A 57,351-nucleotide genomic window follows, 5' to 3' on the forward strand; every position below is an offset into this window, starting at 1 on the left:
TCAGTGGTGAACGGCGTGGCCGACCTCTCATTTTGAAGTACATGTTCATGAATAAGATGATTAATATGCCTAAATTTTACTTTGATATTGTGTCAAACATAATGAAATTAATTTACAAGTAAAGTTAGACTTAATATAAAAATAAGGAGATATGGTATGATTATCATTGAGACAACTATCCACCAAAGTTCAAATGAAGTGGATGTAAGCAATTATAGGCAACCTTACGGCCTTCAACAATGAGAAAAAAAACCATACCGTATAGTTGGCTATAAAAGGCTCCGATATGAAAAATATGAAACAATTCAATTTAGAAAACTAACGGCCTAATTCATAACAAAAAAATTTACGAAAAACAAATATGACAGACATGAACCAACGACAACTTATTTCACCAATTAAAGTAGTAATTGGTAGCTACCTTTTTTTGGTTAATGGAGACATAATTCTAACGAGGAAGAATATTACTTGTGATAAAAGAGTACAGCATGAACGATATACTATAGAAAGAAGATCGACATAGAAGTTTTCTTGCACTAGGTGCACAATTTTTGAGTATAAAACAATATCTTGTCTTGTTGGCATTAAAATTGAACCAGCATACATAAGAAACATTCAATAAACGCTAAACCTCATCATCATATCTGTAGAAATATGTTTAAATTTCAGAAAATTTTACCTCCTTTTTTGTTTTCGTCAATACTCACCATTTCGATCGTTGGTACCCAATTTCCGGTGGTGATGATGCACAGTGATTACAGCTATAAATATTAATAAATCAGTGAAAGATACACTCGATGGCAAGGATTATTTACTAATGATTAAAAATACGGATTCAATGATATACATGCTTCTTATTTTGAAATATGAACCTATACATTGATATCATCAAAAGATATAACCAAGTTCAGCCGAACATCTATGTTTACTTTGATATAAAAAATTACTTACCAATCTCACCAAGATGATTTTGTCACAAATTAGTATATTTCGAATGAAAGATTTTACTTTTCCCAGATGTAACCTTAACTTTCAGGTCTACCATGAATTAAGAAGTACTAGTCTACCATGAATTAAGAAGTACAAGTCTACCATGTTGACGCGTTTGCCATCACCATTTGAAAAGATAATGCAAATATTTTTATTTAGATGTGGATTCAGGGATTTTTATGACCCCGCCCTATCCGTCATTCCGCCTCCCGAAATCCAAATGATGGCCGGACTTTATTTTCGACATGGCCTGTACATATTGAAGTAATCTTGGTTCATTGGTATATTATAGTGAGTTACTAATCGTGTTATAGTTTACGATTTTGGATGATATACTGTTTACGGGATAACGGCCGTTTGGCTTAAAAAATCATGAAAATGGTATTTGTCTGTACTTTTTTTTTATCATTATGCTTTTACTTATTTAGCTTATATCTTTGTTACTTGGTGTATAAGGGTGATTTACATATCTACTTAACTTTCGTTTTTAATTCTTACTTTTCACAGAATTACGTAGTCCTTCCGTCATTTGCGGATGTCATTTTCGTATTCCCGCAACACATTTAGTTTTCTTGCTGTTATATATATATTTATCTTACCTCCTATAGATTTATGGGGATATGATTGGTTAAAGGACTACACGTAGTGACTATATATATTTGATATAGGGTGTCCTAAAAAATATGGGGTTAGTAACCATATAGGGTTAGTAAGGAGTTACTTCCCTTTCAAAACAAAAAAAGAAATCTGAAAGGTTTCAACAGACGAAGAAATTGATGATGAACGATTGAAATAAATTCATAAAACAAATTTAAAGCTAACAAGTTGTTATTGTTGGCATTTGTATTTTGTATAGACAAATGGAAGTAGGTTCTTGATACTAAGTATTGAAGACTTAATCACTTTGATAGGCCGCTAGTCTAAATACCACATGTGAAGATAGTCGGTAAGATAAATTCGTTACACGGTGTGCTAGTGACCTAATACGATATATATGGGGTCAGTAAATTCCATATGGGGATTCGAGCTTCGCGCTCACCCCATATGGAATTTACTGACCCCATACTGCGCTATCACCCCATATGGAATTTACTGACCCCATATATATCGTATTAGGTCACTAACACACCATGTAACTAATAATATTTTATATATATTTGTAACTATTTATGACTATCCTATAGAAATTTTGTCTGTTGACTTTTGGTATTTATATTAGCTCATAAGGCAGCTTGTAATGTAAAATTTACTAAAAGCAAGAAAATATGACATACATTGTGTACTATGTATTCGATATCGTTTCAGTAATATTGACAAAGAAACCATAACAATGTCAATGAATTACATTTTGAAATATCTTCATAAACACTATTTTCTTCATAATACAGTTACTTAAAATATAAAAAAATTTTTTTTTAGTATTAATACCAAAGAACTATACATGTATATGTGAGTTATATAATAAATAAGGTTTGCGTCAGATTACTGTCTAATATACATCGCTAAGTAATATACTAATGTCTATATGAAATATACAAACAACCAAAACAATATAATATTCACATGTTCGTACTACATTTGATCCTATTGCACTTATTTTGATTTATATACATAGTTATATTTTGATTTATATATACCAAGTCCCTTTCATGATAAAGCAAACAGTAGTAATATAAGGAATATCCACAAAGATGGACTGAGACCAAATTGTGTTGCTAAGTTACAACCATCTGTGAAGCAAAGATCATAACACACCGTAAGGTTATTATTTCGTTCACGACAAGCTTTAGCTTCCATATTATTCTTCAGTGAAACAGTTGAACAACCTCGAATAAATTTTACAGTTTCACCTGAAACAAAAGAGTAAACAAATATTATGTATATAAAAAGAAAATATTTATAAAAGTATAGGGTGCTGCATCGGTTGTGCGATCGAATGCAATACCAACTACTTAAAGCTGTCACATTGATGAACTGTTTATTGAATAGGTAGATAGCTAGTTTTTAATATCTTCAGTTAAATCAATCTTTTCATATTACCGTATATGATTTTTTTTCCAATTACATTTACAGTTCGCTAATAATGTATATATATATATATATTTACAAACAAGTCTAAATTGAAAACAATATATAGATATAGGAAGATGTGGTATGAGTGCCAATGAGACAACTCTCCATCCAAGTTACAATTTATAAAAGTAAACCATTATAGGTCAAGGTACGGCCTTCAACACGGAGCATTGGCTCACACCGAACAGCAAGCTATAAAGGGCCCCAAAAAATTACTAGTGTAAAACCATTCAAACGGAAAAACCAACGGTCTAATCTATATAAAAACGAGAAACGAGAAACACGTATGAACTACATAAACAGACGACAACTACTGTAATCAGATTCCTGACTTAGGACAGGTGCAAACATTTGCAGGGGGATTAAACGTTTTAATGGTACCAAACCTTCTCACTTTTCTGAAACAATAGTATAACATCACAACATAGAAAAACACACTATAAAATATCAATTGGAAGGCTTAACTCAATCAAAAAACGTAAATTAACACACAATGAACGAATAAATTTGACCTGTGACACCTGAATGCAAATACACAGTTAATAAAAAATTACAAGGGATAAGTAATTAAAGTCAAAAGTAAATAAACAGGTTTAAACAAAGTTAAAGTATGATATCACTGTGAAATTTCAAACAATTTATAGAAAATCATCACTTTTTAAGAAACCTGCGTCATATTATACACAGGTAAATGAAAATAATTTTGTTGTTAAGTATACTTCTTCTTCTGTGTGTATAAAATCTTCCGTTTAGGAATACCAAGAAATTTCTTTAATATCAATAAAACTAATCTAACACTTGGTACATATAGGGTGAATATCAACAATAAAAATATACAATTAGTGCTAGATAAAACTTCCTGTACAGGTCCAAGAACAGCATTTAAGGAAAAATGAAATAATTTTGATGTTCATAGTACGAAGAAGTGAAAATTTGTAGTAATTAAATACCAAATAATCAAAGCTGGTATATAGAGAAGATCCATGTTAACATTAATTAACAAAAAAGCATTACTAATAGTATCAACAGGTCAAATTAAAAAGAAAGTACGATTTGAGAGTACTCGCAGTTACTGACAGCTAGTTAAAAGCCAAAACAATTAATAATAAAAAATCATGCATCAGAGACTAAAATCAACTAAAATACATCCCAGGGATTTAGTATTTTAACGTCATGAACAGTCAAAGAAGACATGACTTGTGCAATGCCAAAAATAAATGTATCGACAGGTAGTAAGATAGTTAGGAGTGACTTCTTTATAGATATTTATATATATTGAGGTAAATTAAGGTAAATTATATGGCCTTCCAAATACCGTTTCGATCCCTAACATCACTGAAGAGACATTAATTGTCGAAATCTAGATATGGTGTACAAATTTTTGCACCTCATGTTTGCGATATACCATCTTTTCCGCAAGTTTATTGTTTTCTGTTTGGTAATAAATTAATAATTAAGATCTATGTTACATCTGGTGATCAATTTATTTGGCAATCGCCAATGGCAGTCAGCAGGGTTTAAGAACATCAGTTGTTCGACCTGTTAGTCAAAAGCGTTTTGTTAAAATATACTTTTCACTTTTTGGTCTTTTGGAAAAAGTTGTTTGTGCTGTATTTAGACCCCTCTACCAAGAAATTTGTTTTACATGCACACGTATAAAAATTGCGGTTTTTATCCAACGCAATCATAGGTTTGAACGTTGTTTTCAATTTAGACTTGTTTATATTTTTTCGTTTGGGCTTGTATTATATTTTCCTTCGGGTTTATATGATCCGTTCATCATATTTCGACTCTTTAGAATTCAAGAGTCTATCCTAAATTGAGGTAAATTATATGGTCTTCCAAATACCGTTTCGATCCCTAACATCACTGAAGAGACATTAATTGTCGAAATCCGGATATGATGTACAAATTTTTGCACCTCATGTTTGCGATATACCATCTTTTCCGCAAGTTTATTGTTTTCTGTTTGGTATTAAATTAATAATTAAGATCTATGTTACATCTGGTGATCAATTTATTTGGCAATCGCCAATGGCAGTCAGCAGGGTTTAAGAACATCAGTTGTTCGACCTGTTAGTCAAAAGCGTTTTGTTAAAATATACTTTTCACTTTTTGGTCTTTTGGAAAAAGTTGTTTGTGCTGTATTTAGACCCCTCTACCAAGAAATTTGTTTTACATGCACACGTATAAAAATTGCGGTTTTTATCCAACGCAATCATAGGTTTGAACGTTGTTTTCAATTTAGACTTGTTTATTTTTTTTCGTTTGGGCTTGTATTATATTTTCCTTCGGGTTTATATGATCCGTTCTTCCTATTTCGACTCTTTAGAATTCAAGAGTCTATCCTAAATTGAGGTAAATTATAGGGCCTTCCAAATACCGTTTCGATCCCTAACATCACTGAAGAGACATTAATTGTCGAAATCCGGATATGGTGTACAAATTTTTGCACCTCATGTTTGCGATATACCATCTTTTCCGCAAGTTTATTGTTTTCTGTTTGGTTTTAAATTAATAATTAAGATCTATGTTACGTCTGGTGATCAATTTATTTGGCAATCGCCAATGGCAGTCAGCAGGGTTTAAGAACATCAGTTGTTCAACCTGTTAGTCAAATGCGTTTTCTTAAAATATACTTTTTACTTTTTGGTCTTTTGGAAAATGTTGTTTGTGCTGTATTTAGACCCCTCTACCAAGAAATTTGTTTTACATGCACACGTATAAAAATTGCGGTTTTTATCCAACGCAATCATAGGTTTGAACGTTGTTTTCAATTTAGACTTGTTTATATTTTTTCGTTTGGGCTTGTATTATATTTTCCTTCGGGTTTATATGATCCGTTCATCCTATTTTGACTCTTTAAAATTCAAGATTTTATCCTTAATTGAGGTAAATTATATGGCCTTCCAAATACCGTTTCGATCCCTAACATCACCGAAGAGACATTAATTGTCGAAAACCGGATATGGTGTACAAATTTTTGCACCTCATGATTGCGATATACCATCTTTTCCGCAAGTTCATTGTTTTCTGTTTGGTATTAAATTAATAATTTTAAAAGATCTATGTTACATCTGGTGATCAATTTATTTGGCAATCGCCAATGGCAGTCAGCAGGGTTTAAGAACATCAGTTGTTCGACCTGTTAGTCAAATGCGTTTTGTTAAAATATACTTTTCACTTTTTGGTCTTTTGGAAAAAGTTGTTTGTGCTGTATTTAGACCCCTCTACCAAGAAACTTGTTTTACATGCACACGTATACAAATTGCGGTTTTTATCCAACGCAATCATAGGTTTGAACGTTGTTTTCAATTTAGACTTGTTTATATTTATATATATATATATACAAATAATAACCTCGATTTTAAAAACAGTTTGAGGACAACAAGTATGAAAAAATGTATAGGAATAAAGTGCATAACAAACTAGTAGGATTGATTCTAGATCATATTTCGAATTATCTCCACCCATTGGTGTTGAGAAACCTTTAGTAACACCGTGATTACTAATGTTGATTGTAAATAAATTCCAGTATTTAGGCGTAACGAACGAATGTTAACGTGATTTGTACCAGCCAATGATGAGATAATCTGAAGCTGTTTTACAATAGATAATACAAGGCTTCAAATACAAAAACCCAGGTTTCTTACCTTTTACATTCTTTTCTCTGACGGTTTGACAAGCAGAGCGTTGTTGTGATTCAGGACAAGGCGATGGTGATTTCGGATCATCTTCACATTCAGAATCACTTTCACTGGAACATCTGACACACAATAACGTTTCTGCCATACCTATAACAAAGAAAAATAGAAACACTGATTATCAGTAAAGTTTCTGCCAGACATATAACAAAGAAAAATTGAAACACTGCTTAACAGTAAAGTTTAAACAAATACTGCGAGACATATACCAAGAAAAATAGAAACCCTGCTTATCAGTAAAGTTTAAACAAGTACTGCGAGACATATACCAAGAAATATGGAAACACTGCTTATCAGTAAAGTTTAAACAAGTACTGCGAGACATATACTAAGAAACATGGAAACACTGCTTTCAATAAAGTTTGAACAGGTACTGCGAGACATATACTAAGAAAAATAGAAACACAGCTTATCAGTAAAGTTTAAACAAGTACTGCGAGACATAATACTAAGAAAAATAGAAACACTGCTTATCAGTAAAGTTTAAACAAGTACTGCGAGACATATACCAAGAAAACATAGAAACATTGCTTATCAGTAAAGTTTAAACAAGTACTGCGAGACATATACCGAGAAACATGGAAAAACTGCTTATCAGTAAAGTTTAAACAAGTACTGCGAGACATATACCAGGAAACATGGAAAAACTGCTTATCAGTAAAGTTTAAACTAGTACTGCGAGACATATACAAGAAACAAAAATAGAAACCCTGCTTAACAGTAAAATTCAAACAAGTACTGCGGGATATATACTAAGAAAATAGAAACCCTGCTTAACAGTAAAGTTTGAACAGGTACTGCGAGACATAATACTAAGAAAAATAGAAACACAGCTTATCAGTAAAGTTTAAACAAGTACTGTGAGATATATACTAAAAAAAATAGAAACACAGCTTTACAGTAAAGTTTAAACAAGTACTGCGGGACAAATTCTAAGAAACATGGAAACACTGCTTTCAATAAAGATTGAACAGGTACTGCGAGACATATTCTAAGAAAAATAGAAACACAGCTTATCAGTTAAGTTTAAATAAGTACTGCGAGACATAATACTAAGAAAAATAGAAACACTGCTTATCAGTAAAGTTTAAACAAGTACTGCGAGACATATACCAAGAAAAATAGAAACACTGCTTATCAGTAAAGTTTAAACAAGTACTGCGAGACATAATACTAAGAAAAATAGAAACACTGCTTATCAGTTAAGTTTAAACAAGTACTGTGAGACATATACTAAGAAACATGTAAACACTGCTTTCAGTAAAGTTTGAACCTGTACTGCGAGACATATACTAAGAAAAATAGAAACACAGCTTATCAGTTTGGTTTTAACAGGTACTTCGAGATATATACTAAGAATAATAGAAACACAGCTTTACAGTAAAGTTTAAGCAAGTACTGAGAGACAAATACTAACAAAAATAGAAACACAGCTTTACAGTAAAGTTTAAGCAAGTACTGAGAGACAAATACTAACAAAAATAGAAACACAGCTTTACAGTAAAGTTTAAGCAAGTACTGAGAGACAAATACTAACAAAAATAGAAACACAGCTTTACTGTAAAGTTTAAGCAAGTACTGAGAGACAAATACTAACAAAAATAGAAACACAGTTTTACAGTAAAGTTTAAGCAAGTACTGAGAGACATATATATCTAAGAAACATAGACACACTGTTTATCGGTAAAGTTTAAACAACTACTGCCAGATATATAACCAAAAAAAATAGTAACACTTTAACAGTTTAAGCATACTGCGTGACATATAAAATTAGAAAAATAGAAACACTAAAGATTTCAGCGAGATCTATAACAAATTAAAATAGAAACACTGTTTAACAATAAATTTTAAACAAATGTATCATTAATGAACGAAAAAGTGGTACAAATTAATGACTTGGTAATGTATTGTCACTGATCTAGTTACCGAAATTTCAACCTCTTGATCACCGATTGTTAGATTCGATTTCTGAATGATATATATAGTGAAAAACATATTCATGAATATAATAAACAAAATACGATCAAGAAACACAGCATACCTAAAAAAACCCCAGAGTAATCCCGATATAACCCGAATTAGTTTTAGCTACCACTCAAGTAGAATTGGCTTTAAAGTTGTCATTACAGCAATGGGAACACAGTCAAAATGGAAACGAAAAAAATCAACATAGATAATCCAAACCAAATAATTGTTGAGGTATAAAATTTGGATAATAAAAATTCCAAAAATATATGGCTTAAAAAAACCTAACAAATCCGAGGTAAAAGTAAGAATCAGAACTCCTACTTTTCCCTCTTTATCCGACACTGCCTTGAATCCCTTATAATATTCTCAAGTTTTGTTTTTTATTTGCCCTTTCCCTATTTCTTTTTGCATCAAGGATTCATAAAACTTCACAGAATTATGGTTTTAAAGTGATCTGATGAAAGCTATAAAGTTGTAAATCACGAGTAACTATCGTTGTAAGAAATGTAGATATTCATCGAGCTACAATGCTAAATTGCATCTCATCTCTATTTGATGAGTCGTACTTGTAAATCCGCAGTTAAATCAGTGAAACCTTTTGGATAGTAAAAACTGACAACCGCAATCCTTTCATCAATTTGTTCTATACTGCGAGGATTATTTATGTCTTGAAACGGTCTAAGTTGATTTTTTTCAGATAACGCCGGAATAAATGCGATAAACGACAATTATACTGACACATTCAATGCATAGTGCATACAAAATTATAATATAAAAAACGCGTGCCATTACGTAATATTTTACAATGAGTACGATGTTAATACTTTCATGTGAATACTTAGCAGTCTGTTAAATGTGTATTCTCGATGATGGCGATGATGATTGATGGCTGTTTAACGTCCAGTGTAAAATTAAATGCATATTCAGGACGAGAACATGTTAATGCGTTTACTAATTCACATGGCAACAGTCCACAGGGAAATCGTGTAGTCCTTCCCGCACACATCAATCTGGCTACCAGCCGACCAATCTTTGCTCTTACTCCGTTATGCCGCCGGCTTACTAGAGAAGCAGCTAATACCAATTTTGAAGACTTTGGTTTGACCCTGCCGATATCAAACCCACGACTTACCACACTCTAGGCGAGCACGAGAACGCTACCACGAGACGATAAGATGTATTTTCGGCGCAAATATCATTAGCCGATTTGTTTAAAAGTTATCCATTTGAATCTACTTATATTTAAATGACGAATGTTTTAGATTAAAAATTAAAACGCCTACATCTATCTCTCTATCTGCATATTATTGTTTTGTTAAAAGACAGTGATATAATAAAAAGTCGACTTTATTACACGAGTAATCTCATGATCAACAAAACATGATGGAAACGGAAATTATGTCGTCAATCATCGAGTTTTAGATGATATTCTTATCTGTTTACACGAACTACGTAAGGACTTAAATGTTATGAGCGCTATATTTTTCGTTTAGAAAGGCATTGTTTTATTCACATATGTCGCAAATGCTTGACTACAGTCTTATTTAACCATAAAAAAGATTTTGTCAGCTAAAATTTTCTTCTTGATCAAAGAAATGACATGGAAAATGTACCAAAGATTCGAGTTCATTTGCAGAATATCTCTCAAGATTTGTGATAAATGTCATGACAAAATTGAAAATCCTTTTTTTTTCTGGCAAAACAAAAAGTCAGCGCAATTGCGAGAATGCGGGCGCAACTTGACGCTTGTGAAGAGTTAGAATGCACTTTATCCTCATTGGTCAATTAAAATATTTATAGCCAATGATAATTAATATTGACCTTGATCATGCCATGACCATGCTGACCTTGACTGCCCGTAATCAAAAACTTGCATAATTCCTAGACAAAGTCCATGGACATTTTCGGTTTCATATTACAACATTGATAAGAAACAAAACCTATACAAGTTGTAACAGTATCCTAATTAGTGTATAAAAATTTTCTGCCAAAAATGTTTTTCTTACCGTGGCATAAAACTGATTTTTTTAATGATTGCTCGGAACTATCAACGACTGCCCTATATAAACAGAAACCGTTGCATAAATAAACAGTATCCATATTCATTTAGAAAAATATAAAATTTATTGGTACGAGCTTTAGAAACATAGCGAGGCTCGTCGAGCTTTTCTCCTGTTTCGTAGCGAGGCAAAATAAATTTCATATTTTCCTACAATGCACGAATATTATCCTAGAATTTAACATTTACGCTTCTACTTCTACATTGTAGTGCCTACCTTCAACAAATTGAGGATTATGTTAACATTTACGCGTTTTTACGTCCCAATCGTTGAAATTGTTTTTAAATGAATTTGATATGACTTGAACGTCGACTGCGATGTGGATCCTAAATTGAACTGTGACGTAAACATTAATTCGATTTTAACCGTTCGCTCGCAATAGAAGCAGGATGCAATTCAGCAGACTGTATACTTCTTTGTTCTGTACACCTGTATTTGTAAAGAAGAAAGGTGGATTGCTGAATAAAAACGATTAAATCACTGTATTTTCTAAATACAAAAGGCGTGCACCCGATCGCAATAATCGTCACCAATTGGTTTTGTATCCTCAGTGATAGGATTTCTAGTTAATGACGGTTGAATCTGACAGGTGTTCTTTGATTGTGGTTAATAAAGTATACCATCAATTCCCTAGTAGTTATTTTACCATTTTTAAAAAATAGTCATATATCTTCACTAAAATTAACAATATCATAGATCTATGTATACATATGTAGGACTCGGAGATGCGATGGGGACGCTGAAGTGCGATGGTCACGCTGAAGTGCGATGGTCTTCGCCAAAGTGCGATGGTCCTTTCGCTGATGTGCGATGGTCTCTATGACGTGTGATGGCTATAGTTAAAATCTGCAGATGTTTAATTATTTTAAGATTTTGTTCTTTTATTAGTTAGTACAAATTAGTAAATACAAACATTCAATATTTTCTCCTGTTGCAGTAAAAACTATCTTGTTCCTTGTTCTCGTTCACAACAGCCGTATAAATTCTCCGCGTATTTTGTTCCGTTCTTACTAATCAAGTAATATTTGCATTTCAAATAACTACTACGTTTCAGTCATTGCAATACGTACTGGTTTTAAACGAAAATAAACTTTTATGTAGCATTTATAGTGGTCAATATCTAAAAGATTGTATGAACTATAATAAATAATTGTATTTTTGTCTGAAGCTATTTACAAAGTACACTACAACGTGACAGTTAGGAATGGAAAGGCAATGACTATTTATCATGACTGTTTTAAGTTAAACAGGTTATACTCCCGATGTTTTACCTTAAAAAAACTGAAAAGCTACTTCCAACAAACAATTCACTTCTACATTTACATGTGAACTATGATTAATGTAATCCATCGCACTTCAGCGTTTATACCGCCATCGGACTTCAGCGTAGCTATCAACAAGATAGCGTCACAATCCCACCATCGCACTTCAGCGGATCAAAAACTCACTTCAGCATCAAACCATCGCACTTCAGCGTGACCATCGCGGTTCGGAGTACCATCACGGTTCAGAGTCCTACACATATATCAGCTTTACAACACTATTTCATATTTCTGCACATCTATAAAAGCTCAAAACAGCAGTATTTTTCTCAAAATGAATAAGGAAGACATTCAAAATCAGGAATACGATTTTGATGAAAATAAAGTTCATTAGTTTTTCAATTATTACTGCAATCCTTCTTTTTCCGTGTTTCGAAGGGATAATATTGATCAATAAAACACACGAGGTTTGAATTCTATTAATAACATTTATGACTTCAGATATAAAATAAGATTTTGTTTTCACATTTTGAAATGACAGCCAGACTATTTTCAAAGAAATTTTGTTTTAACCAGATCACGAACATTCAAAGAAACCTTTGATATGTTTTTCCACAAGAGACATAAAAGGCTAATTGAATGAATTTTGATATCTTGAGCTTGTCATGAATCCCTCAGAGTAAACGAGTTAAATTGTGGTTTTCTATGGTAAACTGTTGTCTGGCTGAGACATTGAAAAAGTACAGCAGTGTTGTTTGTAATCCTCAATATATCGATAAGTATTTAATAAGCATGTTTTAAAAAAAGACCGTACTTTGACCTATAATGGTTTACTTTTATAAATTTTGACTTGGATGGAGAGTTGTCTCATTGGCACTCATACCACATCTTCTTATATCTATTTACCATTTTTTAATTTCGCAAAGTTTATTCGTCATATATTCAGTTGTTAATTTGAAATGGACCCATCATCCAATTTTTACTCGAATTTCTCATTAATACCTATTGAAAGTTCTACCTATTTTGAATATATTTACGTATTAAATTTTCGAAGGCTCTTAACCAGTTACAATATTTTGTCTAAATATTTTATAAATCTATCCCCCACGACCATTTATAAATAACAACTCAAATTTACATCATGGCATAATCCAGTTACTTTTAACACCAATCTAATTAAGATCCGATCTCGTACCGTTTTTAATAAGATTGTTTAAAAGCAGAACAGGAACCTTTGGTTTGGGAATTCGACTTGGGATACGAGAGGTTATAATGTGACTTTTCCTGATTCAGATTACAGTACTTGATTAAAAAATCCCAAGAAAGATGGGTTACTACCAATACCCTCGCTCAGAATCCGCTAATACATTTAATTGTCTTGATTACACTGTTACTCGTGCATTTTAACAGCGCAATATCGATGAAACTTTATGTTGCAAGTTGACTAGTGAGGGGCATTTCCATCAGTTAAGGAAGAAAAATGGGGTATTTTTTTATTTAATATTTTATTTCATTCATGATTAATTAAATATCTATTTTTGAAAGAGAACAAGCTCGCTAATATTCTTCAAAGCTCTATTCTTCCTGTAGGTTCATCGTAGTAAGTAATAAAAAGGCAAATTAGCATCCCATTAAAATCAAAGCGGCATTTATAATCTACACCATTTCTATTTTTACTAACATGCCAAGATTATAACCTCTATAAGAGAAAATAGTATCCCGTTAGTGAGAAAGGTGGGGTGGTATGTATGTTTATCCTTGTATTTTTCTTTAAATCCGGTATTTGACTTTTTATTCGTTCCACACAAGCAGAAGAAAAATCTTCATCAATGTTATATTTCGACCACTCGTTTACCTTGTTGATAAATATTCCGTATCAACTTCACAAATAATACATGATGGTCTTGGAGTATAGATTCTAGGTACCTACGTTGTTTATCATCTTAATTACGTGTTATAGTGTTCTTTTTTATTTGTATTTTTGTGTATTGTTAACCCTTACTATTTAGTCCATTTTTTTGGTAATATACTTTTGGCGTGGCTCTGTATTTATACATCCCGCCATTGTGATATTGTGCTATGGTAAATTTTGTATTCTTGTATTTCATTTTTGCTTATGTACTTTGTCTATTGAGTGTCCATATGCCATTTTGTTTTTCTTTGTTGAAGTAGTTATTTGTTTTTATAGTGATTAAGATTATAACACAATTTTGACTGCTGTACCCCAATTTCAACATTTTTACCTATGATGTCTGTTTGTTTTGCTCACACATTGATGTCAATATAATGCAATTCTATACGACTATCGTACAAGTGAGGGATTTAGCTAGCTATAAAACCAGGTTTAATCCACCATTTTCTACATAAGGAAATTTCTGTATCAAGTCAGGAATATGACAGTTGTTTTCCATTCGTTTAATGTGTTTGAGCTTTTGATTTTGCCATTTGATACAGGACTTTCCGTTTTGAATTCCTTGGAGTTCGGTATTTTTTGTTGTTTTACTTTTTACACAAATATGTATTCAATTCATTTGATTTTCGTAGGTACCATGATAAAACATTCCTATTTCAGTCGACTATGTGTATTCACGTGCACAATACGATAATTATTGAAATGTTTGTATCGATCTTTCGGTCATTGAAATGGGACGTTACGATTTGCTTCTTTGAGATACACAATAATGTTGTTTCTGAAGTAATGACCAAAACGCTAAGCTTTATGTTTATCATAGAATGAAGTCAAATGAGAAATTAATTATTATGTGTAGCTACGAAATTTGAAATTCTACTTACATGTCCAGACTATAACCTAAGATATGATTGTTTTACATCAGTGTGAAAGGAAATTAAAACTGAGTAGTTAATGTATTAATTCTTATATTTGTCCTAATCCTGTACATGATCATTTCTCTGTACCAGAAAAACAAGTTGCTTTTAAAAAAAAAAAGACAATACGTGAACCTTAGAACTTTTTTATTCTAATTATTAATTCAACTGAATAAGAAATTGTATATCAGTGTTATCTTGGCCATGTGTGTGGAGGATAATATTTTCTTTTTATTGTAAATCATTACAATTTTGGCATGTTGAGAGAAGTGTTAAATATAAAGCAAAGAGAGAAAAAAAAAAAGATTCCCAGACGTATAATTTCTTAAAGAATAATAATAATTCAAAACATGGAGGACACATGTACTTTCTTCCAAAAATTCATAAAATTAATCTAGAAATAAGTAATGAGGCATTGCGAACTGGTCAGCTAGCAGGACACATTAATGTTCGTTACCGACCAATCATCAATAAGTGTAACTCTCCCGCGAGAGATATTTACTTGATCTAATTATAAATATAAAAAAGAAGATGTGGTATGATTGCCAATAAGACAACTCTCCACAAGAGACCAAATGACACATAAATTAACAACTATAGGTCAACGTACGGCCTTCAACAATGAGCAAAGCCCATACCGCATAGTCAGCTATAAAAGGCCCCGAAATGACAAATGTAAAACAATTCAAACGAGTAAACTAACGGCCTAATTTATGTACAAAAAATGAACGAAAAACAAATATGTAACACATCAACAAACGACAACCACTGAATTACAGGCTCCTGACTTGGGACAGGCACATACATACAGAATGTGGCAGGGTTAAACATGTTAGCGGGATCCCAACCCTCCCCTAACCTGGGACAGTGGTGTAACAGTACAACATAAGAACGAACTATAAAAAGCAGTTGAAAAAGGCTTAACTCATCAGATGGATACAAACAGAAATACTACACAGAGTGGACGTGGCCGGGTACTTGTATATCCCAACAACAAATAGACACTAAGTACAGATCTGAGAGTACTCGCAGTTACTGACAGTTAGTTCAAAGCCACTAACAACTAATTAAAAAAGTCATGCATCTAAGACTAAATTATCAATTAGTACACGTCCAACATCCAATTATTGAAGAGGCATAACTATTACATTCAAGATACAAAAAAATCATTAATAAAATAGAGTCACACGAGGTAAAAAAAAAGTATGCATTCATATTGCCTATGATGTACGCCAATGTACACAAATATAATCATTGATAATTTAGAAGAAACTGTTATCAACGCATTAAAATTTATTGACACACAGGAGAATATACTTTAAAGATTCACAACAAAAAAGATTTAACTGCATTTGTTAAATTAATTCTTAGAAACAATAAATTTGAGTTTAATGGACTGTTATACAAACACATTATAGGAGCGCCCATTGTCACCAACATGCACAGATATGCATATGTCTGCCCTATTCATTAAAATCTTAGATAAGTTCCAATGGAGAGAAAACATCAAATTACACTGTCAATAGTGATGACGGTTTTATGGTCTTCACAGGCAAATTAGAGCAAGTTGAAGATTTCTTTAACCTTGCAAACGAAATTGACCATCTACTTAAGTTCTGATATGAGATGTCGACATCTAGTATGGCCTATTTAGAGGGTGGTAAAGGGTTATTTTCGTGCAACGTTTTCGGCCTTTTTATTTCACGTGTTTCCGTGTTTCGACGTTTTATTTCTCGTTTTCTCGTGTTTGGTTCGATGTGCGTGCTTCGTGTTTTCCCATAATTATTTTCCGTGTTTCGTGTCGGTACTCTTATTTTCTCGTGCTTGTCCCGCATTTGATTAAAAAATAAACCAGGACTAGTTCAAAGTCAGGCCAAATATTGTTTTAAATTATAAACTAATTAACTGGTCCCAAGATATTTATTAATAGCCTATTGTATTTCTATGATAAATCGGATGCAACTAATGGACGCTAAAAGGTGACCACATGCAGGGTCGCCATGTCCATTTATAATGACTGCATGATCTCCAAGAACTGCTGAGTAATAACGTTTGGTACTTTTTTCCTTAATATTTACGATTTTATTCCTTGGCTTCGTTTTTCCAGAGTGTTTTTTTTTCCGTGCAACGTTTTTGCGATTTGTTATTTCACGTGTTTCCGTGTTCAGACCCTCCCTTTTACCACCCTCTATTTAGATACCGAAGTGTACAAAAGTGAACGATTCCATAATAATGGAATTCTTGATGTTAAGTCACATATATTAAAAACAAAGAAACGTATCAATATTTACCAATCACAAGTGCACATCCAAAACACACATAAATTTAAGAGCATTACACTGTGTGAATAATATAAGAAATTTCTACTTCTACCACTAAGTGACCAACGTCATTTGGTTGACTATCCTGTCACTGTTTGGTGTGCGCTTGCATACTTAACAAGTCCAAAAATAATTTTAACAGAAAGGGAATAATTTGTGCTGTACATAACATTTATACATGGTGCAAATAAAAACATGGGACTTGAAATTTAATGTGCATGCAGTAGTCTCTTGAACGAGTCAAGACTTTCTGCAGCGGTCACTGAAATAATAGTGACATCAATGAATTAAATAAACATTTAATTAACTTACAAGATAACTTAATTGATAGAGAATACTGTAAAAAGGAAACATTAAAAGTTGTTAAAATGTATATTAACGAACAGTCTTTATTTTGCTTGTTTTATTTTCATTTGAAACAGATTTTTTTATCTGATTTGTCAAAATGACAAGTGTGCATAATGATTTTATTGTTACAAATCAAATTCCAAAGCCCACTATAACTCATTATGTAGAAACCACAGCACTATATTAAAATATCTCTCTGTGAATATCTAGACACAGATGTTTGATACCATAGGTCGTTATAATTAAATTTTGACCATTTAACTTTCACTTGTTTATCAAAGGGTACAACTGTCAACTTTGCTCATGTCAGTAAACCCTTGTAATGCATAAAATGTAGCTTTACAATAAATATACATGTTTGAAAAGGATCTATAGATTGTTTATTATCATATATCAGATAAGTGAATTAGCGATCTTCGAAAATTCTTTATTGCCATGTTTTAAATATCTTAGATACACCGTATGGAGGTGCTCTTAATTGCAGGAAGCTAATACAGATAAGATGAATAGGTGTTCCGAATGAACAATAATTTAGCTTCCGAATATTCCTCCATAGACTATATTTCTAACTAATAAATATGCGTGAACCCTCAGGGGTTCACGCAAAAATTACTACAGAAAAAAATCCTCGCAAAGATTACATTTCGACCCCTCTCTGAAGATCAGGCGACGACCCAATATTATACAAACGTTCATTCAATTCATTATATTTTTGTAGTAACATCGTTCATTCCATTGTCGGTCAACTTGCAATCCTATAAAGTGCACACGAAGGTTATATTGTATCTGTATCATTTCGGTCAATCATTGGACGTTACATTTTGTTTGCGTTTAATTATTGTTGAATGACCAAACGATTCTATTTTTAGCTTAAGGACTGCAGTTCAGTGTTATTATATCAAAATGACAAAACTGACCACTCGTAAAGTTGGATTACTCCTCAGATTATCATTTAAAAGAAAAGTTACGCTGGTAAACTTTTATGTAAATATTTGACGAAAAAATAATTTAAAAGATAAACTTGTGGAGAATCTTTGGGGGAGTTCGCTTACCTGAAGTAACTCCTGTGGGTTATTTGGTATTTTATAGTGTACATGTGTTCGTTCTACATCTTTCACTTTTATTTCTCACTCTTTTTTTTCTAACATTGTTTTATTGTCTCAGATTTAATATCGATTATTAAAGTGTGTCCATTTGGTATCTTTCGCCTCTCTTTTATTGCTTTCCATACTGTCCATTTTTGTAAATTTTGAAAGACAAAGGATGGTCAAGGCAGTGATTTATTGTAAATTAATTATATATATCAATTATATAAAAATACAATAAAACTTACGGAGTCTATTTATCTATTTTAGATATAAAACCAAACCAGGGCATTAAGCAAGAAATCATTTTCACACGTTGTGGTCATCATCAAATTAAATATAGATAATATTTTCTTCAGATCATTCTTGTTTGTAATCGATTGATCGGACTAACCGTTCGCTACTTACATAAATTTAATCATTTTCCGGTCCACCAAATTTACCATCAGTGTCATACTGTTCCAAAACGTGACAAGGAATTTTATATGAAAGTTTCCTGGTTAAGCTTAAGTGACTCGAGTGTGGTTTTGTAAAGAACATACGTTTATACTTATCAACGGAATAAATAAAAAAAAAAAATGCAGTGATTTGTCTGAAAAGGAGACACCCTTTGAACTTTTCAATTATTTTTGTTTTTGTTTTATTTTTAATTCTCGAGAATGAAGTAGATATATCTTTCTATTCAACCAAATCATTATTTACATGCTCAGATTTGACAAAATGAAAAAGTTATATGAATATTGCGTTAAAAGTTGGTCATCTTGAGAGAAAACAACTTCTAAAGACAGATAAACACTAATAATTATTAGCAACAATTTTGCATTAGCTTCAAGGAGACTTCTGATATCATTAAATAATTGTCATGTACGTTCAGTGGACAGTGAAATCAAAATAACTCTACAAGAAATCACTGCAGTGAAAAGAAATGACAAATGATAAGACGACAATTCAACTAGAAGTAACACCTTATTATACAAATTACAAATGTTGAAATAGTTTATAGAATAGACTTCCAAGTCTTTTTTTCAAGCTATATAAGTTTATTAATAAAATACAATTAATGTTAGCGTCTGAAATTTTGGGAATACATATCAAATTTGATTATACATGTATATAGTTTGAAACAAAATTAAAATGTTTATTTCTTTTTTTATAGATATTATGTACAAAAGAGGGACGAAAGATACCAGAGGGACAGTCAAACTCATAGATCGAAAACAAACTGACAACGCCATGGCCAAAATGCGTAGACAGCGGACAAGGTTATCTTCCCGACGCATTCATAACAATCCACTCCAAAGTCACCGATATTTCTGTGTAGGAAGGCATAATTCCTAAATGAGCTTGATAAGTACTTTGAGCTTGATTTCAGTAACTGCAAGCATTCGTTCATACAGTATTACTGTGTTTATCTTTTATTTACTTATCGTTGTCTAGTATACCGGTACCATATATTAAGTGTTTTAGAACTGATTTTTTCAGCGTTCTTCTATGTACCGTTATTTCACACATTGAGATTACAATTGTGAAAAATGATATCTTAAAAAAACTAATTTAATCTCTCCCTTTCTTCATGTACCTGTTCAAAATGACAAATTGTAAAACCATTTAAACAAAAAAAACAAAAAAAACCCAACGGCCTGATTGATGATAAAACAATAAAAAAACAATAATATGACCCAGTATTTGGTGGACTTTTTTAGTCTTTTCGTCGTCTTTGGTTTTTTTCCCATGGCGTTGTAAGTTTCTTTATTTTTTTTACCAAAGTTAATAACAAGTTCCTTAAATTAAGTAAGGGAATTAGGTAAAAGCACAGAAAGGTTATGAGTAGAAGACTTATATACATGAAGCCGAGATAATACGCTATTTGACCGTTTTTTTTGGGGTGTAAATCCAGTAGCTAATACACAATAGGGACCTTCAAATATTCATAGAAGACCCTTAAGATTAGATGTGGTAGTGATACGATTGTTCACTATATGACTCTATGGAGTGCAAGGAATTGAGGAAGAAATGCGTCTCAAAACCTTTATATTCTTATTTGCCATGGCAAAACCTAACCGTTGCAATGCAGCTTCAATTAATAGATAATTAAGATGGTTTAGATACATTACCCTTAACAATGTATATTCTTAGGTGTTTTCCCTTGGGGACATGCACCGCCCACTGCATATCATTAGTAGTTAATTAGCCGGAAAACTATTCATATCCCGAATCCTTTAACCATGTTAACCATATATGTTCTTAATTGTCACGACAAGAACTTCATAGTACACCATATATATTTTTCGCTAGGGGTCATTCCCTGTCCTCTTATATCGTTGCTTATCGAATATGTCAAAAACTGTTCACATCCCCATCCCTAAATTATATATATTCTTATCTGACATAACTAGATCTTTTTTGGTGCTTGACATATTTAAGTCCATGGTAGAGGTTGGTGTCATACCCCACCCCTTCATATCAGAAATTGTTAAATATATTGAAACTAGTAAAGATTCCCAACCATTAACCAAATACATGTTCTTATTTACCATGAAAACAATTTTTCAGTATTAGAATGTATCTGGTTTTTTTTATTTACTGGAAAGACGTTTAAAGATGGAGGGGACCATACCATAAGTTTAAGTCCTCTAAAACAATTCCATCTAGTTTCCATTCTAAATCTTATTTTTACTTAATATTTTCTTTTTCTATTGTTTTGCGATTTCATCATTATTCACTACAATTCTATTTGAAAGACGAACAGCCAAATCAATCTTCCTATTTCAATTTTAAATTAACGTTAAAACCAAGAACCCACGAAGAAAGAGGAATTAAAGTGTACAATAATTACATCACTGTGGGAAATACGACTAACCTTTATAGCATTTTAACTTTAGAGGAGAAGACGTTGAGTTATTAATTAGACATGAGTGTTATCGAAAGTAAAGCAATTTAGTAGCAAAAATCTTTTTTTTATAATGTAAAGCAATTTATCACCAACTACACAAAATTATCATGAACATGTCAGTTGAACGAAAAAAGTGTAACTAAATTTTGAAGAAATTATTGAAAACTATTTTGTATAATGATAAATAGATTATTGTCAGACTGAATAGTTGAACGTACTCTCTTCTTGACACATATTTCCTACTATTTTCAATCGTACCATTTATTTAAATTTCTGTTTTAAAGGTTTTGACGGCGAAAAAAGCGTTTATTCTATTGTACAAAAAAATGAAATTAGGATTATCATAAAAGATTAAATGTTATAGAGTTGCTTCTACTGGTTATGGTTGTTATAATTATTTAGTGGTATTGTTGACTAGTGAGGGTTTCCTTTCACTCCCAAGTAAGTTACGTAAGCAATGAAATGTGTCATCATATTCTGGAATGATTGCTCTTTAGGTAATATCATTTTACCTCGACATTTCTTATATGAATGATGGGAGACGTCACACATTCAGCACAATAAAACCATGGTCATCTAGAAGTCAAGATGATAGACAAGTTTTCATACCATGTGCTATTTAAATGTTCACTTTCGTTTTTTTTTCCGTTTTAGGATAATTCATATATATACAAATCTCAAATCACTAACCGTCAGCAAAGATACACTAGTTGTTCTTGTATATTTATATGTATATGTGAGTGTTTGAACTCGAGTAAATAAGGTTTATTGTCGGACAATGAATTCCATTATTATAAAGATTTCTTACGATTAGTTTTAGAAATTCAACGTCTTGGTTTTGATATAAGATGACAGCCCTTTATGGCATTGTGGACGACTTGTGTGCAATTTTCAAAAAATGAAAGTAGCTATGTGTTTATAGTCTCACGAACATGCACTAAATAACTCGATCTAATATAATTTGTAAAGCCCCCATATAAACTTACTAATGATACGTCAAGACGTATTTGAAGAAGACTCAAAGAAAAAAAAAATAACGCTAAACGAACGACTGGGACAAAGTTTAGATCAAACTATAGTTTATTTTGTACACAATATACAACTGCCAACTGTTTCATTTCATATAAATTTTACCTTAAAAAAAAAAGAAGTTTAGCGACCAAATTTGGCGCTTGCCTTTTAAAAAATAATAAAACATTTATGAATAGCAGAAGATGTGATATATAAAGAAATAGTAATTTTTGCATCTTTACATGATTAAAATCGCTTAACACATTTATATATATGAGTAATACCTAGACGTTTTATATATATATATAAAAAACGTCTAAATATTAGTCAACGATCTTTCTTACGAAGGAGCTGGATCGTTACGAGTAACGATACCTGTACTCAATAGATAAATTATATAAACGCAGAAAAAGTGTACAAAACAACACCAATATTAAAACAAAAATTGGCGTTGATTTGTACACTTTTTAGGCGTTTTTATATATATGTGTATATCATGTAATGTGTTACAACTCTAGATTCTACTGACGAGGGAAGGTAACACTAGGCCACCGAAAGCTTAATTTTTAGTTCAGTCTAGGTGGGCGAGGGAAGAACAAAAATTTGCTTTTGCAAATTTGCAGATTTAACATTGTTGTGCTGATATTTAGAGTAATTATGAATATATATATATATATATATATATATATATATATATAAACAAGTCTAAATTGAAAACAATAAGATAAGATATTTAAGATATTTTATTTCCAATTATGGGCCCCAAAGGGCATAAACATTACAACATCAATAATTTTTCATAATACAATACAAACAATGAGATAAAAAAAAAAAAGTTAAACGAGAACTATTTAAGTTCTTAAAAAATACGTAGATAAAGAATCTATAGTATGTTGTTTTTTTTTAATACTAATGCATTTTATTGCAAGTGTGGTTGATATAGATAACAAACAAGCAGCCCAAAAAGAAAAAAAGAAAAATAGATATCCACATATGTATAGTACATAAAAAGTTGGATCAATTAAATATATAATAATTAGCCAAAAAGAAAGTAGAAATTAAACATGTCCATGACTCATCCTGTGTCAGCAGCAAATAGGAAAGCATTATGGTTTCCTAAAGGCAGCTGACACCAGGGGGCGATACCTCATGGGCCATAGGCATGTAAAATGTGTGTAAATGTCTCTTTCCTACCTGTATCAAAAGCAAACAAGGAAGCATCATAGGTAACTTGAATGCAGTTGATACCAGGGGACGATGCCTCAAGGATATAAGAGAACATTTGAATAAATAATATATCTTAACAATTATTTTTTTTTTTTAATCGGCTAGTATGTTTTATATATTGTATAATATTATTGAATGAAAAAAAAAATGAAAATTGCTCATTCAAGTACTGTATTACATAGACTCTGATTGTTTAGATCTTCCTTGCTTACCAATAAAAAAATGTTTGTTTGTTTATATGTCAAAGAATGTACTGCAAATCCAATGTTACGCTCATTTTGTTGGTCTGGATAGGGACAAGGTAAATACTAATTTATGATACTATATACTATTATATTGAAAAATCTGGTATGCCATCAATAATACTTTTATTTAAAGCTCAACTATATAAAATATTTCACTCCTTAAATGAGCAAACCTCAAAGGCATGATACAGGTTATAAACAGTCCACTAACTAATTACCACGAGAAAAATATATTAAGAGCACCATGATTGGCTTAATAGAAATATCTCTATGTCTATGTCTACAGGCCTTGCAAGCTTACACGAGGAAGAAATATGGGGAATATGTGATATCTAATAAGATAACTAATAGGTAGAAACACGAATCTATTGCATATAGTATTTAACTTCTGAAAAACTTTTATTGCACAACAAAATTGTAAGTTTTTTTCCTTTTGTGGGAAAATGACACCTTTTGGAAATACTCTTCAAGGAAAATCTCTAAATTAAAGAGCAGCATCAAACCAGAAATAGTATACATTGAGATTACGCCTTACCTTTAGAGGAAATATATATAACTAGAAGATTAATCACTAGATAATCCGCCACCCGAACCATCTTCGAATATTTTCCAAATAAGATATTATTCATACATTGTATTGAAACAATCTGAAGCCCACGAGATGGTGAACGTCTACATGAATTTCTCTATCATTGGATAATTGAACAGAAATATGACTACAGATCACATTTATATTGAATTAAACAATCAAGTTTATTCCATAAAGCAAAAGCATTGAATATATCATTCAGCGACCTGACAAATTATCCGTTCTGTCTATTAAATGTTTATTTTCTGCTTATGTCCAATATATACATATTATTCTTCATAGAACTAGCATTATCACTTGAGTGATACATTTTACGCACCAATATTGTATAAGTAATGCTGTCTTCTTTTTACGATAAAGAAAAAATTTATCGTCAGTAGACATTCTGACAGATGAGAAATGAGAACACCAATACGGAAACCATTACAAAATAATTATGAGAAAGCAAAAGACAATATGTAATCGATTCTTAAAAAAAAAACAGAATACAAAATACCATTTTGAGATTGACACTTGGCAAAGTAAGACTAATTTGACTTTTATGGCCCGTCTTGGTCACATACCTCCTCACGTATTCAGGCGATTATACATCATTGGCTTTCAATTTTTTGGGTTTGAGCGTGCCTGTTGAAGGTAAATCACCAATTTTATAAATTGTTATTCTTATTTTTAGAACTTAGTAGATACCGTTGCTGGTGTACTGTTATTCAGCTCAGTAGTCAGTACACGGGTACTAACATGATTTATAACATACTTTTTTTAAGAATATCCGTTTATGAATGATTCGAAATTAATAAGACATTTAGGTTCGAACTTCCTCAAGCAAATTTGAACTCAGATGAATTTGGCTATATTGTTTGTATGTCCCTTTAGGTCATATAGCTCATTACGTATACAGGTATTTATACATCCTTGGCTTTCAAATTTTTGGGTTTGAGCGATTCTGATGAAGGGTAATCCAGAAAAGCACTACGGAAGTGATATTTTTTGTTCGATATATTAACGCAAAAAAGAAACTAAACACATCAGAGAGATAGAAGATAAAAAAAGTTGATCATTAGTTTATATACCTGTTCACCATAGTTAATGTCCTAATTTATCTTATTTAAAACGCACAAACCTATAAGCATTTGAAAGCCAGAGATGTATAAATAAATAGGATTATCAGAAGCTATATACAAAAAGGACTTAAACAGTAGACAAATTCATCTAAAATCAACTTTGCCTGAGGGAGTTGAAACCTTAGTTTCCTAGTAATAATAATTTCTTAATTAATCAAGATTTCAGGAGTTTCTTCTGAAAGCTTTCAAAGGGATCGGATAGTTGATTATTTTGAACGCATACATCATTGTCTCTTGATTAACAACATATTTGTTACGTTTGAAGGACGTGTTTTCCAACAAACTATTGCCGTTCCCATGGGAACCAACTGTGCTCCTCTTCTTGCCGACTTGCTCCTTTTATCTCTTGGCTTACAGCAACAAATTGACAATAAGGGTCGGATGAGAACAAAACTATATGACAACAGAAATTATTTCATCTTCCAAATTGTGAATCTTCCATTTATATGTAGCAACAACACCAGTATATGGAGTATATATTTCAGTTGATACGATATTCCAGAACTTGCACTTCCTATCTTGATTTCCTTGATAGATGGTTGCTGCTTACAAGAAAGCTATTAAACCAATGGTTCCAAAAAGTAAAGTTGAAGTCTTCCTTGGAAAACACCATCCCGAGTTGGATGACCGTTACGGAATATTTGTTTCAAAGGGCGACTGGTATGTTCCAAATTGTCGTAACCACAATCCCGTTGTCTTTTTCTCGAATGTGACACCCCCGAACTAGACTTATCAACAAATTTGTACTTCCATGACCAAGACGACGGGAGCCACATATGGAGCAGTATCTGCTCATCCTTCCGGAGCACCTGAGATAATCCCCGGTATTTGATGGTGTTCGTGTTACTCTGTTTTTAGTTTTCAATTTTTTGTATTGTTTTCTGATGTTTGTCTATGGTTGTTTTTCGTTTTTTGCCATGGTGTTGTCAGTTTGTTTTTTAACTTATGAGTTTGAATGTCCCTTTGATATTTTAGCCTCTCTTCTAATATCTTGCCTATAACTGATAATACCGTTATTGCTCTGGAGTAAATATCTTGCTCTTTTCTCACTTTTTTTAAATAATGACATTAAGATATCCGACTTTGGTATGCTTACTTATCTAAAGATGCATTCTACAAGCGTTTCATATTTTTGTTTTAATTCAGATCATGCATAGATACTTTGCTTTATTGTAAGTCTATGAAAGTCTGCTGATTTGCCTTTGTTTAGATAACAGGTTTCGCCAATTCCTTTGAGCTGTTTTCTGTGAACATGTTTTGCATTTACTTGTGTATTTATTATAATCTTCTTCTATATTATGGTATGTGCTATCTATATTTGTCTTATTGCTGTAGGTAGAAAGATTGCAGAAATTGTCTTGAATTCAATTGATGCCATTTTGATCCCAATGTAGTTTGTGCATTTAATCTTTAACTCCATCATCCCCCCCCCCCCCCCCCCCCCCCCACACACACACACTCCTCCTTTTGATACAGGTATACAGAAAAGCACTTCGGACGCACGAAATTTATAAAAGTTTTTGTCATTTACTAGCACTAGGACGATATCACTACCGATGGACTGTTAGTCTCCAATGATATCACCAGTTCAGTAGTCGGTGCTTCGGTACTGACATGATTTGTGACTAATTAACCTCTAACCCCATGATCATTTCCTTTTTCTGTTGTTGCGTACAAGTTTATGAAAATTTCGTATCTTTTGTCTTTATGTCTAGAATAGTGTCCTTCCTCTTATTTATTTTGTCATTTCAATTCATACTGCTCATCTGAAATCCTTTTTTGCTGGACTTTTCTTCCTAATGTCTTTCAGGTTTTGATGGTCTTTTCGTAATTTATACGATCCGATAACGCTGTTGATGTACTTTCAGTCTCCGAGAGTATCACCAGCTCAGTAGTAACTGACATGATTCATAACAAACCTATCTTAATTGTTTATTCAGATCCTCATTAATGTCTTCTAAGGTAATTTTATGGGCTTCTTTGTGTTTTGATTTCAGAAAAGCAGTTTGAGCGTACGACATTTGTTTAGTGGTTTTTTCCCTTTTTCATTTACTAGCACTGTCGGTTGACTGTTAGTCCCCAAGGATAATACCAGCTCGGTAGTCGGTGCATTGGCACTGACATGATTTGTAACATACTTGCTAAAAAGCCCTCTTTGATAAATTAAGAAATTATAAAAAAAACTAAGGTTCCAACTCCCTTAGGAAAAACTAACCTTTTTGCTATATTTTCAGGTACCTTTTAGTTATAAAGCTCCTGACGTTTCTACCAATTTATACATTCCTGACTTTTAAATGTTTAAAATTAAAAAGAGTTTTGAGTGTTGCCGATGAAAACGAATCCAGAAAAGCGATTCGGACGAACAAATTTATAAAGTGTTGTTTTCATCTGCATTACATGACTTATGTGTTCATGAAGCTGAACAAGTAGAAGTAGCTGTAAAAAGATAAGGAGATGTGGTATGATTGCCAATGAGACAACTATCCACCAAAGTTCAGATGAAGTGGATGTAAGCAATTATAGGCAATCGTACGGCCTTCAACAATGAGAAAAATCTATACCGTTTAGTCGGCTATAAAAGGCCCCGACATGAAAATTATGAAACAATTTAATTGAGAAAACTAAAGGCCTTATTTATAACAAAACAGTTTACGAAAAACAAATATGACATGAACCAACGACAACCACTGAACTACTGAACTACAGGTTCTTGACTTGAGGCAGGCACATAAAAAGTGGGGTTAAACATATTTGAAGGCCCCCTCCCCCCTTATCTTGGACAGTGGTGCGTTTAGTATAGTCAATACTCATAAATTGTAATAATATAATTACTTTGGAGAAGTTTATATTCTGTTAGTCCCCTGTGTTTATATTTTTCCAGATGCAACATGAGACAGAATATACTATGGGGACACTCATTGGTTTTATCGGCGCTTCGATCTTGCTTTTGGCATATTAATATTATTTGATAAACAACGTGTTGTGCGGACGGCAATAATATCAAACGTTTTACTCTCCTTGGGTCGGTACCCAGTAGTATTGATATGAATTAGATGATACATTTTTTTCTGTAAATTTCCAGTTAACTAAATCATGCTATAGTGTTCAAACTGAGGTTGCAAGTCACGAAAGCAAATTTGACCTTAGACGGTTCTGGTTGTTCTGTTTAGACTCTTTGTTTTGTTTCTCTAGAATATTTGTGCACAATGAATATCAGGCATACATAAACATGAATAAAAGACAAAGCGATCAGGTATCATTCAGCCTGAAAAGATCGGAATAACATATCATATATGTTTCATTGACAATCATACTAATTATCATGGCAATACTAAGTTCAGCTTCAATTGGGAGTACATAACGGTTTAGCACTTAATACTGCCATACATATGGTTCAACATCAGGCGAACTTCATATATATTTGTCTTGGAGGAATTGAAGATTTTGCAATGAAGATAATGAAGATATAAACAAACAGACAATACGTAGAAAGTAATCTATAATTTCTTGTAAATAGACTGACGAAAGGAAATCTGACAACAAAACATATCAACTGAACATTACCAATTATATGATTTAGGTTATACATCTTTACGATATTGTATGATCCTTGAACGGATATTAAATTGGTATATAATTCTACGTCAAAGAGCATAGCTATACATTAGTCTTTTAGCTAGCTGAGAAAGTTTAATATGATGTCTGAAAATAGTAATGAAATGATAGAGAGATGGTCAAACTAATATCCTGACCCTTAAAGAGATATATGAAAACACTGCGGAAAGGACAGCCTTTGATATTAATTCCTACACGCAATCGAACTGGCAGTTTATCATTACATTTTGAGAAAATATCGACTTAATACAGTATACAGTATCTAAATATTTCAGAAAGGGGAAACGTTTCGGATGAAAATCCTATTGAAACGAACAGGCAACATATGTTTATTTTTGTAGTATGACCAATTAATATTGAACATTTTAAAACAAATGATACAAGTATTCCTAAGCAATAAGCAAACCTGAAAAAATCGAAAAACAACGAAATATTGAGAAGAGAAAATCATACATAGTAATGACTTTTTTGTTTTGGGTTTGCTGTCACAGTGACGTATACCATTACACGAATTCCTTTTGTTTATATTATTTAACAACTGTAAATTTGGAAAATGTTGTTATATGATATAAACAACAGTAAAATGAGAACATTTTGTTATATATGCTTCTGTGTTGTTTGTTATCATTATTATTTTTCTCCAGTATTTCCATTTTTGAGTATTATTTTTTATGTCTAATATACAAATGAAGTAAGTTGTGATTTTCAGAGGATAGTTGTAAAATAGTTATATATTATGAACTCGCAAGAATTTATACAAATGCGTTTTCGGAACTTATTTTTTGTGCCCAGTAAAATATTTTTGAATGACTTTACACTTATTCTTGCTTTATGCATGTTTTGCTTCAGGAATTCTCTTTATATACATTTCATTCTTCACACCTGAATTCAAATTCAAATTCAATGGAGGAATATCTTGACTATAACATTTCCTGTGACATCAACATTTATCATTGCGAAAAGTGCAAGGAAAAGTAGAGTCATGAGTCCAGACTCCATCCATCTAAATACCATTTATTATTCTGCAGGTATATGATAAATCTGTAGTATTTATAATCATTAACCTATATTGAGATGCTATAAACTTATGAGAGAAGTGATTTCATTTTCCGTGTCGAATGTTATAGGCAACCCAAAGACTAGTATTTGTTTAAAAATTTCAAACCAAGTTCAACAAAAAGAGTATTAAACTATGATTGGTTCAAAATCACAAGTCAGTAAATTTTAACGTCTAAATAATATATATATATACCAGTTATAACAATTTAAGAGTTTTCTAATTTCTATCGTTATTATCACATCACAACATAGCTTGGAGCACATATGAGAAAATATCTCGCGGAAGTAAATTAACATCACTGTCACTCAATAGAATCATTGAATAAAATACGCATGGTTTTGTATTTACTACATATGTGAGATGTGTTTAACATAGCTTTGATTGATTGGTGATTGCTTTACACCGCATCAGCATAAAAAGACTATATCAAGGCGAGTTTAGCCAATTGATGTTTAAATACACGACCAAGTCCGATTGACTCTGAGAAACTGGAATAACAAGTCATACACGAAGCTGAAGATTTTGAAAGTTATCGTTCCATAACAAGATTATGAAAGTCAATCGTCAATAGTTCCCACAAGAATCGTTTGGAGTGATTTTTTTCCAAAAGGGTGACCAATTATGTATATAGACTATTTCTTCTTTTGGAATATACCTTGCAGTTTGCTATTTTTGATTCCTATGATTAAACATATATTCCAATAATTATATTAAATCGTTTTGTTACCTCAGTGTATTAAGATTTTCCTTTTAAAAGAGAGGCGAAAGATACAAAAGGGATATCCAAACTGATAGGTCGAAAATAAACTGACAACGCCATGGCAAAAAAAATAAGGACCAAAAGACAACAACAGTATACAAAACACAACATAAAAAACTAAAGACTGGGAAACATGAACCTCACCAAAAATCGGTGGAGATCTCAGGTGCTCCGGAAAGGTAAGCTGATCCTGGTCCACATATGGCACCTTAACTTATATTGTCTTTTTATGACTCAGATTACAGAAATTCCGCGTGCAAGATACGTGTTTCAGGAAAAACGTTTATTATTATGGTACGTTGGAGACCAAAGTAAAACAATGATGATCATGCGGCATAAAGATAGAAAAGTATGTTGATATAAATCCTAAAAATCTATAAAATATACAAAGTCATTATTAGCTTAGCTAATATAAGCAACGAGTCTTTGACCGAATAATATCAATCAACTGTGAACGAAAAAAAGAAAGATCTGACGACAGGAAAACAAAATTTAAATGCAGATGCACCGGAAAAGATATATATATATATATATATTGCAGACCTCTATTGTCAAGATAGAGACACTCATCAATATTTAACTTCAGATCATGCCATCCATCACATACAAAGAGAAATATTCCCTTTGATCTGGCCAGACGTGAGTGTACTATAGTATTAAACGCATCACTACTCGAAAAAGATTAACAGAATTAAAGCACTATCTCTGGCAACAATATAATCCAGTTTTCTCATTAATGCAGCAAATAAATGCAACAGTAGTAAATCTGAGCAATCAGCATTGTTATTACAGAGTTGAGACGTCCAGAGTAAACTACCATTCTTCGTGACTCACAATCTTCGAAACAACAATATTTTAGATAATGATAATTTAGCATCAATCTACACGACTAAACGAGCTAACCTCGGAATCAACAATAATAAACAGCCGCAGACACCTGCCGAATTTGAAAATGCTGTTTACCAAAGCTTGATTCTCATCTAAGTGATAAAGTGCGGAGGGGAAAAAATGCAAACACAACCAATGAGGAAAACAAACAGATGTAAGAAGATATCAAGAGGACAAACAAAAAACGAAAAACGACGTAAAGTCGAACAAGTCAACAAAAAACTTCATAAACAACTAAAGACTGGAGCATTCGAATATACTGACGGAACTTTATAAACTCAACACTTGTCCCAAGGCAGGAGCCTCTGGCCTTTGTTAGTCTTGTATGTTTTTTTTAATTTTAGTTCATTTATATGTTTTGGAGTTTAGTAAGACGTCCATTTTCACTGAACTAGTACACATTTTTAATTTGGGGCCAGCTGAAGCCTGACTCCGAGTGCGGGATTTTCTCGCTGTGTTGAAGACCCATTGGTGGCCTTCGACTGTTTTCTGCTCTTTGGTCGGGTTGTTGTCTCTTTGACATATTCTCCATTTCCATTCTCAATTTTACTAGATTATTCTTCTTAATTTTCATTTTCAAATATGTAATACTTGTAAAGTAAATATATAGACATAAATTTAATTCATTACTTCATTGTCAAAATTAAGTTTGCAGTTAGATATCGTCACGTTTAGTGTTCAAATCATGTGGCTGCACTGAAACTCCTTATCAATGGATGTGTATCATCGAATGCAAGGACTGCTTGTAACCAACGCCAAAATGATTGACAGAAACGTCAACCTGTTCTGTTTGACATGTATTGATTTCTGTTTTGTTCCTTCTGATTTTGCCTTTGTCTCACTCATTACAGTCTGTTTTATGCGGTTTAAACTGTTGTTCGTAAAATGTTTTTCTGCAGCCGATTCTATGGCATTTTAGTATAACGGAAATATTTATGGCGTGAAATTGCCTGCCATGACATCCGACGACTTGGTAAGTAGTTGACGTTGCAGTCGTTAACCTGTTTCGCAAATGGCGTTACGTAATTAAATTTTATTAACGTGGCGTTGTCATTACAGATTGATGTGTTCATGGGTGGTCAATTACAAATCCCGTCTGCCCCTTCCATTGTTGTTAGGGCTGTAATAGGAGTTTCTGAAATGAAATTGCCAAGCATGTTGACGTATTCCTGCCATCAACATTCTTATGGCCTGATTCAGATTTTTATTCCTTAGTCTCGGCAATATGGAAATGGAATTTTTTTTACTGATGTAAGTGTGGGTATGGATTCAAAAAAATGTTTCACGAAAAAAAACCTTAAAAAAAAACACGCATGGGTTTGACATCTCGCTTTAAGAAATTTGTGCAAGGTATTGAATTTTCAGAAAAGAAAGAAGAATGGCAAGCATGAATAGCAGTCATATGAAGATAATTCATGATTTGGTAGAAACATAATCATCGAAATGTGTGTTGCATTTTAAAAGTCCGTCAGTATATATTGACAAGGGTGACTCGGTGACATTCAAATGTGGTAAAAAATTCAAGGTTTAACCAGGATGAATTGTTAAGTGCGTAAAGAGCCAAACGGGCAAGCAGAAATATATTTTATGGCAAGGCAAGAGTTCAAAAAACTGCATATAAGAGACCCTTCCGAAAACGGGCTTCGAATACATTAGCTTATAAAGTGTTGTATTCATTTCTTTCAGTCGAAAATACCCCTTGCTGTGACAATTTTGATCGCTGTGAAACAGGGAAATTCATGTTATTTCTTTTTTAAAGTTTGTAATTAGAAATAATCCTTCCGAATAGATAGAGAGGAATATTTTATTCGGAAATACCAGTCGAAGGTAAATCGAAAATGAGAGTGAAATGCTTCCGACGAACTGATTATGACGGCACAAACTCATAAACCTATTTTTTGTTACGTATTCACACAGTAACGTTTGTAAACTGTCCGAAAAGCCGGTGATGCGCAAACAGTAATTTCCGTGTAATTCTCTGCGTGTGTTTTTTTTTCATTTAACATAAATGTATTTTCAATTACTAGCAAGTGGTCGATACTGTTGCTATAAACAACTAAAAAGTAAAATCACAAAAGTACTGAACTGCAAGGAAAATTCAAATAGGAAAGTCCCTAATCAAATGGCAAAATCAAAAGCTCAAACACATCAAACGAACGGATAACAACTGTCATATTCCTGACTTGGTACAGGCATTTTCTTATGTAGAAAATGGTGGATTGAACCTGGTTTTATAGCTAGCTAAACCTCTCACTTGTATGACAGTCGCATATACTAAGGTTCCATCTTTTCTCGGGCAAAGCTGTCCTCGTATGAATTTGGCTATTATTTTTAGGTCCCTTTGGTAATATAGCTTCTAACGTGTCTACGAATTTTCACATCCATTTCTTTTTAATGTGTAGGTTGGGTCGTTCCTGATGAATGTAAATCAAGAAGAGAAAAAAACCGCTTCGAATGCACAAAATTTATGAGGTGTTATTTCAATTGACTAGCACTTGGTCGATTCCTCTACTGGCGGACTGGTAATCACCGTTGGTATCAGAAGCCAGTTCTATGGTACTGTCATGATTTATCACATACTTTTCTTAAATTCCTTGTTGATTTAATGAAGAAATTAAAGAATCAAAGGTTTCAGCTTCTTCAGGTAAAGGTGACCTGAGATGAATTTGACAATTGTTTTGATGGTCCTTTTAGTCCTATATGGCTCCTAACGTTTCTACGAATTTATACATCCCTGGCTTTTAAATCTCATGTTTGAGCGTTCCTAATGTAGGTAAATCCAGAATAGGGGTTCGGACGGACGAAATTTATAAAGTGTGTACTGTAACACGGAACTTTTTATTTTCGAATATATTTATATATATATTTAAACACACATATGTGAACTCCATCAAATACTAATGGTATAAAAAGATCAACCTAAATCTCGGAAAAAGCACAAAAACGAAAGAACTAAAGAAGTTTTGATTTATCTGTAAGACAGAAACAGACAGCTTAGTTCATTAATGCATATAATTTAAAAATGAACATTTCCTTCATTTAACTGTTAATGGAATAGATTATATTCAGGAAATGATCAATACATAAGTTATCAATTGAAAGCTTTTCCGGTATCTTTAGTAAAATGAAGTGAAAGCATAATTGTAATTATCTTCTGTGTACTTGTTAGTTCTAATGTAAGAAGCCTTTTAATTTGAGAATTCCAATCCGAATAAAGAAGCCATAATAGAAGAAGGAAGATTGGTTTTGAAAATCATGTCCCAAACACAAATAAATAAACTGTAAATGAATACGTTTAGAATTTCGATAGAAAAATAGGGAGATGTCGTATGCCAAATGCGTGTATGTAAGCATCTATAGGTCACCGTACGACCTTCAACAATGAGCAAAATCAATACTGTATAGTCAGCTATAAACAGCTACGACATTACAAGATGTGATACAATTCAAACGAGAAATCTCAACGACCTGATTTATGACAAAACCACACACGAAAAACAAATATGACTAACAGGAACCAACGACAACCACTGAATAACAGGCTCAATGCTTTGGATCGGCACACAAAGAATGTGACAGTCTTTACCGTGTTTATTAGCGATCAATCCTCAGCCTATTCTTGGTAAGTGATGTAAAAGCACAACATAAGATCAAATTGACAAACCAGTAGGAAATGGCTCGACACACAAAAAAACTAGCATAAAAAAAACAAGACACAAAGAACCGATTTAAGAGTATTCGCAGTTATTGAAAGCTAGTTCAAAGCAAATTACAACTAATAAATAAATCATGTTTCCCATATACTAAAGTATCAAATCGAACGTATTTAGTTTAAAATGTTAGTACCGATAAAAACAACATTCAAAGATCTTACTACCTAAAATAGATTGCCTTTTTGCACAAATTCTCGGAATTTTTGGTTTTTATGCTCTCCAACATTGAATTTGATTTGGCTTTCAAACTGTTTTGATTCGAGCGCCACTAATGAGTCTTATGTAGACAAAACGTTCGTGAGAAAAAAAATTATCCAAAGGATCAATGAGCTTACATGTATCGTGTTTAAATTAAAGGGCTCTATAAATATCATCACCCTGAAAATAAGAATTTTTTACCCGTTTATAATCTAATGGTGCAGTCAAACTTCCAAACTAAATTTGTATCTATGAAAGAATTCAGTAAAAGTTTTAAGTAATTTGTGGTAACGAAATCCATTATTTTGTCATAATGTTTTGTCTTTTTTTCCGTGTGAACTGAAATATCCAAAATCTAGAAAAAGACTGAAATTGCTGTTTATATTATATTTATTAAAAGTAATTACCCTTCGGTAGTTTCCGCAGTTAAACTAGAGAATTCTTGATTATTTAGACCAAAAATATCCTTTAGGTAACAGTAAATGTTATTAAATTTATCAATAAAATGATCTTTACTGAGTTTGACCATCAACTGTGAATCATAATAATACAGGAATAATTCTGCTATTAAAGGGGCGCAATTGGTGCCCATATGAATGAATACAACCTATCGATAAGCCTTATTGATTTTTCAAAGGACCATTCAAATAAATAAGAAGTTTTTGGTTTAGGTTGCATGCAAGTGTAGAGTAGAGTGTCAAATAGCGATAACGCTCAATCGAATTGAAAGGACCATTAAAGCACATAATTTATCTAAAACATCCATTATTTTGTTTTCATATTTGCTGCAATTGATGATTTTAATCAAATAGTCCAAGATACAATCATTAATTTTCCACGAAATGTTGAAGGCAAACAGTGAAACAAATATACTTCATACTTCGCTTTATTATGTATAGGATTTATTAAATAGGTACTGTAATTCAATGAGAGTATTTTTACATTTGAGATACAATTTAAATTGATATTTTTCTTTTAAAATTGGAGATGTCCATTATTACATGTTACAAATTGTAAGTCTAATAAATCCGATACGTTACTTAACTAAGTGTAGGGTATGTCGCTTCTTCAGAGCTATCTGATAATTAAGCTTTTGTTTCTACCAAACACAAGATATGTCATTTTCGAATATCCTCCAAAAACATGCGTGCTGAATATGATCGTATTACTTGCAATAATATGTAATATATATATTAATACTCTATACAAAAAAGATTTTTCTTCCTTAAAAAGCAGTTTTACTTTTACTTTAAATTCACACGCGATTCGGCTTATAATGCATTTAAAATGAGTAAATGATTATTACTGTCTTCCTTTTACTACAATATATTATATATATAGCACGCCTTTTACGAATTAGCGTATTTAATTCACGAAGAAGATGTAAAAAAAGGAAACTTTTATGAAACTTATAACTTATTTTGAAGGTATTCTGCCTTTCCAAACACCATGAAAACGATCGATGATATATAGGCTGTTGATTGGGTAAGGTCAAGAGATAAATATTTTAAGAATGCTCAATTCACGGAGATATACCTTTAAAAAGTTGAGGAAATGAAACGACTAAAAATCCAGTGACATTTGTTTTGAAATATTTATTTTAACACGATAAAAACAAGTATCCACAAATTCATCAATATCACCTCTTTGTTTATAGACCACGTTATTCATTTTTGTAGCTCTCCTTCATTTGTTTCAAGAATAGGAAACATTTTTTATTTAGAGTTAGGTTTACAAGTTTGACTAGTGTTAGGGTAAGCCCCCCGTTGCGTTATTTTTGAAAAACTCAATAGGAACATGCATAAAATGTCAAGGTGAATAACACATTGACCTAAATAGATAACAGAGAAACTTCATTTTTAAGATCTATTTATGGTTTCGATTTGCGACAATAAATCTTACAAAGATTGTGAAATATTGTAAGGAAAAGTAACAAACCTAGCTCTATACACAATAAATGAACAAATGTCATGTAACATTTACATGATTAAAACGATATACATATGCTTTAAAATTGGTCATGTGATTATGAGGTATATTCCCTACTTCTAATTACTAGTACTGATGAAAAGACAAAAATCAAATAAAAGGCATTAACACGTTTTATTCATTGTTGGAGGACGTACGGTGACCTATAGTTGTTCATTTCTGTGTCATTCGGTCTCTTGTGGAGAGTTGTCTCATTGGCAATCATACCAAATCTTTTTTTTTATATATTTATAAAATATAAAACTTATCAGAAATGGGGACGGATACGACCTAAATAGAGATTGGCTTTTTTTCAGCCAACAGAAATGTAGAGAGAATTGGTAGGGCGCATGTACCCTTTGTGGCGTCCAATCTGGGTTTACTAGTTTTTGTTTTTTTTTTAGCGTGCATGGTGCACATCATTTTCCTGCGACAACCGGCAATAGTATAATTTTCGGTATTTTAACGTGAAAAAAACCTTTTTATTATTTGTGTAGACAGCTCTGATAATGAATGAAAATAACACTTTATAAATTTCGTGCGTCTTAAGTACTTCTCCGGATAAACCTTCAACAGCAACGCCCAAACCCAAGCATTTGAAAGACAGGGATGTAAAAATATATAGAAATATTCATATCTTTATGACCCAAAGCACTTAAAACATAGCCAAAATCATTTAAAGTGCAAGGTTTGTACTTGCGAAATTGTACAAACCAATAAAAGTAGTATGTAAATTAGCTAGTGTTGAATTTCCGTATGATAAAACGTGGTATTCTTATTATTTATTTGAAATACCCGTTTTCATTTAATTTAAGTATTTTGTTAGTTCTTGATAGTATGTAATTCGTAAGTAAACTGAAAAACAATACGACGAAACGAAAGGTTTTGATATATGATGCCTATTATTGAGAAAAGTATGCAGACACAATAACAGAAGAAAAACGAGAAAGGAGTTTCAAAACATCAAGGCGTAAGCCCCCCTCCCCCCAAAAAAAACTACGTATCATGGCCACTTTTTCGGCCCCTTGAATTCAAATATAAGAACGTATTATAAACCAATCAAACAAAATATTGCAAATACCCAACCAAAACCATATATATAATGTAAAAATGTATTATATATGGATGTAAACAATTGATATGAGTGTCATCTTTTTGGGAGAGATTGTTCATCAATTTGGGTTTTACCTTTTGTATCTCATTTATTATGTGAAAGGCCTTTTTTGCCAAAATATGCCAGTTATGATTCACTACTGTCACCAAAGTGACATAAAAATGACAATGATGCACTGAAGTGACAATACTTTTTTATTATCATCTTATTCATTTATCATCAAAGTTAAAATTGTTTGTTCAATAGGTATGTACATTCAGTTGAAAGCAGTATATTTGAGTCAACAGTAGTTTATTGATGTTCAATTCTCCTAAATCCATTTAGAAGATACAAATCAAGGAAAAAAGAGGAAAACTGATAAAATACCAGTCCGTAAAGATGTATACTTCGTACTTTTTTTGGCCTTTTTAACTTTTTTGATTCGAGCGTCACTGATGAATCTTTTGTTGACGAAAAGCGCGTCTGGCGTATAAAATTTAAATCCTGGTATCTATGATGAGTTTATTTGCAGATGTTTAGACGACATTATATGAATAAAAAATTTTAAAAAATGTTGAATGTCTAAATATCTACGAAAACATCATCAATAACAACAAAAACAAAAAAGACATATGCAAATATAAGCTAAAACAAAAAGTATCGCGCAAATATAGAAACAAAAACGCATAATTTAGGTCATTTATTTAATGGAATCAATTATTTAAAATATTATTCGGACAGCGAGGTTTTAGTTATCTTTCTTTGGACATTTTGTGTTTTCTTTATAAGTGACAAATTCCAAAATCGATCTAGAAATATTCTTGTGCAAACGGATTTGCTTTTTTAAAACTTCTTTATACTACCCCATCCACTTTCTCAGTAAAACATCTTACAGTAACTCTCTCCCTACCTATTTCATTTCCAACAAATTGAGTTAAAGATGGACACTAATCGTCCCAACTTCAATGAAATGATAAAAATATTTAAGCATACCTGAAGTAGTTTTATTTGCTGTTAAGAAGTGAATATCATATTTAGTAACATTTTCCAATGAAAAAAAAAGAACAAACAACAAAATGCAGTATTCTAACAAAGTCCTTTCCTGTGATGCTCGTTTCTTCTTTTAAATAGTTACAAAAAATATATCTATTTTATGTCATTGTATTTCTATTACTATATCTATATTGGAAACATATATTTTAATGAACAAAATTTAGCTACATAAGAAACTCAATATCTCCCTTTTTGACCGACGAATATTCAGTGTAAAATGACTAGTCCGATAAAAGAGAGGCGAAAGATACCAAAGGGACATTCAAACTCATAAGTCGAAAATAAACTGACAAGCCAAGTCCAACAGACAAACATCAGTACACAAAACACAGCATAGAAAACTAGACCAAACAACACGAACCTCACCAAATACCGGGGGTGATCTCCGGTGCTCAGGAAGGATGAGCAGATCCTGCTCCGCTTGTGGCACCCGCCGTGTTGCTCATGTAAGTACAAACCCGGTGATGAGTCTAATTTGGTAGGTCACATTCGGGCAAAAGGGGATTGTAGTTAAGACAATTGGAACATATCCTTCGTCATCTGTGAAACAGATATTCCATAACGGTCAACCAACTGTGATGGCGTCCGTAAAATTTACGAAGGGGTGAATTCAGCTTCACCACTTTGAACTCTTGGTTTATTAGCTTCTCTGTGAGCAGCAACCCTGTATCAAGGAAATCTTGAGAGGGAATACAAGTCCTAAAATATCGTATCAACTGGGAGATATATACTCCGTATGCAGGCGCTGCTGGAATGTTGCTACATAGGAATGGAAAGTTCACCATTGAGAAGCTGAAATCATCTCTTTTGTCTTAAAGTTTTGTTTCAACTGACCCTCATTGTCAATTTCTAGATGTATGTCAAGATATGAGGTAGACTTAATTGTATCTAGTGTATCCTTTATCTCAAGTTCGATGGGATAGGTGCGTTCAACTTAGTCACCAAGTTTTGAATTATTTAGTGAGAGAATATCATCCAGATAGCGGAAAGTGAAGTTAAAGGATACTTTTTACCTTTTTTCTTTCTTCCTAAGAAGATCCTGTATGAAGTCAGCTATATATGAAAAAAGGAACAAGTCGGAAAGAAGAGAAACACTGTTGGTTCCAATTGGAATGCCGATTGTTTGATGAAAAATACGTACTCCAAACGTAACAAACGAGGGACGAAAGATACCAGAGTGACATTCAAGCTCATAGATCGAAAACAAACTGACAACGCCATGGCCAAAAATAAAAAGACAAACAGACAAATAATAGTACAGATGACACAACATAGAAAACTAAAGACTAAGCAACACGAACCCCACCAAAAACTGGGGGTGATCTCAGGTGCTCCGGACGGGTAAGCAGATCCTGCTCCACATGTGGCACCCGTCGTGTTGCTTATTTTATTACAAATCCGGTAAATAGTCTAATTCGGTAGGTCACATTCGTGAAAAGGGAAGGGTATTGTAGTTACGACATAAGGAACATATCCGATATCATCTGTGAAACGGTTATTCCATAACGGTCAACCAACTCGTGATGGCGTCCGTAAAATTTACGAAGGGATGATTTCAAATTCACCATTTGGAACTCTTGGTTTAATAGCTTCCTTGTAAGCAGCAATCCTCTATCAAGGAAATCATGATAGGAAATACAAGCCTGGGAATATCGTATCAATTGATAGATATATACTCCGTATGCAGGCGCTGCTGGAATGTTGCTACATAGAAATGGAAAGTTTACAATTGGGAAGCTGAAATCATCTCTTTTGTCGTAAAGTTTTGTTTTCAACCGATCCTCATTGTCAATTTCTAGATGTAAGTCAAGATATGAGGCAGACTTAACTGTATCTGTAGTATCCTTTTTCTGTAGTTCGATGGGATAGATTCGTTCGACATAGTCACCAAATTTTGTATTATTCAGTGAGAGAACATCATCTATATAGCGGAACGTAAAGTTAAAGGATATTGCTAACTTCTTATCAATTTGTTGTCAATCAAGAAATTAAGCATCTTGATAAAGTCAGTTTCAGTGAATTTTTTGTTTGGGTCAGAGTGATTTTTTTACAAAGTACGATTTATCCCTCCTTAAGACAAGATACTTGTATCTACGTTGGCCATTCTTTTTTATGAAACAAAGCAGGACCAACTCTTTCAATTTGTCTTTAGTTTAGAATGGGGAATACAGTGTAGAAAGGTCAAATGTTTTAATACTATTGCAAGATGAAATAGTCTTAGGTTGAATGTACTCTAAAAGACCTTTGGAATTTTTTAGTATCCACATCTAGTTCACGCCACCTCTAGAATAGGTAGTGTCACAATAACTTTGAAGCCCGGCTTTGATTGCTGATAGAATTGATACTGATAACAATACTCATAAGTATTTCTTCCATCTTTAATTTATATGACCCTTTAATAGTGGTTTTATTTTTAAGTGAAAGGAAACCAAATATTTATGCTGCAGTCTAACTTCCTACGCTATTCAAGTTTCCGAGGATATCATCAGCCAGTCGACAGTACTTCGATACTGACATGAAAATACGGATATTGTGTAATTATAATTTGCTGGTTACTTTTTGTCATTTTTGGTTTATAAGCTGTTCATTGTTTTAAAGAAGTTTTGAATTTTCAAATATTTTGGACTCGAGCATCACTGAACAAACATTATTGTCGAAATGCGCATCTTGTGCAGAAACATTGGTAAAGTTAATGTTATAACAATTAAAATGTGAGACTTATAGTAAACGTTTTTCCTTTTTGACTAATGAAAATACACTGTAAAACTATAGTTTTTTTAACTTAGCTATCAGAAGACACATATTTTATTATTTTTAGACTCTCCCAGTCTATTTTATTTAATGCTACGGGCTTTCAAAATTGGTAAAGATATTAACCGGACAAAAATAATTGTTTCGTTGTCATATTTGCTTAAATCAACGACTTTGATCGAATAGTTTTCTTATTAAATATTTCAGTATACCTGTTACGACTTTTTTTGCATAAAAAATGTCAAGGTGAATAACACATTAACCTGAATAGATAACAGAGACAACTGATTTTTAAAAAATGTTTTGGTGTCCATTTGCGTCAATAAATCTTACAAGTTGTTATATATTTTAATGAAAAGTAAATAACTAAGCTCTATGAACAATAAATTCATAAATATCATGTAAAGTTTATATGACAGATGCTTTAAAATTGGTCATTTATGAGGAGTTATTAATGTAAGGACAAAAACAAATAAAAGTATGAAAGACTTGCATGATAAGAGGTCAGATAAAAACCAACGAAATCTTGTTTTTTTGAGATTAGCAAAAACCACATAAATACAAATGCACAAATTTGAAATAAACAAAAAACATTTTTTTTTTTTCATTGAAAAAAAAGAAATATATATTATATTTCACAACATCTAAAATTATTGGGTTTTAACTTAATATATATAAATGTATACGTCAGAAAGTCTTTTACAAATTGCTGTTTGGAACATTAAAGGACTGTCTTTAGATAAAATTCATGACCCTTATTTTATAAGGACCATACAGAAATTTCACATTTTTGGTTTTGTTGAAACCTGGTCTAATAATTTAGACGATGAAATTAACATACCAGACTTTAGTCTAATTGATATAAATACCAGGAAAAAAACACAAAAAAGCTAGGCGAAATTCAGGTGGCATCTGTGTACTTGCTAAAAATAGCATAGCAAAAGGTATTAAAAAACTACCTAAGAATCACCAAGATATTCTTTGGATTAAATTAGACCGTTCATTCTTTAAATTTGATAAAGATGTGTACATAGCCACAGTCTACATATCCCCTGAAAACTCAAGTGTAAATGTTTCTGGAATTGAACCAATTTATAATCAGTTACTTGCTGATACAGTAAAGCATAGTAGTTTCAGACATATCACGTTACAAGGAGATTTTAATGCATACACAAATACTAAACCTGACTATGTCACATTTGATGAATCTAAGAAAACAAATCTAGAGGATAGTCATTATGTTGATGATAAAATAATGTCAAGAAACAATCTTGACCCCAAACTCATTAATAATAGTGGTAAAATTTTGCTTAGTCTATGCAAAGAGTCAGGCCTAAGAATATTAAATGGAAAAACTATAGGTGATCTTCATAGCAAATGCACCTGTATTACTTATAATGGATGTAGTGTTGTTGATTACGTGCTTGTTTCAAATGATTTATTAAATTTAATAGGCCTTTTTGAGGTGCATGAGTTTACTTCACTTTCAAATCATTGTATAATCTGTTGTACTTTATTAACTATTTTTTTTACAAGTAGTATTGTGCAATGTCAACTGGATACACTCCCTAATAAATTTATATGGTCGCAAGAGGCAATTGAGCTCTATACTCAAAACAGTAACAGCACAACAAGTCAGAAAAAATTTGAAGAATATTTACAAACAGATTTTTAAAATGCTGACAAAGCTGTAGAAGCTTTTACATCAATTCTCTATGAAAATGCTCAAAAGTCAGCTAAATTAGTTAGAAGTTTCCCAAAAAACAATTCAAACAAGAAGTCTAACCGAAAACCTTGGTTTTCAGAATGTTGTAATGATCTTCGCACTTCGGTGAAAAATTATGAAAAACTTGTAAATAAATTTCCTGAAAATGCAGAGTACAGGAAAAAATTTTATTCCTTTCGGTCAAAATTTAGACGACTTTGTAAATATGAAGAAAAAACATAGAAAAGAAAAATATGCTCCGAACTCAGTAACACCTGTGAAAAGAATCCCAAGGTTTTCTGGAAGATTTTGAACAAACTAAGTAAGCAGTCAGAAGTAAAAGATAAATCTGCTAATGATATTCCCCAAAAAGATTTTATTAAATTTTATAAAAATCTTAATAAGTCTGATCATGAGTATAATGATCATCAAAGCAATGTAGTCCACAAATTTGAATCACTAAAAGCTAATTTAAATTATTCTGATATATCAGATGAAATAAACACAGAAATAAATGCAGATGAAATAGTAAAAGCTATTAGATTGCTCCGTAATGGTAAGAGTTCATCTGCTGATATGATCTCAAATGAAATGTTGAAAAATGTTGTACCAGTATTAATTAAACCACTTCATAAATTATTTAATTTTATTTTTACTAGTGAAAATTTTCCAAAGACCTGGAATGAAAGTTTTCTAGTTCTTCTCCACAAAAAGGGAAACAAATTTGACCCTGGAAATTATAGGGGCATATCCATCAGTTCCAACCTTGGCAAGCTGTTTAATAAAAATATCTATAACAGACTTATGAACTTCATAAATAGTAAAAACTTTATCAGCAAAAATCAGATTGGTTTTAAAGAAAATAGTCGCACTGCTGATCACATATTTACACTAAAATCAGTAATTGATCATTATAAACAACAAAAAAAAAAAAGGTTTTTGCAGCTTTTATCGATCTCAAAAAAAGCCTTTGATACAGTTTGGCGAATAGGATTGTTTTATAAACTTTTGATACACGATATTCCAAATAGATATTTTAGAATTGTTTATTCAATGTATACTGACTCAGTATGCAGAATCAAGTTTTCAAATGGACTCAGTTCAGCATTTTTATCTGAGCGAGGAATAAAACAAGGAGATGTACTGAGCCCTGTACTTTTTAATTATTATATTAATGACCTCACTAATGATTTAATCAATTGTAATTCTGATCCCGTTGTAATTGGGGACTTTTCTTTAAATATTCTTCTTTATGCAGATGATATTTTTTTATTGTCTCAAAGTAAAAAAGGACTACAAAACAGTCTTAATGCTTTATATGATTATTGTGACTGTTGGAAACTACAAGTTAACACAGAAAAGTCCAAAGTTATTGTATTTAATTCAAATGGTAAAACTTTTTTGGACGAATTTACTTACAATGATTCTTGTATTGAAACTGTTAGTCATTACTCTTATTTAGGTATTGTAATGAAATGTAATGGTAATTTCAATTTAGCCATTAATACTCTTATGGAAAAGGCAAGAAAAGCCTACTTCAAAATAAAGAAAACTGTTGGTCTGAATAATCCATGTAGACTACTTGAAAAACTGTTTGATACATTAATATCACATATACTTATGTACTGTTGTGAAATTTGGGGTGTTTACTCATCCTTAAGGGACTCTGAACCCTTTGAAAAACTACACATTAAATTTATCAAAGAAGCACTTGGTGTTCATTGCAAGGCTTCAAATGATGCTTGTCGTGCTGAGCTTGGTCGAATTCCACTCAAAAATAAAATTGTATTTTCAAGCATTAATGTTTTAGAGCATATACTTTCATCAGAAAATACACTTGTAAATCAAATTTTCTGTGCAACAAGGTTGTCAAACCCCTGGATCAAAAAAACTAAATGCACTTTACAAACTTTAGGATATTCATATCTTGTAGAAAAAAGTTGTTTAACAAAGCAGCACTTGGGACAAGTAAAACAAAGAATTTATGATCAGTGCTTGCAAAATCAAAATGCAAACATACAGGAATCTTCTAAACTCAGTTTCTTTCGTCGAGTCTACAAAATTGGTCAAAGACCATCATACGTTGATTCACTAAACAATGTAAATGATAGAGCAGCAATATGCAAAATACGCATAACTGCACATTCTTTTATGATTGAAAGGGGAAGACATCTTAACATTCCTAGAGAGGAAAGATACTGTCCTATCTGTAAAAATGGGAAAATTGAGGATGAACAACATTTCTTATTACAATGTAATAGATTTACCTCAAAACGAGAAATATTAGAAAATAAAATGAATGTTATATTTGAAATACAGCGTAACATTACCACTGATGATAAAATATCTCTATTGGTTAACAATAGCTGAGCATTATTACTTAGACTGTCTTCCTCTTTCATTTCAGAGTGTCTAAATATAAGAAATAGTGAACTAATATGAAACACCAATATGTAACTTTTCATTCTATAATGATATGTTATCATGTAACTTTTCATTCCATGTCAATTAATATAATTATATGTATGCAATAGGTCTTAACCATTTATTGTTAATGAGTTTGTGCCAATAAAAATAGTTGTATTTGTATTTGTATTTGTAAAGAAACATCAGCTAAAAGTAGGATAAGAACCATAAAGATCCGTTCAAGTAGATATTGAACAAAGATAGGCCGAGACTGCGAAGTTAAAAAAAACCCAAAGAAAATCGGTTAATTGTGAAGTTCAATGAAAAATATGTAATACCGTGTCCATTATTCTGTCTTATTTCGTAAAAGTAATTCAAGGGTGAAAGTAAAAGTTTTTTTTTACCTTTTTGACTGATAAAAATGTGATATTGTAAAACTGATAAAAATGTGATATTGTAAAACTTGGCTATGACAATACACCTATCTTGTGATATAAGTTTCTCCCAGTAGCTTCAATTTAAAGGAAAGAGTTTAAAAAAAATTGGGAAATATATTTACCAGATGTTCCATTGGGTGAAGCTGCTTCTGTGTATTTGACATCGGAAAATCACTAGCAATACTCCGGAAATGATCTTATGGTGATGAGGAGATTGTTTGTAAAATGCATAACAATATGGCGAAACGGAACTTGTTCATTACAAATTCCTACCCTTTAAAAGAAAATGTACAGAAACAATAATAGAAATAATGATATATATTGTATTGAAATAAAAAGTTCCAAAGTATTAGAGATATAACAAACAATTTCCTCCATAGCCTTACCCAGAATCATATTATGAAGTAAGATTGTTCAACAATTTTGTTTTTACTCTTTTTTCATCTTTAACATTATGTTGAACGGCCCTTTTTGTAGAAATATGTAAATTGTTCTAAGTTACTGACACCATAGTGACATTCAAAATGCAAGCACTGAAGTGACTAAAATTGAAAATGGAAATGCGGAATGTGTCAAAGAGACAATAACCCGACCAAAGAGCAGAAAACAGCCCAAGGCCACCAATGGGTCACCCGGAGGCGGGATTCAGCTGGCCCCTAAACAAAAATGTGTACTAGTTCAGTGAAAATTGACGTCACAATAAACTCCGAAACATATAAATGAACTAAAATTTAAAAAACACACAAGACTAACAAAGGCCAGAGGCTCCTGACTTGGGACAGGCGCAAAAATGCGGCGGGGTTAAACATGTTTGTGAGATCTCAACCCTCCCCCTATAAATCTAGCCAATGTAGAACAAACAAACATACAGTAAAACTCAGTTTAAAAGAAGTCCGAGTCCGGTGTCAGGAAAGGTAACAGAAGAAACTAAGCAAAATGACAATGATACATAAATTAACAAAGGACTACTAGCAGTTACTGACATGCCAGCTCCAGACTTCAATTAAACTGATTGAAAGATTATGTCTTCATCACTTTATTATTATCATCTTATTCATTCCTCAACACTGTTTGCATAATTTATACAACATGTATGTCCATTTAGATGAACGCAATATATGTTAAAGATGACGTAGTGGAGATAATATATTATGTCATTTCATTTCTATATTCATATTGGTAAAACATTATTGATACACAGAGTTAAGAAACTTAATAACAGTCTTACTCGTGTTTCTACAATCTATATAAACCCTTTTAAGTGGTCTTTTCTTTCAATTAAAGTGGAAAAGAAAGCAAATCGTTAAACTGCTGATTAATTTTCTGTGAGTTATTCAAGGATGAGAGTGAATGTAAAGTGTTTTACTTTTCGGCCTGATAAAAAATCAGTGTATAACGAAACAAGCCTAGTACGTTTCGTATTCTACATAAAAAAAACTTGTGTATTCCATCCATACAATCTTCAAAGTGGTTTTAACTTTTGATAAAGGTGGAAGTGAAACCGAATCTTTAAATTTCAGAATATTTCTTGAAAGTTATGCAAGGCCTGGGGTGAAAGTGAAAGTAAAACGAAGTTTTCCCATTTGTTCTGTCTTAAATGTATGCGTATAATTAAACCGTTCATTGAAAAAGAACATTGACATAAGTTGTTGAAGATGTAAAAAACGATAACAGTATACAGAATGAACAGATTGAATACACAGCAACTGAACATATAAAGTGTCATGGAATACCAGAGAGCTTTGGGCAGTTGCATATATCTTTATTTGCAAAGTAAAAATATAATAAAGATTTCAAGTAAAATGGACAGTGTGGGCGGAATGGGGTGCAAATATCGATGTGTTTTGTTGTCACATGTAAAAATCACATGATTAATCAATTTGGATGACAAATCATGAACAAGGAAACGAGAAAGGATTTGAGACTACAAGTGGGATATGTCCGTAAGCTTATATCTAATATTTCGTTACGGCCAACCAATTCATAATGGCTACTATCAATACATACGACAAAAGAACTTTACCTTTATGATCTCGAATCCGTGCTTCAGTAGCTTCTGTATAAGAAGCAGTCCTTCATCAAGGTAATTCTTATTGAAAACACAAATCTCTGGAAGTCGTATCAACTGGACGATATGTTTACTTCGATTCCTCAGTGTTTCCCATCAGTGACAAACATTAGTTTATCCGATTTCTAATGGTCACTTTTGTATTTTTGAGAAATTACATGACTTGTCTATTTTTGAGTAGTTTGAGTATAAATTTCGTATTGTATGTTTGCGATATAACAGAGCGTTTTATTTTGATGTGTATTCTTTAAGTTAAAAACTTTTGCCGCAGGCTAATAAAGTAAAATTAATGGTTGCAATATTTAAAATTTAATAAGTTGACTCTATCATAGATACTACTTGTCTGTTATGAGCTGTCTTGGTTTATTACCTTTATGATGCACACAGTCTCGCTCCTTTTTGAGTTCATGCGAATCCCTCTATTTTATTTGTTACCTTGATTTGTCTAACCGATTTATGCTCTTGAACATCGAAAACTACTGTTGTCATTTATTATTGACATGTTCTGTTCGACAAATCAAGGTAACATTATTGACACGTTCATGGTCTTGACACTTACTACGAGCAGTGTTGTTCTCCCTTGTCTAATTACCAGCGTTGACATGTTTCTAGTCTGGAAATTTGCTACTGTCTTTTAAGATCTTTCTTGGGCAAATAAACGAGTACTGACATGTTCCTTGTCTTGGCAATTACTACTTTATATTATGATCTTTATGATAAACAAGTAAATAAAAACCCAATAAATTAAGACAAATTGTGTCGGTATGCAAATCCTTCATCTGCAATGCATACATCAGACCTTTATAAAAGCCAGGTTTTCTGTGTCAATTATATTCGATTGTACCTTTTGCTACATGGTTAACAGTTACAGTGACAAAATATATATATTAGCAACTGTTTCCACAAATGGAAAAAATACTATGTATTCTCAATTTTTTCCATTCCGTTTTAAAGGAATGGATGGGTTAAAATAAGTTCGATGTGCTATGCCTTCTACTTGTACCACAGTTATCTAAACATTTAAAAAACTACTTAAAAAAAGCGAAACAGGATACGTACAAAACCGACGGCAGTGTAAACTAAAGTAGCACTTGAGCAGTAGGAATTCAGTGATGGGTATTTACTGAAACGACCTCTTAAGACACACATATTGCTATGCTAAACTAACTTCACAAGGCAGTGATGGTATTCACACAGAATCAGGCAGATATATTTAATTTGAAATAATTTAAATGTACGTATTGTTCAAAATGTTAATGTCACGCACATGTATATATGAAAACTGATACGTGCTTTAAATATTCATTGTTATTTCGACCCCTTGAATTCCTGATTGTTTGGATTCAGTTGGTTGGAGTGGTTATCCAGGTCGGGCTTAGTTCCGGTTCCAGTATAACCAGGCTGATGTCCTTCATATTTAGTGCTGGTTGGATTACACTGGGCAGACTTGTTGTCGTTACTAGCTTGGCCTTGACCTCTTCCAGACATTTTTCTTCTGTAAAAAAAGAGTCATATTAGACTTTAGAAGGGACTGTTATCCCGATATTTAAAGTAAGCAGAAAATAGAAAATGTTTTACTACTAAATCGCAAACGTTACGTTTAAGCATCAAGTACAGCATCAGACCATCAACATAAATCATTGCAATTCAACAGACCGCATAAAATTAATATATTCCAGTCGATCACTTTTTCATCGCTTGAATTATGAATTATTGGACGAAAAATAAACAGGACAATTGTATTGAAAATATGCAAATAACATATTGGTTTTCTAATCGTTTTAACCTCTATTGTATTTTAGTGTGTTGACTATTGCTGGTATTTTGTAAACATTTTGCAAACATTTATTTATAAGTTGCTTTAAATAATGCAATAGTACATTATTATAAAGCACATATTACGTTTATCGATCGCTTATATTTCATAAGACATGGTAACATAATTACATTTTCTGAAAATTGTGTTGTTTATTATATTCTTATTTTGTTTCAGTTTCGTACTTTGAATGTTCCAGATTTATTACAACAGGATATTTGGAGTTTTTCTCGCTCGAATTGTTTAACATTTTTCATGTCGGGGCCTTTTATAGGCGACTATACTGTATGGGATTTTTTCATTGGTGGCCTATGCTTTCATATCTCTTCTTAATTCGAACTCTGGTGGATAGTTGTCTCATTTACAATCATACCACCTTTACTTGTCTTTATCTAGAGTGAAAATTTGTCAGTCCAATTAAAATTTATTGAATAATTCAGGGCTCGACAATAACGCTTGTCCGATTGTCCGACACCAGAGGAAAAAAAGGTCGGACAAGTTAAAGCCATATCAAGCTTGCCCGACGGGACAAGTAAGAAAATAAATTAAATCCAACTTTGATGATCAAAGTAATAATCAAAAAACAAGAAAAGAAGATAAAAATAAATATTAATTTGACATGTTTACTTGCGATCGATAATTTAAAACTGGTTCTTTGTCAGATACTTTATAACAGATAAAACACATACTATTCTCGGAAACCAGTCTTACCGATCATCATATTTAGACAAAACAATATTTGATTGTGTTTGAATAAACGTTTTAATATATTAAAAACAAAGCTGATTGTAGTAAGGCATTAATCATAATAATCAATATTTTATCAACATAAAAGACCCGGATACAAACTAAATGAGTGTAGACTGACAGGCCTACCAGACTGTGCCTGATGTGCAGAGTCTGATGAGACTTTGGCATTGATGAAAACTAGAACCTAAGTCCTGTGACTAGACATGACTAGTTTCAGTTGTTCTCGACTCATATTTTTAAAAAGGATATCAAGAGATATAAATTAAATTCTGTTCTTTTGTTTGAATTCATTTTGTTCATTGAATTAACCTAAAATGCAAAAAGGTAAATATGAAGGTTTTTTTCTTGGACAAGCTACAATTCCATTCGGACAAGTAAGTTTTGGTATGTACTTGTCCTATTGGGCAAGTTGAAAAAAAAGTTATTGTAGAGGCCTGTAATTCACGTGTCAGACATTAGTACTGACATGATAACAACATATGTCAGACATTTCAAAAGTTTATCAGTCAAATGATTCGGAATGAAACTCTACCAAAACTCTGCTCTTAGAATAGGTTACGCCTCTTGTACAAGGCAGAGCAAAGAACAAATCTTTTTGATGCAATTATTAGAAGATAACCAAATGTTAGTCTGTAATCCAAGTTATTCAAAACCATATTAAATTCTTTTTTCATATATATATATATATATATATATATATATCTTTTAAAACGAGCTTGTGTAAATAGATGATAAAAATATACTTAATAGTTGTACATACCCGATTTTTATTTTCCGGTGAAAAAGTGATGAGAGATTTCTGTATGCTTTGTTAAGTAAGTGTACCAGCTAGCGCAGTGCGACGCAGATCAATCTGAAATATGATTTTATAGTCAGGTCGTACTACCTGACAGCTATATATAGATAACGGCATTCGATTGGACCGTTAACATTTCTTTGCTTCAACGTTGACATTAAATTAGTTTAAGGTTGGTTTTATGAATGTATTTCATTTTTCGAAAATGCATTGATTTACATCTAGCAAATTACATGTCAATCTTTTTTAATATTACCACAACTTACCTATACTATAATGGATTCCTCCGTACAAAAATGACACAGTTCTATTTTTAAACTATTGGAAAGTTTGCCTGAAAATTTTAAATATAAAAAAAAATAATATATGTATCTAAATAAAAGGCGGATGAAGTGTAGCAGTGATACAGATCTTTTAATTTATTTTCCGTTAGAGCTTTGCACTAACATCAATATCTTTGAAATTCTAAAGTGCATATCCTTTTGAAGCTCGTCAGATGACAGGTGTCATGCAGAAATTCTAAAAAGAGGGAAACTCGTCATACAAGACTACTCGAACATTGTCGAAACATTCGACTTATTATTTTTGCAGATTAAGATTATTACTGGATAATACAAAATCATCTCCATTTCATGTTCGAATTTTGACGACATAAATCATAGACCTAAACCCTTTTGTCGTGTTTGATATATTTTTTTAAATTTATTTGTATTTACTTTTTGATGGATTCAAGATTTACGTTTATTAGCGATTATGGATGAGGTTAACTTAGTTGATTGTTTGGTGCCTTATGTCCAGTTTTAAAGGAGGGGTGCTTCGACAATAACAAGTAAATGTTACCATTGTATTATAAATCATGTTTATTATTGTATATTTAACTCATGTTTATTATTGTATATTTAACTCATGTTACACATATATGTGTCTGAGCATTGCTTTACAATAAATCTTAAATCTTAAATCTTAGGAACCGAACCATGTATGTAAAATTGATTCAATCAAAAGGCGAGCATACAAAAATTCTGAAACAGCTAGTCATCTTTGCTTTGGTATTGCAAAATTCTTTTATGGCCTTAAAAACCGTTCTTTTATGTGCATGTCTTTAAATAAACCCATTTTTAAATGTTAATATTAATTTGTAAGGATTGAATGATACGAGAACTGAAGCAAAAACAAACTAATTTTAAATTAAAAGGTTTACTGTCAAGGTCATTACTAGTAAATAAATAATCTTACGTAATTTATAGTATCCTGAAAAAATATAAAACTTTTGTCCTTTTGGTGACTCGCAGTTTATTATCAAGTCAGTTAAAGCACAATGAGAAATACAATTAGTATATGCTCGTCGTTCCGACCTGAGTTTTTGTTTTGTCTTGCAATTCAATAAAAATGTAGATCTCGGAGTTTGTGTGTGTGGAGATGGACCACTTGAGCTGCTAGAAAAGATCTCTTTTGCATGCTTCTAAACAAAACGGAAAAGGTGCAAAATTGATAAAAAAAATATATGATAAGAATAAAATTTATTTACTTTTTATTAACTTATTCTATTTAAGTATTCACAGCTTAACAAGTCTTCATATCAACATCATAAATAAAAATTCATATTTGCCAAGATTGCCAAGATTTAAGATATATGACAAGGGTTTGGGTAAATGATATCCTAGTTGCTCATCATTACATTGCTACCACAAAACAGATTCAAGTTCCAAGAAGTTGTATGCACTTTGCATTCTTTATCTTTTTTTTTTAATCTAATTCAGATTATTTTCTTTAGTTGAAGCTACTTGATGATTAGGTTCATGTTAATAATTAGTTGCTTATTTACCTTGTTGGTATTTGTTGTTCCGATATTTTTTATTGTAGGACATTGGGATTTATTTGTAAAAGGACTAGCAAAAAAGTCACATTATTGGGTATGAGTATCAGTGTAAACTCCCAAACAGAAAAACAGTCACGCGAAATTTCGACCTAGCTGGATGACTTAAAATGTCAATATGGAAATGTAGATTAGAAGACATTAAAAGGATGTCCAGACAGAGACAACACTAGATCAATTTGTACTTTATATGCTGTGAAAGGCCTGCGCATAATTTGAAAACTGTAAGCTAGACAGAGAAAAACCTATTTTATGTACTTTCTTGAGTAGTAAAGAGAAAGACAGAATCTTTGATCCTACTACATATTAGACCACCAAGGGAGAACTAATGAGGACCAAAGAGTTAAACCAGTTTGCATGAATACTAACTCTTTCCATTTTCGATTCTGATTTGTCATTCTGGGTACAATTCTGATTACACAATATATCAAAGGGGTCAGTTTTTTGTAAATTTCATTACACATATTACTGTGAATAACTTCTTTATGAGACTTTATACTTCTGTTTTCAATTTTTTATTTTAGATATGTATAATACAGCTTATACAAGTGTTTTTGCAAGATATATGTGGGAAAATGTGTCCGAGCAAATACAAATTGCTAGTATAAAAAAGTCTATGGTTACAAAATTTACTTTAATTCCCATGTCAGTAAATAATGTCTACAGATAAATTTTCCTAGTTATTCTTGTCTATGTCCTTAATATTCCTAGGAAAACACTTGAATTTGTTTCTTAGAAAAATTGATATCGCAGACATAATGATGTTTAGAACTATAAAATTTTGTTTCTTTATTTTACTACTACTGTGACTTGACTGTAAGTGTTGCTCTCCATCTATTGCAACTTATTCAAAATTCTGACCAATTTGCAATTTGTTTTATAAAACCAAACTGGTCGACTGGTCAGAAATTTAAACAAACTGCTGTAGAAAACCACAGTCAAGTCGTGAAAGTGCCAGGTGATAAAATAAAACATAATTACAATCCTATTAGACTTTAATTCCACTTCAATGATATTATGAAAAATCAGTCTAACAATTTGTATATACAAATTTAATTGTTATTGTCATGCTAAAGGTGATAGGTAGTAATTTTGAATTGCTATAAAAATATCCAAACTAAGCTTTCATACAATTTTACTTTCGAAAAATCTTCTATATTCATAAGAATCAGACATCATTTGAATTAAAACATCTTATATTCAGTAAAATATATGTGAAATCAGAATACGTTGTTAATAAGTTTCCATGGTAGATAACCTAAAATCATTATTCTTTTGAATATAGATGACTTTTCGAAAGAAAAATTGATTATCTCCCATGGAAACTTCCTAACAACGTATTTTAATTTCACATATATTTTGTTCTAGTGACTTAGGGTAAAAATAAAGTAAATAGGCTGTCATGTATCAACAACATCTCAATTTTCATGATTAATCAATGCATTGGTAACTGGAGATTTAATGATTTTAAGACAAATGGAAGAAGGTTTTCAGTTAATTTTATGTGCTTCCTATACAAATGTGCATCTATTACTAAAGAATTATTTCAGTAATATTTCAGAAAATAAAACAGATAAATGCATTATTTTTCGACTTTCACAACAATTTTTAAATAATATGTGACATAGGCCATTTACTCTACCTTGACCTTAAGTAAACTCTGACTGTAAGTGGACTGCCCATATCAATTTAGTGATAGTAAAAGATACAAAACAACTAAATTTTTGTAGAAAATTAATTTTTGAAGTGTAAACTGAACCGTATGTATTTATACAGAACAAACATGACTTATATATTCTACAAATCTAAAAATATTCGACTGATTGTTACTTATGTCTGTGAGAACATTATTTATTTATTAGTTGTTATTTCTTTTAAACTAGCTTTCAGTAACTATAAGTACTCATAGATCGTGACTGTCTTTTTCCTTTATGTAAGTTTTTTTTTTGTGCTTTGTGCTAATCTAGTAGATTAAGTCCTTTAAAACTGCATTTTGCAGTTTGTTATAGTGTGCTATTAAGACATTGTCCGTGTTTAGATATAACAGAGCGTTTTATTTTTATGTGCACTCTACCTTAAAAGCTTTAGCCACATGCTTATAAAGTAAAATTAATGATTGCAATACTTCAAATTGATCTGTTGTGACGGTGGTGCTTTCCTGAATACATGTTTACTCTGTCAAAGACCCTCCTTGTCTGATATGATCTGTCTTGGTTTATTAGCATTATGACGCATCCAGTCACGCTTCTTTTAGAGTTAATGCGAATGCGTAAGTTTTTTGTTTGTTACCTTTTTTTTTCTTAATTGATTTAACAGATTTGAACATCAAAAAACTACTGTTGCCTTTTATCATTGGCATGTTATGGGTTTCGAAACTTACTACCGTCTAGTACCGTATGATCCATCTAAGTTTATTACCAGCATTGACACGTTCATGGTCTTGACACTTACTACATGCAGTTTGTTTCTTTCTAGTTTGATTGCCAGCATTGACATGCTCGTAGTCTTCTTTCTATTTTGATATTTTTACTAAACTAATTTAAAACAAGAATGTGTCCATATTACAAGGATGCCCCACTCGCACTTTCATTTTCTATGTTTAGTGGACCGTAAAATTGGGGTAAAAACTCTAATTTTGGCATTAAAAAACAGACTGACGAACAATCGGACGCACA

The 57,351-nt window shown here is 32.0% G+C and overlaps 1 long non-coding RNA gene across 2 annotated transcripts; it reads right to left on the reverse strand.

The window, feature by feature from the left end:
* Positions 1–2,825: 2,825 nt before the first annotated feature.
* Positions 2,826–53,027, reverse strand: LOC127707846 (uncharacterized). 2 transcript variants are annotated; one of them, XR_007985044.1, is made up of 4 exons: positions 52,765–52,929; positions 49,394–50,933; positions 6,717–6,857; positions 2,826–2,840 (listed from the first exon to the last, which is right to left on the reverse strand). It is a non-coding gene; the product is annotated as an uncharacterized LOC127707846 (long non-coding RNA). The 2 variants fall into 2 exon arrangements; XR_007985043.1 differs by lacking the exons at positions 2,826–2,840; positions 6,717–6,857 and having other exon boundaries at positions 50,638–50,933; positions 52,765–53,027.
* Between the last annotated feature and the right edge of the window lie 4,324 nt (positions 53,028–57,351).

This window comes from Mytilus californianus, unplaced genomic scaffold (assembly GCF_021869535.1).
Source record: "Mytilus californianus isolate M0D057914Y unplaced genomic scaffold, xbMytCali1.0.p SCAF_7, whole genome shotgun sequence".
Classification (NCBI taxonomy): domain Eukaryota; kingdom Metazoa; phylum Mollusca; class Bivalvia; order Mytilida; family Mytilidae; genus Mytilus; species Mytilus californianus.